Here is a 57,519-nt window from a genome sequence, read left to right as displayed (position 1 = left end):
AAGAAAATATTTCGCGCATCTATTAAAGTGACTGGGTTTTTTTCTCTCCTAAAATCACTTTCTTCAACCATTAGATCAAGAACCAATAACTACTCAAATGCTTCCCTCTTTTTGTTGGGGATAAAAAAAACATAGAATATCCGCACTTAATACAAAATAATTGTACTCTGGGGGATCCCCACCTATATGAAACTGTATTGATTTTTGCATCCATATCAAGAAGGTAGCATAAGTGCATAACACATACGTATCCTTCTGAAATTATGGGAAGCATGGCAAAAACCTTTCTTGTATTAATGGACAACTCTTTTAATTAATTTCTGCTCGCTGGAGCGATGTTGATGATTGGGCCTGTCCAATCGGCAATGGTGGGACACTACTTACAATCAGCATTTTTCTTTTTCTTTTTTTTTTGTGAAATAAACAATCAGCATTATTGAACCAATCTGGATCTAGCAATCAACAACATCATCGCTGATGAATGACTCATATATTGGAGTATTTATGCCCTCCGTCCAAATAATAATTAAGGATAACATAAATTGAGTGGTGTGTGTACGGCAGTATGTCCAAATAATAATAAGGTTAATATATACTATATACTAGTGATTTTTTTATAATTCATACATTTTAAAAATATAATTTTACGGACCACCCAGGAAAATATTTCCAAAAATGAACCATTTGGCCACACCAATTGCAATGGCGTGGCCAAACAGAGCTGCCACGCCAAGGTCGTGGTGTGGCAAGAGCTGCCCCGTTGGCGTGGGCCACACCAATTGCAATGGCTTGGCCAAACGATTCATTTTTGAAAATATTTTCCTGGGTGGTCAGTTAATAAAATTATATTTTTAAAATGTCTAATTTTTTTAAAAAAAGTTCTATACTAGTAGGTGTTTCATTTTTCGAGCCAAATCTCTCTACCACTAACGGTTTTAATGGATCCGTTAAATACTAGGCTTTTTTTAAGTAAAGAGATCTAACACTATAAGGCATCCATAAGATCGTAGTCATGATAAATCAGTACTCTTTTCTAAAATATTTTTTTAGATTTAAAATTTGTACCACAATATAATTATTTATAGGACACCGATTTCAATGAAAAAAAAAGATCCATACATTTTCGGTCAATGAGATGCTTGGGAGAAAAATCTAAGCAATTTAAAATTTATAATTTGATCGTTGTGCTGACTGAAAATGTATTTTTTCTCTCTCAACTTTAATGTCTGCTAAACAAGAAATACTTAATAAAGGGGTAATACTAACTTGTATCAGTAGAAATTTATTGTTACAATTCAATTTAAAAGCTCATGCGCTAAGCTTTATTAGCATGCTAAGCCTTATAAAAATAGAGGTCTTTTTGATTGCTCATTATTTGCCTACTCTTCGAATAACTAAGGTAATACCGTAAATAATAAAGTATTTTGCCTACCCTTTGCGAAACCAACTACACAGCAAGCAAGCATGACTAGTATTCTCAAATAAACCAAAAAAGAAAAACGAAAAGATAGCAAGGATAGTACACAGTACAACACACAACCAACCTCACAGATAATTAATTAACAGAGAGCTGATAATTAAGCTTGTGTTATTAAGTACAATACCATTCTTTGCTGATCTTTTTCTGGAACTGAAAGTGCCATTATTTTTATGCTGCCAACTTGCACATGATGCATTGAACTAGATCTTAAATATAGCTATGCTAAGCATAACACAACAATTAGTTTATATTTGATCTGGTTCTCCATCCTCACTTATACAACAGATTAGGAGGCAATGCAATGTGATCTACTTGTATTAGTGGGCTGTGGGCGGTTATGCTTGCTTTTGGCCTTTTGCAGGGAACATAGAGCATTTTGCTCTGTGATGACCATTTTATTTTTTTTTCTTTTCATATGTAGCCAGGCTTTTGATTCCTAAAGCATCAACCAGTCACACTGGGCTGAGGTTTTTTGCAGCTCAACTTGACCATGTGTGTGAGAATGAATTGAAAGGAAATATATGAGAGCACACGAATTTAAAAGGTTCACCAATTAATTAGGATTTTCTTAGGAAGATCAGTGGGACCAAGATGGTTAGACTGGACAGTTATCATTACAGGATGCATTTTGATCAATCTTATTTCCCCTTCTAAAAGTCATCCTCCTTTGCATCCGCTTGTCACGCAGCGTGCGCTAAAAATAACTATTGCTGCGCTCGCAACAAAAAAAACATCGCTATAGAAAAAAAAGGTTGGATAAAAAAATCTCCTTTTTATGCTAGATCCACATCTCTGTCCCTAACTAGTGGTATAAACCTATTGCAATGCACGCACATATTACTAGCTTCTCTACAAGCGAGTCGTTCTCCTTCAGTGCCCCCTCTCCGTAGCATGAAGGAGGTGGCCGTTCCCCTCCTTTGCACAACCATTGCAGGATCCAATACTTTATCCTCAATCTATCCACTAACCAATCTCTAAATATAGGTCCGACCCATTACAACGCACAAATATATTACTGGTTTCAATTAAAATAAACTACATTACTCACATCTTTCTTAATCTAAACAAGGTGGGGTATTAATTTTCTGAACATCGAACATCAGGGTTCACACAACAACATAAAAATGTGGAGTGGACCATACAATAGTTTACTCTCACGAGTAAAAGTATCATCACACAACAAACTATACTGCTGCTAATTAACTAGTAACTGCTCATGAAGACTTGCTTAGCTCTCATTAACAACTAATTGTTTACTTGGATGGAGACTTCGACAAGAATCTAACTCTGCATAGTGTTTATAAATTTATTATTATTACTACCAATGTCAGATGAGGCGGCTGCATGCAGGAGTCAGTCAGGTAAGGGAGTGAGAGGAGAATGGTTTGAGAAGAACACGGAGGAATGGGCGGCTGCCCGGTTTGCCACCCCACACGCCGGCTGAGCTGCACGACGCATGTCGCAGAAACGGACGGCATCTCGCTCATGTGGCTTCACCGTCTGCCTCCTCCCTGCTCAGCACTTGAGTTTCCTTCCCATGTGCAGGGGAGACCCAAAGGGAGATAACTGCGGCGACCAGAGTGCAATGCAACAACAAAAAAAAAAAACCGTTGTGATGAACGGTTTGTCTTGTGCATCAGTGCATGTAAACACTCGCTCTATAACAGATGTAAAGCATTTCTCGGCTCGGTTTGACGCTGGATTTGTAGAAAAATACTGTAAATTTGTAGTGGTTTCAAATTTCATATTTCATTTAAAATTGAAGAAAAATAATTGATCTAAATGTTATCAATATAATTGTCTAGATTCATGAATTTGTGGAGTTAGGAATACTCAGCTAAATAAAATCTTTGGATCTGTAGCTGTGCCAAATTAATAACCTCCTAGCGCTTAATATTTATCCGCAAATCTAAGTATTTTTGGAGTAGTAATTTTAGCTGAGTATGATTAATAAATAGTGTCGTTCGGCGTAATTGTTTTGAAAAATAATAAATTCCCAGAGGCACCGAAATGATTTCAACACAATTTATATATACTTGTTAAAATTTCTATAAATACTTGTATTCATGGACGAAGTAAATGCATGTATTTTGTTCTCTTCTTTCATGTCTCCTACATCAAGCTTCCGCTGGTCATCCGAGCCAGATTCGGTGGTGTTCTTGTCGAAGGATGTGCTTTGGAGATCATGAAAATGATTTCCGCAAGCCCAGTACCTGAGATGTCCTGGTTTTCCGAAATTGATTGGAATAATCTGTTGTCAGTGTATAACTTTGGAAACACGGTGATTATTCACTAGTCTTGTGTTTCTGTTTCGCCTGACAAAACCCGGACAAAACAGCTAATCTGGTGTTGTTGCTCCATAGTCCACATAAAACACAAACCTTGGCATGTTCAGAGTATTTCTTGCCACTTCAGTCTCGAGAAATACTATTCCCATCTTGATACACACATCCTCAATAGTACATGATATTTTGGATTTGCATCAAAGCCAACAGCTCTATACTACTATTGTCACTAATGATGATGAATTCGGCTTTGCTTGAAATATGAACTCCAATAAGTACAACTCAAACAGCAAGACTTCCAGCTGATATTCATATGAACAGAGCAGGTACAGGCTATATACTCTACAATTGCTGCCTTCGCTAAGTAAGTTCTGCCCATCATCTTCAAGTAGATCTTAGGTTGAACCTATCTACCAGGAACTGCATTTGACATAAGATATGCGCTTATTTATCAGCCGTAGCTCAAACAATCAGAGAAACTATTACACAGGACCCTACGGTGATTGAGTTCACTTTTGAAAGCCCCTTTTTTTTTAACCATCATGCTGCAGATTTGTCATAATATTGATCATAACAACTCATGCTTAAAAAACCAGATGGTAGTATGGTACTGCAGAGAACGAACGGATCCTGAAATCTTTTTTGGGTTATTTTTTTCTTTTTGAGATGAGGGGTAAAGTTCAATGATGACAACTAGTACATGACAGAGCTATATTCTATGAAGTCGACAGCTATCAAGATCTAGCGGTAAAGTACAACATGAAAAACTATGGATGTACACCATGGAAAATTTTTGTTTAAACCATACATCCTTCTTCACTCTAACGATTTTAAAAGCCTGAACAAACCAGCCGCTTCTCTTATTCGGGAAAACGCAATGCAGAACGCCTGTACCTCGATGAAGAGATCTTGCACTGCAAAATACAGAACAGTCAACAAAAATGTAAAAGGGACTTCAATGTATAAATGTTACACTATTAATCAAGACAGGCCTCGTGCATTCCACAAGCCATGATAAATGAGAAAAATTGGTATTTCAAAATCAGCATTCTAAATTAGGAAAACGAACATAAGATGTCTATATCTATGCACAAAATTAGGGTACTTCAATGCAAAATTTATTAAATCAGCATCTCTTTTGCTGAAAACTGGTGGGAATGGTGCATTAGCATTTTGCTATTCCTAGATGGCATAGTAAAAATGCTACTTCTTAGATATGGTTCAATAATCACGTCTTGGAAAATCATGACATTTTTTCTTAAAGGAAGAACAGAGAGTTAACAAAAAGCCAAGATACAAGCTTGTCAGGAAAATGATTTTGGACCAGGTTCTAGTGATTATACCCAACATGTAGTACTTGGCAAAGTTTGTCACAAGAAAAGAACTGAAAATTCGATATCTGGAATGTGAGGACTAAATATAAATTCATAATTCTTCTTAAACCATTTTATATGTCTGGCAACTGGCAACCACCATAAGACACCTTACTGAACTCAAGTTTTCAGCAATTGGTTGAGTTAATACAATATGAAGGAAATTTTTGAAGATTAATCCAATCAATATATAAATGCAAGATCACAGTTGTGTATGACTGGAGAAGTATTCAAGAATCACAATCTATGTAGGCCCAACCAAACAGAATACAGAATGTAAATAGAATTGCACGCAGATCTACCAAATACATGACGGTATTTTGGTAAAAAAAAATTACATGATGGTACACTCACCATTTATTATCTTGTTTCGAATGAGACTCTGTAGGAAAACACATACTAGCCTTACTAGCCTGTTTTGCATGTATTTATCCTGTAAAGAACGTTAAACAAAAAAACAAAATCTCAGAATTTTCTACACAATAAACAATATTGTCAATCACACGATCAAGAGGTAGAACTGATGGTATCAAGAGTGTAAAAATTAAAAAAAATACATATTTGATTGGATGTAAAATTGTAATAAAGTTAACCGGTTATCTAAAATTTTGGATTCAGTTCTGTAAGTGATTTCCATTTTCATACAGTTTATCGCTGGTCCCATCAAAGAATAGAATTGGCATAGGGCAGTTTTTCTCCTAAAACAGTTTCCTAATCCCCTGATAAGAAGATGTTTGCAAATACAAAAAACACAAAGAATGGCTGCTGGATCCACATTATCAAATGATTTGATGGAGATAAGCCAACCAGAACTTGATTTGGTAAAAGGTACATCGACTAGGGATAAGCTGGAAAAACAATTCAGCTAACCATATAGAAAATCAGAAGACCAATGTATCCAACCCACTCAAATACTTTTGTGTTTAAAGAAAAAAAATGCATTTCTTTTTATGGTTTGACTTTGTTATAAACATATAATATGAGTCATGTCACTAAACCATCCAAGATGATCACCTCTGAATGTCTAGTAAAGAAAAGAGACTTTCACAAACCTTAATGTTTTGACATGATCGAATACAGTTTGAGATGTAGTCATGAATGAATCCTGGTGGTAGATCTACTGCTGTAGTGAGCCTGTTTACAACTTCCATTGAATGTAGGCTCATTTCCATGTGCACAAGAATATCAAAGTAACTGTCAAAGAAAAAGGCATGTGAGTAAGACGTTGTGAGTAGAGAAACATAGTAAATTAGTAATTAAATAAGAAAACAATAGAATAAACGACAAGGCTAATCTACATACGCATCCATGTCAGGCGAGTTGATTAACTTTGAAAGGACTTCAACAGCAACGAGTGGATTATGTTCCACAAGGTCCTGAAACGAGGAAATTATTAGACCATAAAGACAATCATGGAAAGGATTCAACATGTTGTCAGAAGAGTACATACAGGGAGCTTCTGTGGTGTCATCCCACAATGATAAACTAGCTTCCAGTCCTTTGCCAATTCCACCAGAACTTGCTGTAAATAGTTATACAACGATTTGGTATGTGAGATGCATTAAAAGATCACATTATATAGCATAGCACAGGTCATGGTCACTGTAAAGCACTATAGTTACGTCATGCCCAGAAAATACTAATTTGGGCTGCTAGAACTGTTAACGTAAATATATGTTCAAAGTTCATGTGAGTAATTTTCAACATATTACATTTATTTCCTAAGGAACCACTCATAGCCACCATAGCACAGGTCATGGCCACCGTAAAGCACTATAGTTACGTCATGCCCAGAAAATACTAATTTGGGCTGCTGGAACTGTTACCATAAATATATGTTCCAAGTTCACGTGAGCAATTTTCTGCATATTACATATTTCCTGAGACACCACTCATGGCCACCATAACACAGGTCATGGCCACCGTAAAGCACTATAATTATGTCATGCCCCGAAAATACTAATTTGGGCTGCTAGAACTGTTACCATAAATACATGTTTAAGTTCACATGAGTAAGTTTTTGCATATTTACATATTTCCAGAGGCAGCAGCCACATTTTCCTTTTCTTCTGATAGGCTTTCCTTGTTGTGTTAAGTTAGTTTTTCCTTCACAACGAAGTTATTATTAAGGGAATAGCTATACAACATTCAATAGTTTTTTGGATGAAAAACTTTCAAATATAGCTATAGTATAATTGCATTGTACTTACATTGTAACTTGGGTGTAACCCCAATGTAACTTATACTCCCTCCGTCCCATAATATAAGGGATTTGGGGTGGATGTGACACGTCCTAGTACAATGAATCTGGACATTGTACTAGGATGTGTCACATCCACCCCAAATCCCTTATATTATGGGACGGATGGAGTATGTAACTTAAGTATATATGTTATAAAAAGCTCGGCTATCTCAATGGTTGTGTGCCTGTTGTTCGACCAACAGATCGTGGGTTCGAACTCCCAGCAGCGTTGTGTTCACACAAAATTTTTCTTTTCCTCTGCCAGCACGAGCACGAATCTTAAAGCCTATCCGAGGGTCTAAAATTCGCAAGTTATCTACCCATTTTTCTTGCGACAAAAATTTAGCAATTCCGTATTATTAATATTTTCTTTTTTGCATCTTCGAAACCCAATTCCCATGATTCTAAAAATTACGCTAGTATAACATAAAGTATCAGATCTCTAGAAAAGGAACAATATTTCTAACTTAACTTTCTCCTACTTGGTTAATCTCGAGCACTTAAGATTGACAAAGTGCCAACATGTCATCCTAATTGGCCAAAACAGCTCCGTTATTGCAAAGTTAGCGGGGATATAACAATGTTATTGCAAAGTTAGAGCAGTTAGCGTCCGATTTTAGTCTTTGAGGTGCCAATAGAACTTCCATTCGAAGTCGGTAACATGCCACAATATTTTCCAATTAACTTGTGTTAGTGTTATGGGTATTGGGCCGAGAGACAACTTATTAGCTACACGGTACGATAGCTTGTTAGCTTGTAAATATAATATATATATGTAAAAACTAATTTGGTTATTCTCATTGTATGATGTAGAACATCGTCACACTTAATTCTGACCAAACCATCCAAAATTAAATTGGCATGTTAGACTACCATTTTCCAAGAGCTCAAAACCAAGTGCTTCTTCCAAACAAGCATTCCATTTTCTGCACTGACTTTGAATATTCTACGATGTGGATAAGAAAATCGCATATATCCATTCCCTTTCCACCCTTTATTGATCTTCTTTTCTTCTATCACGCAATCGACATAGATTATGTTGCACAGAAAATATAGATTTGTACAAAGTTCCGACAAACTAATCTTTTCAAACCATGACACGTTAGCTACCACATAAACATATACACATCCCACAAAACACATGGGACCCACTAGAGTTGCTACCATCGATGACCATTGTGCACTAAAGAAAGAGGGAGGCTACCAATTAGCAAGAAGCGGAAAGGACCATACCAAGTGCCCACTGGATACCTCATGCTCATGGGTGCAATGTATCGTGATTTGCAATAAATTAACAAGAATGTGGGGAATGGACTTATACGGGTGGCATAATGGCTAGATGCTACGGGTTTGAACACATCAAAATGATTGTGAAGGTGAAGAATACATGAAAATATTATTCCTCCTGTTGTGTTTGTTGGATGGTGATGGTGGGATTTGTATTATTTCCCTTAGTTATTTGACTTTCTGGCTCCTGATGGTACTAAAACTACACTCATAGGTACCTTGATCTAATTTGATGTTAAATTTTATGCTTCGATAAACATATGATTTTAAATTTGAGCTAGCCTTACTCAGTTATATTGCCACATGACTCGTTCTCCCTATACTCCTAAACCACGGCCCCCACCCAAACACAATAACTATCCTTCCCTCATGGAGAATCATGTGACATTTGGCTTTTGAGATGTGGTGGGAATCTCATTATCAGGATCATGGTCTTAAGAAGAATCATTTCATTGTGCTAGTACAACAATAATTCTAGGAATAATCAATCATGGCACTATAGTACCTCAAAACCATGGGATCAAGATTAGGATGGCATCTTATCAGTTGGCTATAAACTATCAATGTTAACTTCAATATGCCATTGAATTTAAAGTGTCTACAATGACACTTGTATAATTTGTTAGGATATGTAGGCATGAGAATAAACCATACCAAGACACCCTTTGGAACATAGGATAGGAAAAACGTAGGAACTGAAATGGCATATTAGTTACTCTAATCCTCCATGAATGGAAAACAGAGGAAAAGAGAAGCGTTCTGTTAATACTACAAGAGAAAACTAAACAAAGGAAAGTTTTCAAGAGGTTGGACCTCTCGCCTATCAACTAAAGGGGTTTATAGGGGCGAAAATCCTTAGAAACTAAATCCTAAAAAAAAAAACCTATGCCAATCCCGCATTCCAAAATCCTAAAGAGGTGAATGTAATACAATTGAGGGTAGTAGTGTAGTAGTCGTCCCATTAACCAATTATTATTGTCTTTATTACTGATCAATTTTTAATCCCAAGTTGTGGATTTTTTTTTTTTGGTTGCCAAGTTGTGGAAGTGGTTGCCAAAGAGTGATGTGCTACGTTGAGAAATCCAGTAAGTAGTGATGTTTTACATCAAGAAATCTAGTAACATGGAGTATATGCCAAAGAGTGATGTGGCTTCTAACAATTAACTATTACAACCAAATGTATAAATAAATTAGTTTTAAACAATTCCTTACTAAACGGAGCTTTATGTTTAGGGTACTGAAAATGAAGGACCACATAAGGTATAATCCAAGCACGCGTTTGATTTAGGTATAATATGGGGTGGAATGGTCCCGTGTACTGTTTGATTGAGGGGATAGGGTCGTCATAGTTTTTGTTGGGTTCAAGATACATGGATGATGGGATCAAGCATCTAACACGTGGACCCAATTGTCGGAATTGGGAATGAGTGTAGAGTATATGGATAGGATCGTATTGTATCCGGTTTCTTACGGTAGGATAGGATTAGTTTCCATCTCTATCTCTCTGAGGTTACTTAAGATCCAATCCATGTAACCTATATATACCGACCCCTAAGGCTCAATACAAAGTATCCACGTTATGCAGTATACCTCTTCTCCTATACTATTCAACATAGTATAAGAGCGGGCGACCAGCCGCCTCTCACGCTTCCGCCGTTGTTGCCCCCGGGAGTAGCGATCTCCTGAGGTCGGTCAACCTTTTTTGTTTTCATCATTGTGTCTTCGCTGTTCATCGCACGCCCGGACGATTCAAACTCCTGGGTGGTTGCGCGACCACCGTTCGTCGTCAATAGTCTACGTCAGTCAGCAGCAGCAACAGCTTCGTCCATATCGCGCCGGGTAGCCTGTCTCACGTGCCTGGATCGCCATCGGCACCGTCTTCCACCACCTCCATCTCCTCTCTGCACGTTCACTACCTCCCACCTATGCGCTTGTCATATCTACACAACGAGCCCCCGCGCCGATGACTAGCCCGCGCCGTCCCTGCCTGGTGGATGCGTCCACGACCACCTCCATCAAGGGCCCAATCCATGTAACCTATATAAATTGACCCCTGAGGCTCAATACAAAGTTTCCACGTTATGCAGTATACCTCTTCTCCTATACTATTCAACAATGAGCCGTGTCACATGGTGGGATGAGTTGGTCCACTCGATTTTCAGGCACTAGCTTGTCCGCATCTAGAGATAATATTGCCCTCTAGGGAGAAGATCCGTCCCACCTAACAAGTGGTGGAAAAAAGGCTTGAAGGTCATAGCTCACGAGAGGCCCCGTTTAGCTCGCTAGTACAAAAGATCATCACATCTTCATGTACTTGTTTGCTTCTTAGCTAGTGCTTAGTTTGTTAATAACATCCAAACTATTTGTATTTGACGAGTTCTTTTTTAGTTAGTGTTTAATGTTCCTACACAATAAATTGGTAAATTATTAAATTGTCAAAGTGATATAAATCAGATGGAGCTCGTTAACAAGCCTAACGAGCTTAAAGAGCCTACTCACGAGCGGAGCCGAGCTAAGCTTTGAGCTCATTTAAGATTAACGAGTCAAGTTGGCCCATTAAGGTAATGAGCCGAGCTAGCACATTACCCACCCCTACACCTAACCTTGAACCAAACAGCCTAAAAAAACTGAGCTCCCCCATCCTACGAACCAAGCACACCTAAAGTTAAATATTGAATGATGAAAACATGACTAAGTTACAAAGGTAGCACATATTGCTTCAAAAGCAGTCATCGAACTCAAACAATGCATACAAGAATCCAAAAAGGCAAACAATGGTTGTGACCATAATCGCAATTAAAGCAAGTGTTATGGACATCAATGGAGGATGTCCTTTGTTCTACCAACATGGCTTAAGAAGACTAGACAACAAAGAGAGAATATAACAATTTGGTAAACAAACTTTTTGTCCCCTAAAGAATTTCCAGGTCTCCTATTGCTAAGAGCCAAACAATTTTGCTAATTTTACCAAATAGAGTACGAGATTTGTGAACATAGTATCAAGTCATTGCGTAAATTCAGAATGGAACATTTCCACATAGCATGATGGCCATTGCCCTATGGTTGGGCAGGCTTTTCACCACCTTTCCGTCTTCGCCTGAAGTAGGTCTTGCCAGAGTACCGAGAGAACGGCTTAATTGGCGGATCTATAGATTTCTGTTATGGAATATATGCTAAACATTAGCATTTGACAACAATAAGAATGATGGAGCACTAAGGTATTTCCCATAATTGACTACATATACACATGGACTATAAAGCATATACTAAAACCACCAAGGATTGGTGCTAAAAAAGTAGCACGACAAATGTTAAAGTGCTCCATATGTCGATTTAGACTAGTACGAGTGACTTGTTTTCTATATTGTTACAAGCATATAGCACCCATACATCATAACTTCACTATCAACATAGTTTCATAATAATTTCATTGCTATATTTGGATGTGAAGCAGCCCTCCTACCACTCTTACATAACATTTCCATTTTATGGTAGTACTTATAAATCATTATATTGCATGGCATATTCAAGGGGTCGCCAAGTGGTACTGATGGCTTGATATTAAAGAGGATTGCCACCGAGCTCTCTACCAACATGCAAATCGCAGCGTCAACCCTATACTTATTGCTGAATCGCTGCCCTAGAGCTATGTATCCTAGCCCATTGCTCCTACATTCAAACTGTCCTATGTGCCTCCTAATAGTGAGGTAGACTCTAGCAATCCACCCCCATGGTCGCCACAGAGATTGCTAAGGGTGGTTGTGGTCTAAAGCAACCCACTGGATACATTGGCCCAACCCACAAATATGGCTCCGGTGGATAAATGGGTCAACATTGAAACAAAGGAAAGCAAAGGAGGCCTAACCCATTGGGTCATACTTGGCTCCAACCATCCCCTTTCATGAGAGGTTGTTCCGAATCCAAATCACGCCATGTCATCTCCCGGCTCTTCCCTCCCCGACCCACATGATATCACCAACGCCGGTGTGGCGTCGTTTGCTACCTTGACGCGCACAATCCCCTTTACACATCTGCCCTCCAATCGCACAAGCGAGGCACTCGAGCAGCAAAAGATCGTTGCAATGTCCTTTTCTTCTTGGCAACTCCACCCAATAACCTTCCCATGACTTTGCTCTTGAGCGTGATGGTCGTGCTCTAATGGGACCCCAGATACCTCAAAGAAAACCACCAAGGAGATGTAGCAAGCGTATTAGACTATGTCTGCCATGCACCATCCTTGAGACAATTGCCCGTAGGTCTTGAGCCACTAGAGCTTATCCTCACCACCATAGATGGGAATTTCCAATTTATTGAGGCACAAACTTCATCAATTGACTTCATTAGACTATTGACTATGGTCCTCCATCCAATCTACCTAGAATCAAGCCGTTGTAAGCAAAGGGGCACAAAGATGCTGGCATCTAGCAACTTTTGTGCGGCCTTCAGCAGCCCTACCAATGCTGACACCAAGTCACCCCCAAGACTCCTTTGGCCTTCACCTAGGCCACAACCGATGCTTGCATCACGTGGAAATTGTCATGAAGCCTGTTGAATTCCTTGCTCAATGTCACCAAGAAAACTTTCAATCTTGTGGTAAAAATTTCAGTTGCGAAGATAGCATGTCCTTAAAGTAATCTTCCATGCCTGAAGTTTCTATGAAGCTCTACTAGCAAGTTGTTCGGTTACCACAACCAAAATGCCCTAACAAAGTTAGTGGAAAGAGAAAATAGAGAAGAGAGAATAGATTGTATTATTAGAATGCCAAACTGATCATCACTAAAGGCTTCAATAGCCTAATTCTCTCTGACATAGACTCAACCACACCAACTCCAACTCAGGATAAGGGATCAGAAAATAGAGATGAGAGAATAGATTGTATTATTTCTGATTGCCAAGCCAATCATCAATAAAGGTTTAAATAGCCTAGCTCTCTCCAACATGGATTCAAACCAAAACCGACTCCAACTCAAGTAACCAATCAAATATTAAACTATAACAAAATATATATTGATATGAGATTAACAAAGTAAATTCAATCTCTGGTAAATACTCCTGTGCCAAAACATGTTCACCTAAGTTCCTTTTATGCCTCCAATAATGGCATCCCAACATACAAATTGCCCTATATTGGAGTCATCACCCAATCCACATTTTTTTTGTAGTATCTCCACATCTTACTTAATGATGAGGAAGATTTGAACGAAGTAATGCAGATGTGAGGTACGTATGTGGTGGTGGGCTTCTATGTGCCTATAATAGTTTTAAGTTCACAGTGAAATTCAGTTGGTGTTCAGTTACAACACACATGTGTGCATACGCATGTGGCCCCATAGGCTACAAATAATTGAGGCTTCAAGGCCACACACAATGCTCTCCTACGGTCCCATTTAATGCATAAGCATGCATATCTAGAACAGCATTTCAAATCACAGCCTATTGCAATTTTGGAGGTCCAACGCTAACCTCCACTACTCCAGCATATGTTAAATCAGCGTATTGTTATGCTAAAACCTTTTGGGGACCATGAAAATCACCATTTAGACCCTAGCTTAGAAAATGAGGCAAACTAGTGGCAAACGATGAGGTTGAGCCTAACATGAGCACACACCCATGCTTCCTATCAACCAGTATAGATTCAGTGCAGCACTAGCAGGACTTGGTGGAAAAAATAGGATACTTCAGAGGTTGAGCCTATGAGATCCTAAAACAACATATGAGGGCTCCCTTGAACAAAAATAAATAGCTCGGACTGATAATCTTACATGCAATTGCCTATAAGCTATCTAGCAAAACTGAGGGAGCAAACATATAACTGAAACAGCATAAACAATGCACAGTGCAAAAAACATTGAAAACTTGCCAAAAATAGGGAATCCTAACAATGAATTTTGAAAAGAATAGTGGTATGACTTCAAAAAAAGAGGTGAGGAAGGTGATAAAATTCATTCAGAAAATTATCTACCTTCAGAATAATGCTACTGATCATTTAAATCATCAGCTTAATTAAAAACTCAATATCAAGATATTCATTTGAGAAAAAGAATAGAATAGAACCTCCTGTTGGGCAGGTGAAAGTGGTCCTTTACAAGCTTTTCCAACTAAATCTCGGATCGCAGCACCTCGACTAGTATCAGCACACATACTACTGTCCCACAATAGCTCGTGGTTGTTGTCTAGGTTCAGCCACTGCAACTGCCCATTCATCAAGAAGTACACCTTAGATTCAGAAATAAAGGTACTACTAAACAAAAACTTTTAGCCAACAACCTTACCTCTCCATCAAGTATTTCAAGTCTTGGAGGAGGAGGCCGTATCCACTGAGGACCAATTCCATCAAGTGATGTTTGTTGAAGTAAACAAGTGACCAAATTATCTCTATTTGATTTGGTTATTGATATCCTATAGAAATAATGAGCAAACTTAATTAACAATGACCAAGAGAGAAAAATGAACCACCCCTATGGATATCCATCATCACATTCCAAGAACAAAGTTGGAGTATACGTACTCTGATGAATCAGTGCAGCTTTGAGAAATATCTGGATCAGGAATAACACTTCTAACAGTAGCTTCTCTGAAACTACCAGTGCTAGGCTGGGGTTGCACCTCATTGCAGGTATATTGTCTTTCAAGCTGCTCTCTGGTGAGCAAGACCTACATAATAGACACCACTCGAAACAAATAAGATCCTACATCCTAGAGAAAGTGTCCAGTCAATTTCATAATTATATGACAGAACAATCATCTAACCTGAGATGCATAAGCAGATTCCTCCAAGTAATCTGCAGCAGAATGCTTCAGAATCTGAACACAAAATAATCATCATATCGATGCCAAATGATCTCCATAACAAATATACAAACAGAGCATGTGCTCACATACATAGTAAAGGTGGAGTTAATGTCTGTTGATCAATACAAGTAAAGTGACAGGAAAAACTATGACCTTAAAAAGAATACCATGAGACTTCTAAACAAGATAGTATTATGATCATAGGAGGGACAGTTTTGTTTTAATAGGGTTTCAATCCTAGCATCACATGGTGAGAATTACTATTTGTGATGAAATGGTTGCAAAGAACCGTAATGTATTAGATCCCTGGAGAACTGATCATGGTACTCAAACTTGCTAATATACAGCAATTTATCATTTATCATGCATCAACCAATTCCTGTTTTACAAATTGTTGATTCCACCTCGTAACATGCTCCATGAAGGCATAAGACCAGAAAAAAAACTGGGTACTCCATACCTCAGGGCTCAGTAACCTCCATGCATGTGAAATTTATATATAAATGGCAAAATCATATAACCAATTTTGCCTATATAAATCATATAGTTAAACAAGAAATCATAGAGCGATAAAATACCTCCCTATCGTTGTCCCCATTAGTTGAATTTAACAGAAGTTGGAGAAACAACTGTTCTGGTTTATCAGAGGTTTCATCACAAGCAGCCTGTCAAAAAATTTAAAAAAACAGGTAGCGGAAGTCACAAAGCATTACCGAGAAATAGTGCACTATTTAAAAAAACAGACTCTGAAAAGGATAGAATCATACTGCTGCTGTGATAAATAATAATAACAACACCACTTAATTGGTTCATGCTGAGGCAAAAACCCAATCATTCTGATGGCAGCCAGGAATAAGATGATCGATTTCTTTAATTGCCAAAAATATTGCTGATCAATTTGCGTAACACTGTGTTGACTGTCGACCCTCTAAACTTGAGACACTACGGAACAGCATCACCATGCTGGTGCAAAAGTTGCAAAGAACCCACCATCCACATCACATAAGATGACAAATTTCGTAGCAGGATAGATGGAGAGGAAGGTATGCATGTAGTCATGTACTAACTGCAAACCATCTTCTAAGCGTGAAAATACAAACCTTTCAACAGCAATCAAACAACCAACGAAAAAAATAAGACAGTATGGTGATCAAGGACTCGGAAGTCAGAACACAAGGTTACACACTTCTGAAAATAGGAAGCAACTTTAAACTAACAATTGTATGTACGCTGGGAGAACAAGTAGAAAAGCAGAGTGACATATAAGCAGTGGAAATTAACATGTATGTGTGGAAATTAACATGTATGTGTAGGTTACAGGATTTGATGTAATGTCTACGTCATAGTCCATGTTCTGCTCCTGGCATGGCTTCCATGATGTATCAACACCAACCAATTTTTTGAGTGTGCTCATGAAGCAAAAAGCGTGAGATGCAGGGAAAATATATTAAATACTCATAGTAAGCGCCTAATTAATCCCATCTTTTAGCTTTGAAAATTAGGACCTGGTGCTTTCATAATTTAAATTGAATCTCACCTGATGGATTCTACATTCTATTTACTATTTAAAAGGAATTGGTACTGACCGTCCATCCTACTGGCCCACCTAAGCTCTGAGAAAAGCCTGTATTAAAAAAGCAGAAAAACACTCCTCCAAGGCTCCAAAAATATATATTATCTTCTAATAGATTTCATCTTTATCCAAAAATCTTTTCTTTCACATGGTTCACCTCCTTGCCTCTTATTCCCAATTTCCGCATATACCACCTCTGTACAGGGTTGCAGCTCACTCCATCAAACACCTATGCTTGGTCATGCCTCAGAACTTCGCAACGGAATGAGGCCACTTCCAACTATGTCGGAGACCCAATGTGGCTCTAAGTGTTATAAGTCATAACAGAATGATGAACATAGGATATAACAGTATTGTCCAGACTAGAGCTCAGGCAGACACCTCAACAGAGCTATAGGTAGCGTAAACCAATCTCAGCACTTCAGCAGCAAAGTACAATGGCATGATGGCCCTCAAGATCTCCCCAATGTCACTATTATTAAAACCACACTGTCACACAAGGTTCTGCATAGTGCATATTGTATTGTGTGAAAAGAAAACAAAACCCAGTGTTTTGTGTTATTATGGCACTAAACCAGGCGTTTTCATGAAGTTTCACCTTTTCTAATATTACTTTCTTGAGGCACTAAGATCAATGCACCTAATAGTAGTTGATAAACCTTGGAAGTGAAAGGAATGTGCCCTGGTTCAATTGTGACATGGAACTCAAACATAGAAATTGGACAGGCAAGTGGAACTATTTGAGAGAAATTGACAACAAAAATAAAATAGTGCAGACAGAAATCACAATTTCTGGTACATTTATCCTTTTGACAAATATGTTTTTACAATAAATTAGTTTATTCGATGAAATTAAAAGGATAAACATGACCAATTCAGACTATCAGCACACATTAATGAAGCCTGTAAAATATTTATGCCCCCAAAAAAAGAAAAAGAAAAAAGGTTGCAACTTACATGTATTATTAGAGGAACAAAGGGATTTTCCAACTGTGAGGAATAACCTTGATGAAGAATTGTGAATGCAACTAAACGCTCAGCTGGTCGAAGCATCATCTTGTCCTGAAAAAAACAAAGTAGTATAAAGTCAAAGTGTTATTTTCATTCTCCTATACCTAGAGAAGAAATCCCAGAAACAGGAGGCACATTAAATGAAATGAAAAACAAGCTGCCAAAAACCGTCCTGTATTTACAAGGAATAGACAAAAAGGACCTTAACAGAAGAATAATTGGAGAAAAACTCTTTCCTTTCGGTATATCATTCTCTAAACATCAAAACCTTTTGAAAGATGGGAGTCTACCATCAAGAATCCATAGAGCTATGTAAACAGTACAAAAACATCTAAACCTTTTGACAGCACATTGCAGTATGTAAGTCTAAGCCAAGCATTTCACTACCATCTACTTACAGAGGGAGAAAAAAATGTGCAGATTTGCAGAGTTTCCATGGATTGTGCATTAAGAAAATATAATTTAGAAAAGAAGGGTATAATTTCAAGAAAAATGATCAAAACAGGATAACAGGCCTGCAAATCAACCCATTGATTGCTCTACCTTTGTATAAGTGAAATAATAATCACACATTACAGAAGTATTTTGCAAGATAGATCCAATGGAATTATTTTTGTTACTCCATCTATGTACAATTGAATATATCAGTGCTCAGACTTTCAAAATGTTTCTGAGAGAAATGTCAGAAATAATTAACCACACAGATCCCACAATGACTTAGATTTTGATATGGAGGTGAATAAGTTTTTCTCAAATCATATCAATAATAACATCACACAAAAATCATATATATCACCATCAACATAACAATTTACGCGGCTATCATCACTCAGGAAAAAACTAGTGATGTGCAGAAACAACCAAATCCAACAAATCATCTATAACATATCATGTCAACTCCAATAGAAGATGTGAAAACTAAATGCATTGAAGACAGACCCCCTACAACTACTAGTACCATTCCCTAAAGGGGAAATGAAAACAGACGATGATGTTGAGTCCTTCTGACACTGAACAACAATAAAAAAAGGAAGCAAATATGTCAATGTTGTGGGCGTTAGTAATGTAGCACGAACAGTAGCAACGCCCATAAGCAGTCAAGGAAGCAACCATCCACATATTCAATTATATTCCATTAAAACAACAGCGGCACAAAAATTATGATCACTAGAAGAAACATTGATTTCTACCATGAGCTAAAAGTGGTAACTGTGTGACTTTTTAATCATATTATTCACTGCTTAATTTATTCCAAGTGACTAAAACCTTGAAAAGCTAATAGCTAGTACATTCTAAAACAATTTGACAGGTTGGGTAGAAGGGGCAACGTAAGGCATAAGAGGCAGAGCATATGGGCAAAAAGGGAAGAATTTCGTATGGTAGGTTGGAAGAATGAGATGTTAGCATAATTCCAGGAGGTTTCATCCATTGTGGATAGTGTACAGAAAGACTCACCCATGTAAAGAATTTCTTTTAGAATTTAAGAAATGGAAAAAGATAAAGGGGGAAAGAGATCATTGATTTTAAACCTCAAGTATAATGGTTTGCAAATTCATTTCAACGACGCAAATCTCATCAAACAACACACTGATAACTTGGACCCCTTACTCATGCCCAGCTAAAACATGTAGAACACTACGCTCTTGTTAAATCAAATAACAATATTAGTTTCTACACAGAACATAACAAATCTGCTAATCGCTTCAAAGCCTAAAGTCAGAACACAAAACTCATATGGACTCAAGACAGTTAAAACAGTAAAAAAAACAATGCAGCTAGCAGCAATTATTTGCCCTGTAACAACAGTGGCCTGAGCAACAGAAGAACACATGCTGTACAAATTTACCCACTAACAAAATCCATTTCAACACATAGACCGTCACCAATTTTGACCGCAACCTATCGCGTGACTAAGGAAAACGCAAAAATTAGCAAGACAGCAGTCGATTGGGCTTGCAACTGCACCTCAAAAGATAAAATAGACAGGTAATCAAGCTGTGCAACACTAAAAACCTCATCAAGCAACCAACATATCTACTGTTCCACTGAAAATACAAAACCCACCATTAGAAAGCTTAGCTGGTTGTCAAGAAATGGAAACAACCAGTCCCCAATCAAAAACTCAATCTTTCTCGAAATAGGAGATCGCACATAGACTATAGAGCAACACTACAAGCAGAAATTATCCGCTAAACATCGCTATCCACGCACCACTAGAACCCAGCAAAAACCTTAAAATTCCCCTACCAACAAAAGCGATTGATTCAGAATCTATCCATTCCTGAATCCACCCGCGCTCCAAACCAGCCCACCTACCAACACGTCCCCAAGAACCCCTCGAAAACCTAAGCGCCCCACCACCACGCGGAGGGGGGGGGGGGCCTAAGCCGAGCGGGCGCTCGCCTCGAACCAGGAGGCATCAAGCAGACGACGCGGGCGGGCGGGAGCGAGGGGGGGAATCCAATCCAGGGAGGGGCGGGTTACCTTGAGGACGAAGTTTATGGCGGCGCCGAAGCGGAGGCGGCGCTCGGGCTGGATGCGGGCGAGGAAGTCCGCCACGACGTCCTCGAGCGGGCGCTTCACGCCGGCGACCAGGCCGAGCAGGTCGGCGCACTCCGCGGGGCGTAGGCTCCCCGTCAGCACGGGCACGCCGGCGAGCGACAGCGGCGGCGGCGCCGCCACCGGCGGCGAGAGGCCGGCGTCCTTCTTGGGAGACATGGTGGTGGGGGTTGGATGGGGTGTGGAGTGTGAACGGGGCTTAGCAAGGGGATGGATTGATTTATTGGGTTTTAACCGATCTGGAATTTGAAAATTTGGACGGGCGGAAGCAGGCGATTTGGTTGAATTTTGGCCGGTTTGATTTAATTTTGATTTGATGAAATATCTGGTGGGATTTGAAAAGATTCTGTTTAGGAATGGTTTGAATGTTGTAGCTGTAGTCATTAAATGACTACATTTATGTTTCACTAAATCTGTAGGATCATCCAAATTAGTACCAGCTACAAACAACTGTCATTTTATACGTCAAAATAATATAATAGTATTTACTAATTAGTCCTAAATCATGCTAGTTCTCACCTATCTAAGGTGTCATTAGTTACTTCCTTTTTAGTCTTATATATATCAAGTGTTTGCTATGAAAAATGTATAACCAATTCATCGGAAAACATTCAATTTCTATCGTATGAGAGTGACCGCTCAAGGTTGATGGATGGTGGATCCACACATGGTTTTATCACTTTCAAAGCCCGTGGTTTTTTCTCACTTTCAAATGGGATAATATGTGGGTTTTTCTTTTAGTTACTCGTGCTTTGCAATGGGATATTAAGTTAGAATGGGCTATTAACTATTTTAAAGGTCATGCTAACACTTAACACCTGGCTAGAAAAATAGTCGCCCGAAGTTCGAGCCAAAATGCCATGAAGTTCCGGGCAAACCTTACCATTGACACCTGAGTTCATGCAAGTGTTGTGAAAATATTTCTCTCTTCTAAAAATATGAACTCATAGCACTTCAGATTGACACAGGCAACCATTTAGATCCCTTTGATAGTTTGATTTTCTTAGACTCAAGAGCAAAGATAAAATAAATATAAATGCATCTTCGAGTCCTTGCTCTGCTTTTTCATTCTATTTGTAGAGAGGTTCCATTCAAAGTTAAGCATACTGGCACTAACTATGTGCACACATCTTGATAAACTTGTTAGTCTCTTAATTTTGATTTTGATGAAATATCTGGTGGGATTTGAAAAGATTCAATTTAGGAAGGGTTTGAATGTTGTAGCTATAGTCATTAATTGACTACATTCATGTTTCACTAAATCTGTAGGATCATCCAAATTATTACCAGCTACAAACAACTGTCACTTTATACATCAAAATAATATAATAGTATTTACTAATTAGTCCTAAATCATGCTAGTTCTCATCTATCTAGGTGTCATTAGTTACTTCCTTTTTAGTCCTATATATATCAAGTGTTTGCTATGAGAAATTTGTGACCAATTCATCGGAAAACATTCAATTTCTATCGTCAGGTCGACGAGCCCAGGGTGATCGCTCAAGTTTGATGGGTGGTGGATCCACACATGGTTTTATCACTTTCAAAGCCCATGGTTTTTTATCACTTTCAAATGTGATAAATATGCGTGTTTTTCTTTTAGTTACTCGTGCTTTGCAATGGGATATTAAGTTAGGATGGGCTATTAACTATTTGAAAGGTCATGCCAACACTTAGCACCTAGCTAGAATAATAGTCACCCGGAAGTTCGAGCCAAAATGCCATGAAGTTCTGGGCATATCTTACCATTGACACTACAGTTCATGCAAGTGTTGTGAAAATGTTTCTCTCTTCTAAAAATGTGAACTCATAGCACTTTAGATTGACACAGGCAACCATTTGGATCCCCTTGATAGTACAATTTTCCTAGACTCAAGAGCAAAGATAAAATAAATATAAATGCATCTCCGAGTCCTTGCTCTGCTTTTTCATTCTATTTGTAGAGAGGTTCCATGCAAAGTTAAGCATCCTGGAACTAATTATCTACACACATCTTGATAAATTTGTTAGTCCCTTAACCGTTTTATTATTAATCAACCAAAATCCACTTAGAGGATTAGATGCACTTTCACTAGTATAAATTATAAAGTGGATATAGTTACCTTTATTTTGCCTTAACTAAATCATGCAGATTTTATTTTCAACAGTATTATCAGACCATGTGAATGATCATCATCACTAAAATGCTAGCTATAAAATAATCACTAATGCAAACCTTCTCCTAATATTTACTCCCTAATTAATTCTAGAACATGTTAATTTTCACTAACCATTAATTAAGGTTGTCTCAAGTTGTTCAGCAAATCTTTTGGAATGATACTTTACCGCATTCGACAAATTCTTCATAACTACGATATGTAGTTGGTCACCATAATGGGTTTATTTTTCATACTATAGTTGTCGTGATGGTAGCAACAGATTGGATGTCCATAATTTTTTTTCCTTAGGTGTGTTGCTATTAGGGTGAGTTTTATCTACGCTGAGTTATTTTATTCATGTACTTGAATGGTTTTGTAGAAACTCGGCTACCATGTTCCTTCTTCATCTAAAAGAAGAAGGGTTTGAACGTTGTAGCTGTAGTCATTAAATGACTACATTTGTGTTTCACTAATGCTATCTAAATCTGTAGGATCATTCTTATTAGTACCAGCTACAAATAACCATCACTTGTACATGAAAATAATATAATAGTATTTACTAATTAGTCCTAATCATGCTAGTTGTCATCGATCAAGACTAGGAGTCATTAGTTACCTCTCTTTTTAATCCTACATCATGCTAGCTGTCAATTGTCATCGAGTGATTGATTTTATTCCATCACATATCAGAAAAAATTTTGAACCTAGACAAATCTTGTTATATCGAGTGTTTGCTATGAGAAATTTGTGACCAATTCATCGAAAAACATTCAAATTCTATCGTCCAGCTGACGAGCCCAGGACGATTACTCAAGGTTGATGGGCGGTGGATCTGCCCATGGTTTTATCACTTTCAAATTGGATGAATATGTGTGTTTTTTCAATTAGTTACTCGTACTTTGCAATATGATATTAAGTTAGGATGGGCTATTAACTATTTGAAAGGTCATGCGATTGAGAATGGCCTACTACTTGGATTGAATAAAAAGCACATGATCCTACTACTCTTTTTAACCAACTGGTTTCTCGGTGCTCGATCTTTTTTTTAACCAAAAGTGGACACATTAGCCCAATAATTCCTTGCAAGGGAAAGCAAAACTATCTATGGCAAACTCCCAATTCCTCTCTAGTTTGGCGATGGCGGAACAAAACCTAGGAGAAGAACAAGAGAAACCATGTTGCAGTTTTCATTAGAATAAATGTGATCTACCATCTTGGACCATCTACAAAGGTATATATAGGCATTACATAGGTTAGAAACTAACTAGAAATCAAATACAACATAATCTGGAAAATTGCCAACATTTTGTTTCTGCCTTTGCGTTGAGACCAGAAGGATTTTGAGTCATGGGCCCTGTCCGTCACATGTGCCATGAATTTATCTTTCCAACAAGTACACATACATCCAAGACAGACTCCAGATGAGAGAGAAACAAGCATTTTAGTCCAGCTATGTCCTGGCTGGCCCAAACCGAATCCGAATTGAATCTTTTCCTTTTTCATCTTCAAATTCCTTGTTTTGGAAAGCTTCAATGCGTGGGGAACTTATAGATGGACTCCTTCCCAATCCAAGATGAGCTTTAGGATAGTAGAACCCCATCCAATCATGCCGTGCAAAGCCCACATTCAACAACAATTACCACTGCTTGCACGCCACCCGGTCTGCCCACATAGGACTACCTATTTTCCTTTCGGATGTGGGGTCCACCTTTACAAACTTGCTCGGTGTCAATCCATGGCTTGAGGATGGATGTCATGGGCGACACCTAACCATCTAAGAGGTTACCCTCTAGCAACTTGACGATGATCCACATGTGCTTAGATCCTCCTAGCCATCTCACAAACACCAACCCTCACCACCACCCCAAAATTCACACTCAAATCACCGTGGAAACTCAAGAACAAGATGGAAGAGGCAAGGAAAGTGGAAAAATGAAAGTGGATCCAAAGGAGCTGTGAGAGGTATGGGAAATTTATCCCTCACCCCATGACGTAATGTAGCCGTTACTCACATATTTGAATTGAAAAGGTGGGAACTTCCAGCCAACACTTTAGCACCTGGCTGGAAAATAGCCACCCAGAAGTTCAGACCAAAACACCATGAAGTTTGGGGCAGGCTTTGCCATTGACACCTGAGTTCATGCAAGTGTTGTGAAAATATTTCTCTCTTCTAAAAATATTAAATCATAGCCCTTAAGATTGACTGAGGCAACCATTTGGAATCCTCTAGATAGTACGATTTTCCTAGAATCAAGAGCAAAAGATAAAATAAATATAAATTCATCTTTGAATCCTTGCTCTGTTTTTCCATTCTATTTGTGAGAGTCTTCATGCAAAGTTAAGCATCCTAGAACTAATTATCTGCACACACCTTGATAAACTTGTTAGTCCCTTAACCGTTTCATTATTAATCAACCAAAATCTACTTAGAGTGTTAGATGCACTTTCACTAGTAAATTACAAAGTGGATATAATTACCTTTATTTTGTGTTAACTAAATCATGCACAATTTATTTTCATCAATATTATCAGACCATGTGAATGATTCTCATTAAAATGCTGGCTATAAAATAATCACTAATGCAACCCTTCTCCTAATATTTACTCCCTAATTAATTGTAGAACATGTTAATTTTCACTAACCGTTAGTTAAGGTTGTCCCAAGTTACCCTTTCTCCTTGTCTAGCAAATCTTTTGGGATGACTTTACCATATTCGACGAATTCTTTAAAAATACGATTTTGTAGTTGGTCACTGTAATGGGTCTATTTTTCATACTCCCTCCGTTTCAAAATGTTTGACACCGTTAACTTTTTAGTACGCGTTTGACTATTCGTCTTATTCAAAAAATTTGAGTAATTATTAATTCTTTTCATATCATTTGATTCATTGTTAAATATACTTTCATGTACACATATAGTTTTACATATTTCACAAATTTTTTTGAATAAGACGAATGATCAAACATGTGCTAAAAAGTCAACGGTGTCAAACATTTTGAAACGGAAGGAGTACTATGGTTGTCATGATGGTAGCAACAGATTGGCCATAAATTTATTTTTTTTTCCTTAAGTGTGTTGCTATTAGGGTGGGTTTTATCTATGCTCTGAGTTTACTTTATTTCTGTATTTGAATGGTACGTTTTGTAGGAACTCATGTGCAAAGGTTGAAGGAGTGAAGGCTACCGTGTTCCTTCTTCATCTAAAAGAAGAGAGTGATACTTGGAGGATATGTTCTTTCTTTCTATGCATGAGAGACTCTGGGAGTGCTTACTTCTTTGCCTTCTCCTACTACTACTAGTAATTATGATGTGTCGGTGGTGCGCCACCACCTACGGTGGCTATCGTCATTGCCGCCATGAGGGGCAGAGCTAGAACTAAATAGAGAGGTGCTACCTGCTTGTTTTACTTTACTTTAGATCGAGTTAAACTGATACATGTATCTGAGTTTAGATTAAGAGGGGATGCATATATGATAAAAATAGATGGCCTATCTAAATCAGGTACCTGGCACCCCATGTACGATAGCTCCGCCCCTACCGTCATCATCGTCCTCGTCATCTCCCTACCTCTTCTCTTTTTCCATCTCCATGATCCAGAGTTTGAAGGTTACTTAAAGTCAACTGAAATCTTGCAATTACCTTTTCTTTTCTACACTTACACGCTTAATCTTGCACATTATAAAGCGCTTATAAAGAGTCCATGATCTCATACATCGTTACTACAATGATTCAACAATTTAGCATGACTTTTATACAACGGGATCATGCAGTACGTGGTTACTTCCACGCAAAGACACAGGTTAAGTGGTTATGTACATATGTTGGCAGCTACTAGCAGTTATTACTACGTTTACTGGAGTTGGCACGGCGTTTGCATCAATTCTCTTGGCATGAATCGATTCTCACTCGTTGTTCACAGCTAACAAGCACACGAATCCTCCGTTTCTGCCAATCTCACAGCTAGCTGCTATGTATATATGTCAAAAAAAAAAATCGGGTCCACTGTATTCAGTAGAAAATGTAGGGAAAAGAAAAAAGGAAGGTTAAACGCCAAAAGGAACCACAAAAGTAACGTTGGACGACCTTTAATGGGAAGTCTTGCAAATACAACAATCTAGATATGGCTAAACGATCACCGGATGCCAGCTAATTAAGCCAGCTAGCTACTAGTTGAAAATTTACTCCCCATTCCCTATTCCCTAATACTCATACTTACTTCTAAGAGGAGGATTTCTAAGAGGAGGATATGTGATATTTTTAGGGGCAGTAAAGCCAGGAGAGCCATTTGATATATAGAAAAAAAAATGTTTTGTTAAGCAATCTAGGCTATAATCGGTAACCACACACAAAAGTTGGATAAACTTTTGGATAAAAGTGGCACAATTTTCAAACTGCGAAATGAGATACAGTTTCGTGCGAAAACTTTTTATATGAAAGTTTTTCTAAAATATCAAATTAATCCCTTTTCAAGTTTGTAATAATTAAAACTCAATTAATCACACGTTATTACCACCTCGTTTTACGTAAAACACTTAATCTTTATGTTCGTCTTCATCTTCAGGAGATTCAAACACCACCAAAAACTTGCTCACGGCGGTGAGAACTAAGAGCCAATATTCGTCTGTCTCGTGTTGGCAAGCAAGCGAGCGCTTGCATCAACATCACTGGTTAGTTTAGGGTATGTTTGGTTGAGCTGTGGCTTTTGAAAAAGTAGCTGTGGGCTGTAGCTTTTTAAAAAGCAGCTCTAGAATATGGGTTGTGGCCTTTGGAAAAACTCGTTTGGTTCAACAACTATGGCTTTTGAAATAACTAGTCCCGCTTATAAGCGGGCCCTACATGTCATACACACATTGGATCTTCTTCCTCTCGTCATCATGGGATGCCCGAGCTCGCTGGGGCTGCTCGGTCAGGGCGGTGCGCTGGCCAAAGTGCTGGCGACGGGTGGAGGGGCGGCGGTGCCCCAACCCTAGGGCGAAGCAGCGCGTGAGGAACGATACGGTGAGAGGCGATGGGGAAGCAAAGAACGAACCGGTATGCATCATAACTAATAGCAGGTAGGTAAATACTTGATCAAAAACAGCTGAAAGCAGGGGTGGAGGTGTTTTCAGTTTGTACCAGAGCAAAAGCAACTTTTGGGTAGAAGCAGCTATGACTTTTAAATCTGCTTTCCAACCAAAGACACCCTTAATTTGCTCTACAAACAAAACAACAACGCTTGCTGCTTCGAGCTTAGCTCAGCTGGGCTAGTTAATCCTTACCCATGCCTAAGCAAGATAGGAAGAGAGTATCCATACAACATTTTCTTAAAAAAACAAACTTCCAAATATAATTATATAGTTGTAATGCAATTAAATTATAAATAACACGTAACTGTAATGTGTATATGCCCATATCTAATAAGGCTGCGTTTAGTTCGTATGTCAATTTTTTTAAGTATACGGACACACATTTAAAGTATTAAACATAGACTAATAATAAAACAAATTACAGATTTCGCCTGTAAATTGCGAGACTAATCTATTAAGCTTAATTAATCCATCATTAACAAATGTTTACTGTAGCACCACATTGTCAAATCATGGCGCAATTAGGCTCAAAAGATTCGTCTCGCGATTTACATGCAAACTGTGCAATTGATTTTTTTTCGTCCACATTTAATACTCTACGCATGTGTCCAAACATTTAATGTGACGGAAAAGTTGGAAGTTTGAATCTAAACACGGTCTAAGAATACATGGCAATCTACATGGCTAGAGTGTGGCTACCAAGCAAGCGGGTGGTCATGGCTTTGATCCTCCACTAGCGTGCACACGATATTTTTCTTTTGATCTCTACTAAGAATCTTAAAGAATATCTGGCGGTAAAAAATTTAAAAGTTTTGAGGGAAAAAATCGGTCGAACATTCTCTATCTGTTCTCAGATAGAAAATAGATAATGTGCCCTAGATTGTTAGGACTCGTCCGATAAATATGACTGAAAGAAAAAGTACTCGTAAGATTTAATTCTACACGCTTTCGGATACTCATTGGACAAGGAGATATGTGTATATAATGAGTGTCTGGGTTTACACTGTACCTGGGGAAAAACGGTGGAGCTCTTGAGCTATTTCATCTTATACTAATATAAAAAGGAGGAGTTGCCCCCTTCCAATACTACGGGTGAAATCAACTTTGCTTTCTCAGCCATTCGATCTATCCATCCAACGGCTGAACACGGATGTGGAGGATTGTGTCTTGCAACGCGTCTGGTCAACTCAGTAATTCAGCGATTGAGCGGTGATTCCCCATCCCCACCCAGCGGACGCGCGGTGACATCGCCATGACGCCATCGCGCTATCTTCGGGCCGTGGCATCCGCCCGATGATGCCGCCGCCGCGCCAACCTTCTGGTAACGGTGCCGCCTCCCGTTATGGACGCCACTGCACCTCCTCTATTGAGATAAGCTACCCATGGAGGGCGCCGTCCTTGTTCTCCACCAGGTCGCCATCCTAGCGCTGCCAGCGGCGGAGACGGAGGCGGCCATTGCTGCTGCGCCAAGGAGGAGGTTTTGCGAACGGTGTGAGCTCCATATCCATATCCAAGGGCGGGGCTGTAGTGAGGAGGTACACCCATGGAGCATGCGGACCGGACGAGGAGGGAATCGCGCGGCTGGTCAAGGCAAGATCCCATCTCTCTTTTAATCTTTGATCTCTGAGATTGCTACTAATCTGAGAGATGGGCCTGCTCGCTAACGGTGATATATTTTCTGAATTTTGTGCCAATTCCAGGAGTGAGTGAGTACATCCCTGAAACCACCTGATTCCTTGCATCAATTCATCCCTTCTGTTTGAGGTTTTGAGTGGCTGTGGCTTTTGATGCTATGTGCTCTTGATTTGACTCGATTTTTGCTTTGTTTTGGTGCATACAGCAAGATCATAGAGATGAGAAGCAATTGACTAGAAGCTACGGCTCGCTATCTGGCAGCTTGCGCAGACAAATTCCCATATGCATGCTGGCAGAGTGGCAGTAAGTTTTCCCCTAAATTTTATCCTAGAAACTTCAATGTTTAGTTGCCAACTGAAATATGTGCAATGAGTTATTGTTCATTTCACGCATCTTGCTGGTAAAACTTGCTATTATCTCATTTTTGTTCCCGGGAGCGCAACCTTGGGAGGGATAAGGTCAGCTTATGGCTCTCTGGTCATTTTGTAAATCTTGCTAAGTATTTTTTTTTTGTTATTGATGGCCTCTTTAGCACGCATCTAGTTTGTCGCCATTTTCGTTTCTCTTGAAGCTAAAAGCGTTGCAACAACAGCTTGCTTGCTCGAGACCTATTATCATAGCCAAAATATCAAAACTGGAGGTTTGGAGATGATCCTATAGTGGCTGGAAATGCAGTTGGTTACAGCTGGTAAGATTAATTATTTTTTATTGTGATTTGCCATCTCCAAATTATCCTGCTCCTTGCGATAAATCAATCTCCAATGGTAGAATTTTTTCTACTATTCTGTCAATAAAAACAATGGCACATCAAAATCTCCACGTATTTCTTGATGATGGAAAATAAGCATGTCCTAGATTATGCGAACATGACATCAGTTGTTTGCTATAAATGTTGCACATGCATTGCACTTGCACGATTAGGCGTATATCTTGAATGTTGATCTGACATCCTTGTCAGGATTTGCTCATTTGCTATGAGATTTAGGTGGTATTTGGATCAGTGACTTAATTTTAGTCTCTGTATTTAGACACTAATTTAGAGTATTAAATATAGACTATTTACAAAAACTAATTACATAAATGAAAGCTAGTTTGCGAGACAATTTTTTTAAGCTTAATTAATCCATAATTAGATAATGTTTACTGTAGCATCACATATGCTAATCATGAATTAATTAGGCTCAATAGATTCGTCTCGCGAATTAGTCCAAGATTATGGATGGGTTTTATTAATCTTCTATGTTTAATATTTATAATTAGTGTCCAAACATCCAATGTGATAGTGACTTAAAAGTTTTATTACCATCTAAACTAAAGAGGGTCTCAAACTTTCACATGCAATGGATTTCTGAAAAGTTTAGGCTACTGATACTCTTCTGCTATATTATCTATTTCTACACAAATATCAAAAGAGCTCTCATGCCACTTTCTGAAAGCACTAATAATATGCACATTTCATTTATATCTGAATTTGTTGTAAGCCAATGGCAAATTTCATGAGGAGGTAAGCAGCTAATATATTACAGTATGCTTGATCCCTCGGCAATATATTCCATGTGGCCAGTACACGTACCCAGATTCTAATTACCAAAAAATGTTAAAGTATTGAGTCCAAAAACAGACCAAAATTATCAGACCGAATGTTCTGGTTATATTTTTTAATTAGCTGACCTTTGCATTTTTAGTAAGTATACTGTTACTGTACACTGAGTCACTGATTGATCCCTCAGCTCAATCATAATAAAAAGAAATGAATGTCAGTTTCCCGAGATATGTTCACCAAAGTCCAGAATGTTGCTACACATGATTTCACATGCATGACTTTTCAATGGATTTGATATGGATAATGTCCTCCGCTTAACTTTTGTTTTTTTATTTCAGATTTACCATTTGGATTGCATCTCGGATTTACCCATTAGATTTCATCTCAGAGTTTGTAAGGCCTTCAACTGTTAATTAACTTCTGGTAGGAAGGTTTTCTATACTGATGTATGCTTCTCAAATTGAATGTAAAAGTCTTAATCATTGCAATAATAAAATCTTAATTGTTTTTTGTCTTTTACATCTTGAATGTAATTTTGTGCAATACATATTGTGAGTAGCGTGCATTGCACGTGCACGATTACTGGTCCCTAAAACGTTACAGTTGTAGCGAGTTAAAAGGTAAATCATATCCTTTATTCATGTGGAGAGAACACGAAGGAAGAGGGAAAAGGGAATACTATTATTTTCATCGTTAAAAACCAAAGAAAAAGATAAAGTAATATTAAGAGGTTAATTGACCTTGCTATAGAAAACCAACGTGCACTGGTGGAGAAGGAGTTTTTACTCCCGGTTCGTAACCCCCCTTAGTCCCGGTTTTCCAACCGGGACTATGAATCCGGGACTAAAGATCGTTATCTTTAGTCCCGGGTAAAAAAACCGAAAGTAAAAATCTATTTTTAGCACCAACCGGGACTAAAGATAGAGTAGGTAATCGGGACTAAAGAGGCTAGCTGGCTAGCTCCGATTGCTACTTTATTCTATTCTTTTCTTCATTGTTTTTAATTAATTGATTCACTCTATCCTATCCCAAAATCCTAAATCAATCATCCCCGAATAGTCTCCAAATTCTCAAATCAATATTTCTAAATACATCACAAAATCTTAAAAAAATTACATCACAACTTTTACAAAATTCATCACAAATACATCACATATTCACATCACACACAAATCGTCTCAGATCTGAATCACAGAATCTCAACAAAAAAAAAAGAGAGAAGACGAACGGCCTGCTGCCGCGGCGGCCGCCGGCGCGCCGCCTGCCGCATCCCCGGCTCCGCTGCCAGCCGCCAGCGCCGGTGCGCCGCCTCGCCCGGCCCTCCGTGCGCCGCGCCGTCGCGTCGGCCGGCAGTCGCCGCGCGCCGCCCGCCGCGTCCCCGGCCGTCGCCGCGAGGCCGCCAGCCGCCCGCGCGTCGCCACGCCGCCTCGCCTGGCCCTCCGCTCGCCGCGCCGCGCCCTGCCGTTGCAGAGGGAGGTGGGGAGGAGGGAGAGGAGGAGAGGAAGGGAGGAGGGAGAGGAAGAGATAAGGGTGACTCTGTGAGGAGATGAGTAAAAAAAAAGGAGAGGAGATTGTATTAATCCGATCCGCGTGCAACCACCCCGCTTATATCGATTTTTTTCCCGGTTGGTGTTACCAACCGGGACTAAAAATAGATCTTTAGTCCCGGTTGGTAACATCAACCGGGAGTAAAGCTTATATCTATCTTTTTTTCCGGTTGGTGTTACCAACCGAGACTATAAATAGATCTTTAGTGATCAAAAAATTCCTCAGAGCTTTCAAACCGGGACTAAAAATATTTTTAGTCTTAATTTTTAATACAATCGAAACTATTGTGAAATCTGGTGGACCGACTAAAAATGGTTTCTCTGCCAGTGGTGTGAAATCCTTCACTTCTTGTTAAACCTGTACAGACTACAGACTCCAGATAATTCTAGCAAACTCTACCACGCGGTGTATCAGTGCATGCGTACAAGTAGATGGAGGAAGAGATTGCAGGATGTCCTCCATTCGTTCGATAATATAATTATGACACAACCACTTTTCTTAATATTCCATAATACTATAGAATATACATACATGTAAGTAATTAACTATGACTCATTCTCCATTAAATTATTACTTTTAAAATCCTCTACTCTCATGTTATCTAATTCTATTGGATATATGCATCGTATTTATTAGGATGATCCAAACTACAAGATGATAATAATTATTTTCTTAGTGTTTGGGTTAGGGGTGGTTATACCTTATATTTAAATGATCCAAACTACAAGATGATAGAATGATCATGTGCTGTGCTTCGATCCGGATATCCCCTCTACAACACTGTTATCTGATGTGCATCACGGATACGTGGAACCGCTAGATAGATGGCCTGTTTGATAGAGCTCCAACTTCTAAATTTAGCTTTACAAGTTGGGTCTGTAGTGGAGTTGTAGAGCTGTCTAAACCCAACCACACCTCTCTGTGAGATAGCTCCACCCAACTCCTCTTCTATTTTAGGTGGAGCTGAAACTATTTGGCTGAGCTCCAACTCCAAGAGAGATGAAAGTGGAGATGGAGCTTGCCCAAAAGATTTACAGAATCAGTCATTTGAAGGGCCCACATGTTAGCGGACGGTACTGGAGGCGACCCACATGCGTCGCTGGCGCATCACACCATCGGCGCCGCGCGCGGAAGGCGGAACCCGTGTGCTGCCTGCCGTTGCGCTGGTCTCGCGCTCCCACCCACGGCCGCCCGCAGCCAGCAGGTAGACGCACAGTGCGTGCATCTGCGAACTCATTACACACACCAGTAGTTGCTCCCATTAACTCTCCCCATATGCGCCATATAGCTGGTCAGTAGAAGTAGATAGCAGTTAATGGCCACCTCGCTGTAATTAACCATTTGCCGCCGCCGCCGGCGGCCACACCGACCGACACCTATCCATTGTCCAATTTTAATGTTCCATCTTATTTAAAAATATTTTTAAATTAAAAACATAAATCACGTATAAAATACTATTTATCAAATAAGAATAAAATTATTAATTATAAAAAGTTTCAAATACGACACACGATCAAAATTGAATACGGAAAGTCATAACTGTGTTTAAAATGGGACGGAGGGAGTAGCTGCTGTGTTCGGTGAGAATTGTTCCCTACTTAGGCCGTGTTTAGTTCCACGTTAAAATTGGAAGTTTGAAAAAATTAGAATGATTTGACGGAAAAGTTGGAAGTTTGTGTGTGTAGAAAGTTCAATGTGATGGAAAAGTTGGAAATTGAAAGAAAATAGTTATAATCTAAACAAGGCCTTATCTCTTGTTTTGTGTATGCACGTTTCTCAATCTGCCAAAATGGTGTACTTTTCAGAAAAATTTCGTATAGAAAAGTTATAAATAAAATCGTATTAATCTATTTCTTCAAAAATTTACCTACTCCCTCCGTTTCAGGTTATAAGATGTTTTGACTTTGGTCAAAGTCAAACTACTTTAAATGTGACCAAGTTTATAGAAAAAAATAGTAATATTTTCGCCCCAAGATAAATTTATTATAAAAATATATTTAGTTATTACTTTAATAAAACTAATTTGGTATTATGAATATCACTATATTTGTCTATAAATTTAGTCAAACTTGAAACAATTTAACTTTGATCAAAGTTAAAACATCTTATAAAACTTGAAACAATTTAACTTTGATCAAAGTTAAAACATCTTATAACCTAAAACGGAGGGGAGTAATAATTAGTTAATTAATTAATCTATTATCTATTATATACTAAAAGTCCTTTAAACTTCCTACAAACGCTCTCAAGCCACCACGTGGCGCTCTAATAAATTAGAGAAAATCCTAGAAATTCTAAGAAAAAAACAAAACATTTACCCCTTGATTTTCACTTAAATTGATTGGTCCAATATTATACACCGTTAGATAAAATCGATCTTAAAACAAACTAAATACCATGGGGTCCTGCATATCCTCCTTCCACACATTGGCAGGTATATGTACGTATGTACATACGTGCACTTCCTTCCCTTTTTCTTTTTTCCTTTTTTTTCCATCTATATATATAATGGATATTTTTCTAAATAATCATAATTTTATAAACAAAAAATCTGCCATCATATAACTTAAACCGGTGTACTCTTTACATTGTACTATTATTTTCAAATAATGCACTATTTTAAAATAAATTTTACATAATTATATTGTGTACCTATTAAATAAACAATTTAAGATCTATATTAACTAATTTATATGTGCACTTAAACTGATGGCCCCATTATGTAAATCCTCGGATCTATTTTTTATTACATTGGTCTATTATTCTCAAGCAATGTACTGTATCAAAATAAGGACTACACCATTTTATTATGTACCCATTAAATTAACAATTTAAAAATCTAACTAATTTACACTTACATTGTAACCGGCGGACCTATTATTATAATCATCGGATGTATTTTTTTCTAATAAATAAAGCGTCTGAAATTCTCTTTTTGCCCGCTGCACAATGCACGTCTACACCTTTACTTTTCGCACGCGTGACAAAACGTAGTGTGTGAAACATCTAAGGTGATCATAACCGCTGTAGTGCTAGCTACCGCTTTTCCACATATCAAATCATATATGAAGATGATTAATTTTTTTAATAACATGAGAAGAAAATTAAATGTGTGATGAAGCAAGGGAATAATTAAGCACCATGGGTTGTGTTTTTCCCAACACTTAGTTCTGTTTAAGCTGAAACTGAGAGTTTATTACATAATAATTATATTGTATTTGTGTTATGTCGTATTTGGATTTTGTACTATTTGTTCGTACATGTGAAAGGAATCATTATGTTATAAATGTGAGCGCAATATTGATGAATATAAATAGAACTCTAACGATGGCAAGGGTGATAAAGGGAGTTTAAGGCCCTCTCTTTTTTTTCCCATTTCATATTTTAGATTTTTGTTCGCACGCTTTCCAAGTTTTTAAATGGTGTCTTCTTTAGACAACATTTTAACTTTTTAGAAGTCAATTCATTCGTTTATACCCTCAAATAGCTATCTCATAAATTAGATAGTTCATCAATTTCAGCTATCCTAAACCTCTAAACCTTAAGTTGTACATATTTTTTTTCATGCGAGTCATGGTAATCAGTAAATTGGTGATCAACGAATCATCAAAGTCGTAAGATGAATATGTAAGATCTACTCTGAATAATTGTAAATAGGTGTCAAAATTAATTGCTATTAATTAGACATCTAATGGCTTGCTAGCCACAAAATTATTTTCTCTCTACATGTATATAAACATAAACGAAGCTGGAACAAATTTTACATATGTCCCCTATATATATTGCACGGTTAATATTCTAATTACATGTGTTAAGTCCTTTAAAATTCCTTAAAATACTCTCAAGCTGCCACGTGGCGCTCTAATAAATTATGGCAAATATTATAAATTCTAAGAAAAAAAAATCAAAGTATCTATTACTTGATTTTCACTTAAATCGGTACGTCCAATATTATAAACCGTTAGATTAAATTGATATTAGAACAAACTAAATACTACGAGGTCCCACCTCTCCTCCCGCGGCATAGGTATGCACCTACGTACGTGGGTACGTATGCTTCCCCTCCCTTTTTTCATTTTCCCCTTTCTTCTTTTTTCCATGCATATGCTTTCCTCCCTTTATTACTACATCATGCGCCTTCGTGAGACGATTTAATCACAAGAATTTTGAGTATCTTGCACTCGTATTTTTCATTTGCGGCCATACTACACGGTATGTATATAGATGGAATGTATGATAATTAACTAGCAATAGTTTCTTATTAACTAGAGAGAAAAAACATAATTCAAAAGTCGTAAGTACTTAATCCATCTCCTACTCAAAAGTTTCTGAATGGTTTTTAAAGATACCTTAAGAAAAAAAAATAGAACCCTTAAATTATTATAAAATAATATTATCTAAACTTTAGTTTGCCTATAACCTATAAGACAAAATTTCTGAAAAAAAAACTTATCTTTCAATAATATAATATAAGTGTCCACTCATAAGCGGGGCACCTTCATAGTAATTTGTGTACTAATAAATCAATTCGTTTTGCGGGCGGGAGGAATTAACTCTCAGAACCACCAAACGACCACAGTCACAGGCCAGTAGAGCTCCCCGGCCGGCAGCGTGGCTATGGTCCCACCCGTCAGCCACCTCTCTCCTCCCATAAATATCCCAGTCTCCCACGCTTCCGCTTCCGCATCAGACAAACCTCTCACTACCTCAGTTAGCTCAGTAGCACAGCTCACCTCGGCTGTCCGAATCGAGAGGCACGGCCATGGAGAAGCCGACGAAGAAGGGGGTGGCGCCGCCGATGGCGTGGCGGACGCGCCTCTCCATCCTCGCCGCGGGGTGCCTCACCGACGCCACGTGCCGCGCCGACGGCACCATCAACCGCCGCCTCCTAAACTTCCTCGACCCGCACGTCCCGCCCTCCGCCGCGCCGCGCAACGGCGTCGCGTCGCGCGACGTCGTCGTCGACCCGGCGATCCCGCTCCGCGCCCGCCTCTTCTACCCCTGCCCCTCCGGAGGAGACGGCGGCACCGGCGACGCGACGAAGCCGCTGCCCGTCGTGGTGTTCTTCCACGGCGGCGGGTTCGCGTACCTGTCCGCGGCGTCGCGCGCCTACGACGCCGCGTGCCGACGCATCGCCAGGTACGCCGGCGCGGCCGTGCTGTCCGTCGACTACCGCCGCTCGCCGGAGCACCGCTACCCGACGCCCTACGACGACGGCCTCGCCGCGCTCCGCTTCCTCGACGACCCCAACAACCACCCCCTCGCCGCCGACGACGGCGACGTTCCACCACTCGACGTCACCCGCTGCTTCGTCGCCGGGGACAGCGCGGGCGCCAACATCGCGCACCACGTCGCCCGCCGCTACGCCCTCGCCTCCACCACCTTCGCCAACCTCCGCCTCGCCGGCCTCATCGCCATCCAGCCATTCTTCGGCGGCGAGGAGCGCACCCCCGCCGAGCTCCGCCTCGTCGGCGCGCCCATCGTCTCCGTCCCGCGCACCGACTGGCTCTGGCGCGCGTTCCTCCCGCCCGGCGCCGACCGCACCCACGAGGCCGCGCACGCGGCCTCCCCCGCCGGCGCCGCCGGCATTGACTCCCCGGCGTTCCCTCCGGCCACGGTGGTGATCGGCGGCTACGACCCGCTCCAGGACTGGCAGCGCCGCTACTGCGAGACGCTCCGCGGGAAGGGGAAGGCGGTGCGCGTGCTGGACTACCCCGACGCCATCCACGCCTTCTACATCTTCCCGGAGTTCGCCGAGGCGCGCGACCTCATGCTCCGGATCAAGGACATCGTCGCCGGCGGCGGCGGCGAGCACTGACTGGTCGGCGTCGCAGTGCACGACACGAGCACGAGCAGTACTGTGGTTGGTTGGTGGTGGTGAGTGAGTGATTGGGGTGGGGTTGCGTGATGGGGGTGGTGAGTGATGACGTGGACTGATTAGGCGAGATGCCACGTATTGTAGCTATCACTAGGCACTAGTGAGCTTATCCAGTAGTAAGATGACACGTGGGACTTGTGTTGGTCGCATATGTTATACTGCATGGTGTAGGATGAGGTCGTCAATAATTTGTTAGGAGTAAAAAGTAGAGGCCACCAATAAAATGGGATTTATGGTTTTAGATAACTGAAAGTGGCTTTTCTAATTTACTTTGTTTTAGGCTGTGTTTAGTTCATACTAAAATTGAAAGTTTGGTTGAAATTGGAATGATGTGACGGAAATGTTAGAACTTTGCGTGTATAGGAAAGTTTTGATGTGATGAAAAAGTTGGAAGTTTAAAGAAAAACTTTGGAACTAAACATGGCGTTAGCACATCAATACAATCTCTAATGTACAAGGAATATTATGGAATGATCTAATATCAAATAAATAGAAGATGTAAGGCTTCGAACCCAGACCGACTAGCACACCAATTTGTGAAGCTAGCCGGAGACCCTCGGACGTTTCTCAACAACTATGGGCATGTTTAGATCAATTTGTTGTGGCAAAATTTTTTGGCAAAAGTTTTGGTGGCAAAAGATTTGGCATTAAAGTTTTGCTAGTTGGTGTTTAGATGAATGGTAAAGTTTTACCATTAATTGCTGCTGCCTCTCTCATGCATGGGGCCCGACGCTTTTTTGTCCAAATTTGCTGCGATGGACTCCCAAATGACAAATGCCAACTTGCCTACTTTTTGCTACTGGTGTTTAGATCCATTTTATCAAAAAGTGGTCCACAACAGCAAAACTTTCATTTAGAGAGTAGTATTTGTAATGCTAAGTTAATATACTGATACCATTTTTATATATTAAATCTTATTGTTTTTACATGTTTGAGGCAGTGATTGAAGCTAGTTTGAGTTTTGATTGTAAGCATTCTGAAGCAACATATTAGTTTACTTAAACGCCGTGGGAATGGCTGAAGATTAGCGTGCCACCTCAGCCGTCTTTTACAAAATATACCCCATACTTTTGGTTAATTAAGCGCTGGTCCTCGCAATGTCCACCGTCCGATCTTGAGATAGGGTTGATTTGGCCGTCCATGCTCCCCCCTGTGGCGGCCCTTCCGCACCCGTGGGATCGTTGGATCTCTAACGGACGGTGTGGATTTCCCCAACTCGTACAAACCCTAGCCACCCGTCCTCTCCTCCCCCACGCGCGCCGCCTCTCCCTCCTCCTCCCATCGCGCCGCATCCTAGCCCTCCTCCTTCCTCGCGTGCGTCGTCGCCGCCGCAACTCCCTCCTCCTCCATTCCCTCAACCCCTCCACTCCCTCAGCCATCTCGCCGTGCCGCCATCGCCGCCACTACTCCCTCAACCAGCCATCTCGCCGTGCCGCCATTGCCGCTTCTTTCCCGCCGGATCTCCCAATGAGGAGGCTGGGGCCACCGGATCCGATGACCCCATTCTCCTCGCCGGCGGATCCAGTGCCCTAGAGAGGAACGAGAGCCGCCGCTGCCGCCCTTTCTCCTCTTTCATCCCTGCCACGCCACTGCCTCCCTCACCCTCTCCGACCATTTGATTCATCGGCCTTGGCCTCCCCCTCCACTGGATCCGATCGCCCGGACGGAGTCAGCAGGCCATCGCCACACCCTCCTCTCCTCTCCCTCTCCATGAGCACCTCGCTCAGTGCCATCCCCTCCCCATTTCCTCTCTTTACTGAGTCCTATTTTTTCACTTCATCATCTGTTAATGTGACGCAGGTTCTGGTCGCTCCCGTCCTCCACCAGCGCTTTCTCCGGATCCATGATCTTGATCCTCTTGTGAGCCCTTCACCTAATGGCATACAGGTATATACATTGCTAGCCCCCCGATGAGGCTTCCTGCTCATTCAGTTCCACATGGGTGATAAGTAAAGATAGCACCGTCTTCTTGCAGTTTCCACTTGCTAACTGATGTGTTGACATTGTGCTTCCATTTCGACATACATATGACCTTTTGTTGTCTTCTCCAGGGTGATATATGTGGTCATTACATTGCTTATCAGATTAGTTATAGGTTCAGTTTAATGGTAACATATCATGTTTATGTATCTCTGTAGTAGTTTCCTCAACGTCCTTCCTTTTCCAACAGATCAAAATCATATTTAATTGGTTTATTCATTGCCCACTATTTTATTGGCAGAATGACATAGTATAGAATAGATAGATGATGTTTATTATGAACAATCTTATATTGGCAATGTTAATGAACGTCATCAAAGCTTATATGTAAACCTAACAATCTTGGCATATTACCACAAGTCCACAACCAACCTTTGATTTTAGCCACTCCAAAGGTACATTATTTTATATCTCCATTTTGATTGACTTAATTTATTAATCTCTATATGCTTTTTTACATAGTAAGCTTATTCTAGGCCCATAGATCAACAATTCTTTATGGCCTTGGATCTTTTTATTGATTTTCCATCCGTGTTTATTTCTTCATTATGATAGAAGGCTATAATATCTATGGTCTTTCTTACCCAATACTATTGTGTGATTCATTCAAGCATTTTGGAACTTACTGATAGTGATAGCGGGCATTCTGATATTAAAATATTTATTCCTAATTTCAGGTTTGCAACCATTCATAATAGATTATTAGTTGACATCTACGACTCAATGCAATATGGGGAACAAAAGCAATTGTTACTTTCTGATGAAAATGTTTTGCAGTACCTTCCTGCACAATGAGGTAATTATCTGGATCCCAATATGGAATAGCAGACTTCAGTTTTTGTTTGCAAGTCCAATAGATGAATATATTTTCATACTATATTTCTATGCATGGTGCAATTGCCTATTTTCTGTCCAGGTCCAGTGACCTTCAATTGGGAAGTTTCTTCTTACACTAAGGAGAGGATGTGGCAACCTTAATAATTTGAAATGGTTGCATGTTCTACAGAAGGATATTTAGATAACTTAGTATAAAAAACATAGTTGGTTTTTATTTAAATAGTCAAGTGGATAACACAAATCTATAAATTCTACAATTCCTTTAAATTCCTACCATGAAATGCAAATCAGCAACCATATCTCCTATTAATTTTCCATATATGATTATTTTCTACTGAGCTGTTGAAATGCAAATCAGTATTTTTTGTATGAGGATTGTTATACCTATCCTGGCAATATGTTAGATCATTGGATTGGATGGACTAGATCCTTTTCGTTTTTGGAGTGCTCCTTGCTGGTACATGATTGAATGGGCCAATATGGTCAATTATGGGTTGTATATATGCTGGTATGTTGTACATTTACCTGTAAGATTTTTTTTCATCCCTTCCGCTATAATCACTCTCTATGGTGAGGTATTGCTCTTTAGTTCTTTTATAGTCATTCAGACCTTCCGCAAAAGTTCTTTCAATGCAATTATTATAGTTTCCATAATTATGTTTCTTTTTTCCTACATAGTTATCCTTCTTCTAAAACTGAATTACTGGTTTTCAGTTCACAGTAGCAAAACATTTGCTGTCGGAAATAGAGATGGCTTCACACACCCACCAAGGAGCGAGATGACAGGATAAATGTGGCTTCATGTATCCTGGTGATTCATCCATCCCAAACTACTAATCTCCAGCCAATGACTCCTATTTTGCATTCAGGGTAATCAGTATAGATGCATCACGTTTTCTTGGCCACTTCACCATATCTAACTGTTTCTAAATGCTACAGATTGATTTTGTTATATATGCATGGAAACACTTGTTCTGGCAATAGAACTTTCAATGTTTCAGCAAGAAAAATTCACTATAGTATCACTATCGCAACTGCCTAGCCCTACATCAATTAAAAATAGAGCTGCTTTTCAACATTTTTAAGTTTAGCGGTTCCTTTTCACCGTAGTTGATATGATAGAGAAATAACCAAACCCTCAAAGTGTTGTAATTTTGAATGAGTGGGATATCTGTAGTATATATAGTTTCCTATGGGATTGTACAAATTATCGTTGCTTAATTTGTCAATATTCAAATCAGTCAAGCATTGATTAATCTCCTTTTCTTAATATTGAAGGATTACTAGCGAAGTTTGCGGTGCTACTTAACATTGGAGCTGATCTGATCCTCTTCCGCCAGTGGCAGATGGTAGTTACCATTACAGCTGATCTGATCGTCTTCAGCCAGTGGTAGACGGTAGTTTAACCATTCGGTGAGTATGTTTAATTTCTGAGGTGGACGGATGTATAATATACCAAAACTATTTTGTTTCATCTAAAGTTTTCTACTTTCAGATGTGTACTAAAGCAAACTTGCATACAATATTCTGTGTATACAAGTTAATGGTAATTAGTACTCAGTAAGTGTCTTCAACATGTTATAGCAATCATGATTAATTCCACATTCAATTTGCAATTTTCTGGAGCCTGTTTGCGCAATTATGTTTATTCTTTGTTCATTGGCATCATCAACCGGCGCAGCGTAGCGCGCCACTATTTCTAGTATACATAAATACACCCTCCATTCCAAATTAAATTGATTTTCTTGGCTATATATATATATATATATATATATATCCATATTTAAGCTCGTAGCTTCTCCCTCCATCTCAAAATAAGTGCACTCACTTATTTTGGGACGGAGAGAGAGTATAAATCAATTTATTTTGTGATGGAAGTAGTATTTGTATGAAGAGGAAATGTTAATTAGAAACATGCTGGTGAGTAGCTAGAGATTACTGTAATTGGAGTGCTAGTAATCATGCAAGAGCTAACTCTACGTATGCTCCAAAATAAATACATTAATTACACATGTGAGATAAACAGGGGAGAAAAAATTAGAGGTAACTCTATATATTCTCCAAAGTGAATGTATTAATTAAACAAGCGAGAGAAATACGGGAGAAAAAAAATTAGAGATAACCTTATAGCTAATATTATACATATTAGCTCTTGTATATATACTATGTTTAGATTAGCTTATGTAGTACTCCCTCCATCCCAAAATGTTTGACGCCGTTGACTTTTTTAAACATGTTTGACCGTTCGTCTTATTCAAAAAATTTAAGTAATTATTAATTCTTTTCCTATCATTTGATTCATTGTTAAATACACTACAACAAAAACCTTATATAAAAACACTTTTGTAGAGGCGTTTTGCAAATTGCCTCTTAGATCAGGAGTTTTATAGTGTAGAGACATTTTATAGAGGCATTTTAAAAAATGTCTAGAAAACTTTTACTCTACAGACACTTTAGAAATATTTTCAGCATATTTTATTAGATTTTATATTGTAGAGGTATTCTTTCGGCACTTTAAACTGTGCCTGATATATAAAGGCATTTTCTTAAGACTTTGTAAGGCACTTCTTAGAATAAAAGTATGTAATAAATGATTAAATATAAGTAACTCAAGACAACAACATATAAGTAATGACTTGGGGTTGAGTTGGTTAGTGCCTTGAAGATAAGAATGAATTGTGCAATTGATCATGAGTTCAAGGATTGTCGAAAAACAAGGGAAAATATTTTATTTTTTTACATTGGTTTCATATGGTTGTGACACAATTTAATGTCTCTATAAAATGCCTCTACCATCTTATAGACATTTTGTAAAATGCCTCTTCGTTTGTAGAGACAATTCACCGTAAGACACTTATTATGCATTTTTTAAAATGCCTCTATAGTATTATAAAGGCATTTGAAAAGTATCTCTATAGTACTAGAAAAATGCTTCGTAGAGGCATTTTTGTTGTAGTGATATACTTTAATATATACATATAGTTTTACATATTTCACAAAAATTTTTGAATAAGACGAACGGTCAAACATATTTAAAAAAGTTAATGGCGTCAAACATATAAGTAAGGAGGGAGTAGCTATTAGTTAGCTCTACTATTAAATATATGCTCCAATGAGTCGACATTTAAAGCATCCGCAGCCACTCAGTTAATGACAGAGCTATATATGTGATGATGTCTACTTTCGATGTTTACTTCCTTCATTTTAAAATAAACTAATCTATTACAGGTTTTCTTTTGATAAGATTTAGTATAATATTAAAATATATCATAAATTATATTAAATTTATTTATTGCGGAAAAGAGAGCCTATATGACTGGAGGATAGACGGAGAGACAAGAGCTAGCCAGCGCACAAGTAGTCGACGGCCAACTTTATCTCGCCAAAAAGATGGACAGAGGGAGTATTAAATATATACTTCAATGAGTCAACATTTAGAGCATCCATAGTATAATAGGTCAGTCAGCTAAGGACAGAGCTATCAACTATGTCTACTTCCGATGATGTTTACTTTCTCCATTTTTAAATGAACTAACCTAGTATTACATATATTAATTGTCTCGATCAGATTTAGTATAATATTAAGATGTGTCACAAATTATATTAAATTTGTTTATTTTGGAACAGAGAGCCTCTGCGACTAGGATGGACACAGAGGAGCTAGCCGGCGCACATGCAGTCGACGGCCAACTACATCTCGGCAAAAAATCTAATACAACACTTTAATTATGTTGGCTAACAGAATTGCCCATGTCCGTGGGCCTCCTGATGTCTCGTGCATCTCTTCCTTCCACGATTCTTGAAAAACCAGAGGTCCCAGATGATTATGATTCATGATCTGTGACAAACCGAGTGTTGGCAATACCACCGAATGACTAAAAGTGGCTTTTGCTAGTAGAATTAAGTAGGTCGTGCTTTCCGTTTTTTCAGATGATCAAAATCCCTTTTTACATGTGGCCAGGTATATGCGAAAATCACATTTTTCTACGTGGCTAGTGCAACCGCGGGCAAAAACATGCAGTCACAAATGCCGACCACCTCAAAAAAAAAATGAAAAATGAAAATAAAAATATTCCACAAAACCAAATCAGCCGAAACCCCCAGCGCAGCCTACCGCCAGCTGAAACCCTAACTCTCCAAGCCGACATCGTCGTCGCCACTACCACCACCACCGTCATTGCTGTCATCGTGTTCACCGTAGTCCGCCATCATCGTCACTGCAGCGGTCAATGCCTCTTCTGAGGCCAATGGCAATAAATCTGTAGCACCCAAGTCCGGCACCGCCCGATACACCGTCGTCATCACCGTAATTGTAGTTGTAGTCGATAGATCCATCCGTCCCGTTGTCATTGGGGACAGATCTGGACGCCGCAAGGTCGCTAGTGGTGGATCCGCCCGCCCCACGGTCACAGGCAATAGATCCACCCAACCTGCCCAAGCCATGATTGTCGTCGTGGTCACCGTAGTCCAGCATCGTTGTTACCGCAGCTGTCAACGCGCCGATGGCGACAGATCCACCACTCCCGAGTCCAGCGCTGCCGGATCCACCGTCACCGTCGTCGATGGATCCACCAGTCTCGCAGTCGTCGGGGATGGATCTAGATGCCACAAGGTCACTGGCGGTGGATCCGCCAGCCTCGCGGTCGCTAGTGACTGATCCACCCATCCCGAGGTCGTCGGTGATGATCCGGGCGTCGCGAGTCGCCGACGCCAGCACTGGACGCAGGCAGTGCATCCGGCTACCCCGCTCCCGTGCCCGTGTTGAAGCCGCTATCGCCACTCCCTTTCTCTCGTGAGGGAACCATTGACGCCGCTGCCTCCATGCTTGCGTGATGGAGCCGTCGACGCAACCGCCGCCTTTGTCACCTCCCGGAGCGCTTGCCTTTGCGGGCCACGAAGTGGATCGGAGGAGAGGATTGGTGGAGTAGGAAGAGGAGAGGATGAGGGAGGAGAGGAAAAAAAAAAGGATAGGATAAGTAGAGGATGTTTTTTTAAAGGTGAAGAGAGTGAGGCGTGCGATTGGCTGGTGGACTGGTGGCAAGATGGCCTCTTAACAGGCTCACATGCGAAAATAGGTTTATTTTCGCAGGTGATTCTTGAACCTTCCTTGGAAGCCGAATTTTTGCATACGGGGACGGTTATGGCTCGCCTACACCCTATATTATGTCTCGTCCAGAAAATAAATTATGTAGTAGTGGAAGAAATTCAGGGAAAAAAAGGAGAAAAATGTGAAAATAACTTCAACATAATCGATTTTTCAAGACGAGAAATCCTCAAGGTTGGCAGACCATAATTGCCCTTGTATGCAAAAATCGCTCCCCTAAGGACGGTTTAAGGACTACATGTGAAAATTTCATATTTTTCGGAGATGGGCCTTTTAACAGGCCCGCCTATGGAAATAAACCTATTTTCACAAGTGGGCCTGTTAAGAGGCCCACTGTTCAGTAGCCCTCTAAGTCGAGCTCATCCTTAAAATATCTAAGTCCTCTCTCTCTCCTCATCCTCATCCTCTCCACTCCACCCCTCCTTTCCCCCACTTCCTCTTCTCTCCACCTTATCTCCCTCACCTTATCCTAGTCCCTCTTTCTCGGTAGAAGCTTGACGTCAATGATAGTTTAATGTGCGGAGGCAGGTCCGGTGGTGTGGCGCACGTCGAAGACAAGAACGGGGGCGGCACCGGCCTCGGCAGTTCTGCCACCAATGGTGACAGGAGGGATGGATCCACCTTTGTTGGACTTGGGAGCAACTGGCCTCCCTCTCGCCTCTCCCACTCCATCATCAACCCAGCGGTGGCATCCTCAAGAGGTGTGGCTCCTCCGCCGTCGGACTCGGAAGCAGTCGAACTCTCTTGCCTCTTCCTCCCCGTCGTCAATCCGGCAGCAGTGGGGGCGGCCTTGAGAGGAGAGGATCCACAACCACCAGACTCAGGAGTGGCTGGCCTCTCTTGCCTTTCCTTCTTTATCGTCGATTTGGCGGCAATAGCAGTAGAAGGGCTAGATCCACCGTCGCGGGACTCGGGAGCGGCAACGGGGGCTCAGGCTGGGCGTGATGAGGACATCACTAGCTCGGATATGACCATGGTTATCTTATGTATTCATCAAGCAAAGGTGCATGCTTTCTAGGTGGGATTTACGTGTTATATATTGGAACAAACATTATTGTATTATGAGTTCCGTGTGTTCTCATTTGTAGAGGTGCTTGCTTGGTGAAAGGGAAAGATACCGAGAACAAGGAATACATGGATGATCTAAGAAGTTGATTGAGGAAGAAACCAAAACCTTCCTCAAGTCTACTCCAACATTACCATGTTATTTTTGGTTCATAAAAGGCAAGAGATGAAGTTCTGCACGTTTTGGATTCAAATTCGGGCCTCCTGACAATATTAACTTTAAACAAACCTAGCCACTGATCCAGAAGGACCCTAGGGGTCCATGAGTTCTTTTTGGAAAGATTATAGAGTCTGCTTTCAGATGGTTTTAGTCCCACATCAAAATTCCTATTGAGCTATAGGGAATATGCAAAACAAGTCATGTACCTCATACAATCTTAGTCTGATTTGGGCGTTGGGACTTGTACTTGTCGTGGGCTAAGCCCAAGGGGTGGAAAAACCCTAGGATGTCTCTAATCATATTTATTCCATAGCCGTCATAATTTAGAGTCGGGTTTTGCTTGAATTATTTCTGGTACTATAGTTTCGATGTTCATTGGTTTGTGGAACCCAAATTTCGAGTTCTTAATCATTCATCTGCATTTCTATTGCAATATTTTTTGTTCTTGCTTGTGTCTTTGATTCACACACCGTGATTAGCCTTCTCGATGAAGTCAATTGGGTTTCGGCATGGTTGATAACCAGAGGAGGCGTGGTGCTAAAATTGCATGGTTCAGATCGTATTGATTGGAAGCCAAATCGTGTGTGTCAAGTTTCCGCCAAATTAAGAGTTATCAATACCTATCAGAAGATTGAGACCTAATTAGTTAACGGGAATCCACTGCCAGCGCCCACAGGAGCGACAGATCCGGCCCAGTCCCATTGGGGACACCGGGAAAGGTGGTGGCAATTTTGACTGCGACGATGACGGCCAACAACACGTTATTGGGCAGCAAAGACTAGTCCCTCCACTCCGACGAGGGAGGCAGAGGAGCTTGCTTGAGTCTATGGCAATATTCATGGTGACGACGACGGCAAGAGTACAGCGGCGGCATGGTTGGATTGGGTAGGCTTTCTGGATTTTGGTTTTTTTGAAATTCTTATTTTAGTTTTGCCATTTTTTTCCATGCAGTTGGCATAAGGAGCCACATTTTCACATGTGGTTCAGCTGGCCGCCTGGAAAATTACTCTCTTTCGCAGACTCCTACTGGTAGGCGTGCACTTTGTCACACCCTGAAGTTCTTCTCCCAAGCCTAAATCATATTTATAAATGACCTCGAGAATTTATCTGTGTAACAGCAAAAGAGAAACCCTAATTTAATAAATGCAAATAATAATCAGAATTGGCCTGTGGAATTTTTCTTGGTTTCTACATGTCAAAATAAGCTAACATGATTTTTAGTGGAATTTTCAGAGCTCTATAAATAATTTTAACCAATTAAAAATGAGCATAAGCAATTATTAAATCCCTGGAAAATCCCTTTTCTTTTTTTCCTTTTTCCCTTTTTCTTCGAATGAGCAGTCGGCCCATTCTCCCCTTCCCTCCCCGTGCGCTAGCTGGGCCGCTGCCCGTGCCCCCTCCCCTCTCTGGGTCACCGACAGGTGGGGCCCACCTGTCGGGCCCGTCCCCTACCTCCGGCCGGCACCGCCCGCGCCCGCAACCGTCGCCGCCCGCCTCTCCCGTGCGCCTCGCGCACGTCGTCCGCTCCCCGCGCCCTCTCCCGTACATCCCGCAACCGCCGTCCCACTTCTCCCGCGCGTTCACACCAAGAAACGGCTGGGATTCTAATTTCGAATCCCGCCGGCCCCCTCTCTTTCCACCTTCCCCACTTCGCCGGCAAATCCATGCCACTCCCAGCCACCTCTCACCTCCCCAGCCCTATATAAAGCACACCCTCCCCCTTCTCCACATTTTTCCCTCTTTCGCCATCTGCTCCCCAGCTCTCCTCTGCCCTAGCGCCGCGCACCACTTGCCGCCGCCGCTTTAGCCACCTCCGGCCGCCGCTCGCCGCTGTTAGAGCCGCCGCCGTCCGGTTCACAAGCCTGAGGGCCACGCCGTCCACCCCTTCCCCGTCCAATTTCGCCACTGGAGCCCGCCGTCCTCACGCGCCGGTGAGCCCCTCCATTGCCGCCGCCTTCGGCAGGCATCTCCGCCCGTTTTGCTCCCCCTCTCCCTCTCTAATCCCTCTCGTTTGTTTCCTTAGGTCGTCCCGGAGCTCGTCCCGCCGTCGCCATCGCCCTCCACCGCTCGCTGTCGTCGACCGTCGTCGGTAAGGCCTCCCCTTTTTCCCCCTCTCTCTCTCGCGTCGCCGCTTAGCCGCCTAGCTCTCGCGCCACCGCCTAGCCGCGTCGCCGCCGCTCGTCGCCTCGCGCTGCCGCCGCGCGCTAGGTCCGCTGGGCCGGCTTAAGCCGCCCGCGCGTCCGCCCGGCCGCGCGCCGCCTCCGCCGTCCTATCTACCCTCGGGTAGATCGGGGCCGTCCGTTGCTGCCTGCGTGGCAGCCCATGTGGCCGCCACATCGGCGCCACGTGTGCACCACGTGGCGCTCCCCTTCCCCGGTCCCGTGGACTCGGTCCACCGTGGAGCAGCGGCATTGAGCCGATGAGAGGTGGGGCCCGCATGTCAGCGCCGCCCCCCGGCTGACGTCACCAGGATTAATTGGTACATCACCGTCTTTGGGCCCGTTGGGCCGTGTATCATATTGGAGTCCAATAGAGATACGTCCAGGGGTCCAAGATTGACCCTAGAACATATATATTCAATAGTTTCATCACTAGATCGGTTTGTGGAACCCCAAGTTTGAGTTCTTGATTAATCATTCATCTGCAATTGAGTTGTTTGTCTTTCTTGTTCTTGATTGTGTTCTTTGCTTCACACGCAGGGATTAGCCTTCTTGGCAAAATCTGTCGAGTTTCGGCACGGTTGATAACCAGAGGAGACGTGGTGCTGCGATTGCAGGGTTCGGATCGTGTGTATCATGTTTCGGCCAAATCGATAGTTATCTTCACCTAATGAAAGATTGGGCATCCCATTTCCATCAAATTCTTCATGTGGTGATGCCGTGGCTTGATCTGATGCGTCCAGATTTGATCCAATAGCTATGGAGAGTCTAAGTAAGGGTCAAGTTTCAAGGGCTCTTTGGGGATTCCGCAAGAGGTGATTCCCAACCATTTGGAGCCTATAAATAGGGAGGTAGAGGCTAAAGTTTGGGTGCCCCTTTGAGAGAGTCACTTGTGCCTCTTTGTGAGAATTTTTTTTGGAGTTTTGCATTTAGGTCTTTTGAAGTGTTTAAATTCAAACACATGTGAAGGTGTATGTTTGCTTGTCTTTGAGTGTTTTCTTTCAACACTTCTGTAATGAATATTTTCTAAGTTTGTGGAATTTAATTTTAGTTCTTGCCTTTCGCAATTTGAAATTTTCCAATTTAAATTACGCGATTTGGATGTTTTGCCCATTAGCTGCATTAACTAATTTCTATCCACCCAAAGCTAATCCATAATGAAGTCCAGTCTATTAAATCCATATGTATTTAATGCATTAGCAAGCCTAATTAATTATTGTAGAAGATTAACATATAAGTCTTTAAGTATTGATAAAGTCATTTAAAAAAATGATTGCTAGATAGGACATATAGATAGTTGCTTATTATTATGTACATTAGTAAGATATACTAATTTATACCTCTCATATTCTTTTAATCGATGTGTATAGGGAATTGGGCGACGATATACGCATTGATTAGAGTAAGTTTAATAGTAAATTAAACTTACTCTTATTTATACATAAATAAGAGTAGAAGTCACTATCAGCTATTAGTCATCTTAAAACCAACATATATATATAATAGATTAGGTATAAGGTTGGCTTCAATTTTTCTTTCCCTCTCTCTTTCTCTTATTTATACATTTAATGTACTAGCAAAAATGCCCGTGCGTTGCAACAGGTCAAAAATTTCTAATGATAATATACGTTTTTCATGAATAATCATGTCAATGATAATGTTTGTATTTTAATGAGCGGCTTTTTTTTTATAAACTGTGTTTTTTTCTTACGCGATTTTCTCAAACTATTTAGAAATGACGCTTTTCTTTCTAAAAGTTTTTTAGCATTTTTTTTGCTTTTTTACTTATAACGAAAACCATATTTTCTCCCCTTTTTCCTTTTTTTTCTCGTGTGTTTTTTTGCCGTTTTTTTATAATTATTTTCTCACGCGTTTTTTTGCTTGTTTTTTCTTCAAATGTTTTTTTTTGCTTTTTTCCAATACAGGACATAGGGGAAACAGAACTTTTGTTGTTGCTGTTTTTCTTTTTATGCACCTTTCTGCTTTTGTTCTCTCTTTTATTATTATTTTTATCAAAAACGACCTCAAGTACTTTATTATAAGATTATAGGGACTCCAATGTAAATATAAAAATTACAGGGACTCAAATACAAAAGTACAAACCTGTTTTTGTAAACAGATCTTCAATCCGGCACATCATTTTGTTTCACCAAGATGTGTGATATATTATGGTACAGATTGAAACCGAGAGGAGTATGGTATCTCGGACTCAAAAGGAGTGGCGCCTTTTATTTTTCGGGGGAATTGTTTATCGGATTTTTTTCGCCCTTTTTTTATCGGACAATTACGGTTTTTTCGCCCGTTTTCTTCTCGCTCGCCTGGTTATTTGGCCAGTTTTGTTGACAGACGATGGAAGCATCTCTTATTTTCAGTAGTTGAGATTTGTTTTGGAGCCTGTGTTGTTACCTCTCCATTCCACATAAAACATTATTCATTTTTTGTTACCTCTTCCGTCCACATATAAGATCCTTTTACTGGAAATAAAATGTCATATCCTATAAATAGTTTGTTACCTGACATTTTAACTATACGGTTGGTAATCTAATCCACGTTATACTTAAACAGACTATATTGAGAAATGATCCACCAGGATCGTGGTTGCCTGCATTGTCCATCAGGTCGGATAACTAGTATTATACGACTTTTAAGAACTGGAAGGATGTTTAATATTTTTGGAAAGGGTTTGAATCTTTGATTCCAAGATCTACACCACTAGAAATTGAGTGTAGTTATGGACAAAATAGTTTTGGAGATTTCCAAAAGCTTAAAACACATCGTCTAAACCGGAACCGTTATTAAAGGACATCAATACTTTATATTTATATAATCATGTGTACACGCTAAATAATATATGTAAGAGACAATGGACACCCTGCTTCTAACTATAATAAAACCTTATAAATTTAAGCTAGTATATAAGGTAGTGGACAGTGGACGAGATAGTGAAGAACATATCTACGTTAAGAAAATCCTGATTTGAACAAACTCTCCGAACCTCACCCTTTTTAGGGAAAATTATAACCATGCCATTATAATTTTGCAAAATTTGAGATATACCATCCTGGTCCACATGTCATTGACTCATGTGGATCCTACATGTCATTGAGATACCGATGGCATATCTCAAACTTTAAAAAATTATAATGGCATGGTTCCAAATTACCTTAATTTTCATTGGGAAAGTATGAAACAACGGATAAGAAAGATGCCTTGGAAATTTTTTTTTGGGCTCAACACTCATATTAGAAAAAATATGCTAGGACTACCAGTAGAAGTTTATGATAAATAAGGTAATACAGTGTGCCTTCTCCCCACATTTTGGTCGATTTGATGTTTATTTAGATAAAGTCGAATTAATGTGTGTTGTTTAATAAAATGGAGTCTATCTCGTTGTTGAATGTTATTTTGTTAATTTTAATGCTATATAACAACTTTTGAGAAAAAGAAACAATTATAGTCTAGCCATTTTAATTAAGGAAATGTTTATTTATACTATTAGCTGTTATGTCACTCTTCCTAAGCTTGCTTTCATCCATATGAAGAAATCGGTATTCCTGAACCTAATGCACTAATTACCCTATACGCATTAGCAGACAGAGTGAGAGGCCGAGAGCTATGGCAGGTGCAAAAGCCAAATTAAATCACACACAAAAATCTTGACTTGACCGGCAGAATCATTCATCATTTTGTCAAAGGAAAACTCAGCTACCACCACTTTACTGTAACCAACCAACATTCGATCATTAGCTTTCATTATATCATTTAGGAAAGATAGAAAAAGAAAGTCGCCTCCACCTCCCTCCCTCATATGCACATAGCATTACCCACCACTTCCTCTCTGGCTCTAGCTCTATGCTCTTCACTAGTCATAAGCTATCAAAGTGAAAGAGAAACAATCAATATTTGCACCTGCAATGTCTAATCTAACTTTGCTCTATTATAATAAAAAAAAAGTAAGATGCATATTCCTATATTTTGTTATATAAGAAACATGAAATTTGGGAACAATCGACCCATGCACTTTGCAGGTCATCCAAATAGCAACAAAATACTGTAAAAAATTGTGAACATAGATTACATCATTATATATTAGTCTACAAACATGCATAGCTAAATTCAATCAATAGTATAAAAAAATATAAATCCAAGTATAAAACAATATTTTTTATGGACAACACCTGCCCTTTTATATGTCTTTGAAATAATAAAATAGCTGTGAAATAATTCAACAACATAGGATTCACCATCATATATTATTTTGTAAACATGAAAACTAAATTAAATATACTGTACATGAGAAAAGAACATACTCCCTCCGTTTCACAATATAAGTTATTCTAGCATTTTCCACATTCATATTGATGTTAATGAATCTAGATAGAATGTGAAAAATGTCTATCTCGATTCATTAACATCAATAGAATGTGGAAAATGCTAGAATGACTTACATTGTGAAACGGAGGAAGTAACAAATAAAAATCGGTGGGACATATACCATTGGCCTTTGTCATGTCATCCAAATTACCACAAATAATTATGAAATAATTCAATAATACAAGTCGCATCACCATAGATTGTTATGCAAACATGTATAGCCAAATTAAGAAAACAAATTTAACTCAAATATAAATAGTCCAAGTCACTACATAAAAAATAGAGAAAAATTCATAAAACTACAGATACTTTGCATGATCTATTACAAAACTAAAGATTTAAGAACTTGTTTCACAAAACTACAGATTCAGTGTCTTCATTTATCACAAAACTACAGGTTTTAGCATGGTTAAATATGTAGTTTTGTGATAATGGAGAAATTAAATCTGTAGTTTTGTGATAAATGAAGACACTAAATGTGTAGTTCTTTGATAAACGAATACACTAAATCTATAGTTTTGTGAAACAAGTTCTTAAATATGTAGTTTTGTGATAGATTGTACAAAGCACCTGTAGTTGTGTGATAAACGGTGACCCTAAATCTGTAGTTTTGTGAAACAAGCTTTTAAATCTGTAGTTTTGTGATAAATTGTGCAAAATACCTGTAGTTTTGTGAAATTTACTCTAAAAAATATAGTGGCTTTAATTAACGAAAATAATCCAATTTTTTCATGTTTTTTTGAAATTAATATAGTCAAATAATCTGAGTAAGCCAAATGATCTTTCATGTAATTGCTCTAAACTATATTACGTTACCATCTAACAGATTTTTTTAGGTACCATCTAATAGATTTTAGGTGGTGTTTAATGCATTTTTGGTATATCACACATATTTATTCAAGCATGTATTCATAATAAATCACATTCCAAAAATAATAATAATGCGTGCACAACTAAATTTAGCCCTCTGATTGTATTTACGCTAGGCTATACGGAACCTCACACGCTCTACATAAATGTTCATAGATGGGATGTTTCCCACACTATGCAATAATATTGGACTCTACAAATCATGCATTTAGTAAACAGTGAAAACCTACATCGGTCTTACATGCTTATAAAAAAGGTGGTTGTTTTCTTTTTCAAGAAAGTTGACATAAAAGGTGTAACGCTTCATCTCTATTTAACATATCACAAATTTTAAACTTAAAATAAGACTTGCATAAAACAAAACAGAAAATAGAAAAAAATGCCAATATGAAATACATTAATTGAAACTAATTGGAGAAAATCTTATAACTTCTTTTTCTTCATACTTTTCACTTAAATTGAAACAACCATTACCATAATCATTACATCATTTTTTTAATTAAGTGCTTAGATATTAATGATTTTTAGCAAAATTTGCTACAGGAAAAAAAACATGTAATTGGCTGTGGAATGTCACAAAAATCGACTACAAATTCGAGAATGCAAGTTACGCCGCCACCATTTCCACCGATCTAGCGTGATCCGAACCCATCTCATCCACAGAGATCCGAGCACCCTCAGCCCAGAACACCCACGGATCCGACCCAAACACACATCCCAGCGAGACACAGCGGCCACGGGAGGAGACGAAACCCGGCGAGGCGAGCCATCATCGCTTATTACCATGGCGCGTAGAACTTGATGAGGGCGGCGCAGTACTCGGTGAGGGCCACCACATAGTCAGCAGACACCGTGGAGACCGTGGCGGTGGCGAGGAGGAGGAGGAGGAAGGCGAGGGCTTTGAATTAGATTTGGGGAGTCGCCATGGCTGAACGCTTGAGCTGCTAACTCGTGGGAGAGAAGACAAGAATGTTAATACCCAAACCAAAGGGAGCGGATCTAAAGGGCAAACTCATCTTTTCTATGTTGTTTCTTCCTTCATTTGACCTGAAAATAATAAAAATAATAGCTTTAGTGTCCTCTAGCAAATTACACCTTTTCTTTTGGAGTGTATGTGAGCTAAATCAATTTTTTTTAGATGTTCTACAGTTAATTACACGGTTTTTTGTCCTGTAGCAAATTTTTTTCTCTATCGTATGCCACTATATTATGAATTTCTCCACATATTATTGTAAATATAAGCAAAATACTAATAAAATCTTTGATTTGAAGGAAAAATATATGAATTTTGGAGGATTTCATCTCTAGAAAAAAATTCATATAAAGGACTTTAAAACAAAGGATTTAATCATACCCTATCCTTTTGAAATTTTTATGGGATGAACAATTATATAGAGATTTTGGTGAAAATTTAGCAAGAGTTCCAACCTTTTGAAAATGTTCCTTTGAGTCTATCTCTCTCGTCCAATTCTTGTGTTTTTCCTGCGGTCCAATCAAACGGTTATTTCTATATTTTTCCTACGTTTTGCACTTCTCTGTTTTTCATTCCTATCTGAATCCTGTCTATTTTTTATTCCTCTGTTTTTTCATTCCATACAAAGGGACCATAACGTTACAGCACATAGAGTGTATAAGTTATATTTCTTACTATTAAATTTATTTTTAAGGGTCAAGTTGATTATATTTTTCTTTTAGAAAGTACACTAGATCACACATATTATAGAGAAACAAGACCTAGGGTGCATGTATATCTCCTCTGTTTTATTCATATGTAAGTAATATAAATTGCATCACTATAAACTAAATAAAAGGAGGGCTAACTAGATGATACAAATAAAACATATTTGTTAGCAATTATAGTCTTTTAAGATTTGGTAGAAAAAAAGATAGCTTCTAAACATTCAATTCAAAAAAATAACACCTACCTTTTAATTTACATTTAATTTGTTAGATATGTTTTCTAACAGACTAATTCTGCCTTATTTTAGATGAGGAAGAAGATTATAGATAATTTTTTAAGAGTAAATTTTACAAAACTACATGTTTTATGGTTCAAGTTACAGATATATTTTGACACTTGGCAGTTAAGTACATATATTTTGGTAGTTTAGTTTCACAAAACCACACTATCGATGAATGGATTCACCCGTGAGATGACGTGGTTGTTCCATCTAGGATGAGGACGTGGTATCCTATTAATTTCGTACAGGTAATAGGATGCCATGTCCTCGTCCTAAGTGAAACAGCCACGTCATCTCGCGGGTGAATCCATTCATTGATAATGTGGCTTTGTGAAACTACACTACCAAAATATATATACTTAAGTGCCAAATGTTAAAGTGTGTGGTTCTCTGTAACTTGGACCACAAAACTATACGTATATTTTTGTGAAATTTACTCATTTTTTAAAGGATGATTAAATATTATATGGCATAAAGCTAACAAATAGGTTAAAAACTTATCCAAACAACGCATCCTATCATGCATGCCCACGCTATCTTCTAGTTCTAATAATAATGAACTATGTATTGATCTTTATTGAATTTGGCAGAGCCGGCAC

At 39.5% G+C, this 57,519-nt stretch overlaps 2 protein-coding genes and 2 long non-coding RNA genes across 4 annotated transcripts; 3 read left to right on the top strand and 1 right to left on the bottom strand.

Annotated features, from left to right (window-relative positions):
• Positions 1-4,391: 4,391 nt before the first annotated feature.
• On the bottom strand, positions 4,392-20,796 carry LOC4350166 (uncharacterized). Its single transcript, XM_015759693.3, has 12 exons — positions 20,528-20,796; positions 17,990-18,094; positions 16,038-16,124; positions 15,418-15,471; positions 15,176-15,321; positions 14,940-15,066; positions 14,722-14,859; positions 6,589-6,660; positions 6,441-6,514; positions 6,191-6,332; positions 5,493-5,571; positions 4,392-4,679 (listed from the first exon to the last, which is right to left on the bottom strand). Exons 1-12 carry the CDS (start codon positions 20,759-20,761, stop codon positions 4,582-4,584), a joined length of 1,356 nt encoding a protein of 451 aa, XP_015615179.1. The 5' UTR covers positions 20,762-20,796; the 3' UTR covers positions 4,392-4,581.
• An 8,284-nt stretch (positions 20,797-29,080) lies between these two features.
• LOC9270451 (uncharacterized) lies at positions 29,081-31,503 on the top strand. The gene is made up of 4 exons (XR_010737917.1): positions 29,081-29,396; positions 29,647-29,744; positions 30,034-30,129; positions 31,323-31,503. It is a non-coding gene; the product is annotated as an uncharacterized lncRNA (long non-coding RNA).
• A 5,712-nt stretch (positions 31,504-37,215) lies between these two features.
• Positions 37,216-38,656, top strand: LOC4350164 (probable carboxylesterase 18). Its single transcript, XM_015759652.3, has one exon. The coding sequence runs from the start codon at positions 37,295-37,297 to the stop codon at positions 38,348-38,350; it is 1,056 nt and encodes a 351-aa protein (XP_015615138.1). The 5' UTR covers positions 37,216-37,294; the 3' UTR covers positions 38,351-38,656.
• A 1,508-nt stretch (positions 38,657-40,164) lies between these two features.
• LOC136353935 (uncharacterized) lies at positions 40,165-45,187 on the top strand. Its single transcript, XR_010737488.1, has 5 exons — positions 40,165-40,297; positions 41,068-41,186; positions 41,942-42,038; positions 42,506-42,640; positions 44,855-45,187. It is a non-coding gene; the product is annotated as an uncharacterized lncRNA (long non-coding RNA).
• The last annotated feature ends 12,332 nt before the right edge of the window (positions 45,188-57,519 follow it).

Source organism: Oryza sativa, chromosome 11 (assembly GCF_034140825.1).
Source record: "Oryza sativa Japonica Group chromosome 11, ASM3414082v1".
Lineage (NCBI taxonomy): Eukaryota > Viridiplantae > Streptophyta > Magnoliopsida > Poales > Poaceae > Oryza > Oryza sativa.
The sequence above is the reverse complement of the archived record's forward strand: the minus strand, read 5'-3'. Positions and strand labels throughout refer to the sequence as shown.

Bases quoted from the DNA above. Each gene is read 5' to 3' on its own strand.
- LOC4350166 (XM_015759693.3), bottom strand. From the start codon at position 20,761: ATGTCTCCCAAGAAGGACGCCGGCCTCTCGCCGCCGGTGGCGGCGCCG. The intron at 18,095-20,527 runs GTAACCCGCCCC...TGTTTTTTTCAG, and splicing joins CCATAAACTTCGTCCTCAAG to GACAAGATGATGCTTCGACC. The intron at 14,860-14,939 runs GTAAGGTTGTTG...ATGAATGGGCAG, and splicing joins TTGAAATACTTGATGGAGAG to TTGCAGTGGCTGAACCTAGA.
- LOC4350164 (XM_015759652.3), top strand. From the start codon at position 37,295: ATGGAGAAGCCGACGAAGAAGGGGGTGGCGCCGCCGATGGCGTGGCGG.